Source organism: Balaenoptera acutorostrata, chromosome 1, assembly GCF_949987535.1.
Source record: "Balaenoptera acutorostrata chromosome 1, mBalAcu1.1, whole genome shotgun sequence".
In the NCBI taxonomy this organism is placed as follows: domain Eukaryota; kingdom Metazoa; phylum Chordata; class Mammalia; order Artiodactyla; family Balaenopteridae; genus Balaenoptera; species Balaenoptera acutorostrata.
Window position 1 is genome coordinate 188,501,147 of NC_080064.1, and position 72,089 is coordinate 188,573,235.

Below are 72,089 nucleotides of genomic sequence, written 5' to 3' on the forward strand. Positions count from 1 at the left end.
AAGTCTTGAATTGACTAGAATGTATGAATATAAAAACCGGAAATTCTCTTCCTGTTTGGCTGAATCCCTACACTTGGAAATGTCATTTTCATGTGCTGAGCAGGTATCAAAATGGTAACGTTCCTTTGCTGTTTAATATATATTACCACCCTTAGGATTCTCAAAATTGGAGTCTAAACTCTCAGGGAGGTGGCTCCCAGATGGTACCATGTGCTCTTTCCTAGCTAACCCTAGATACGGCTGCATAACCCCAACTTTGGCTGCAGGTGACTCTCAATCTGCCAGATGGGCTGCAGCCTGTTTTCTCCCAGTTACAACAAGACTGGCAGCTCTTTAATGAACTTTAAAAAGCAAATGTATATTACTAAGAAAAAAAGTTATTTATAATATACATTACCAAAAGTTTAGAAAATTCTGGTGCAAAGATAAATATATTGGAGTCATCTTCTTAAAGACACACTTGTATTATTAAAGTGAATGAACTCATGAGTTTTTGAGGAGATGGATTTAATATGCATTCCCAGAAGATTTAACATATATTATTAGCACTAGTTATATGTGCTTAATTAAGGATAAGGGAGGTAGAGACAGGGGAATACAAGGTATTAGGAAATCAAACTGATCCCTAGATGAGAGAAGTGATGCTTGAAGTTTTAATAGCCTTGTGAAACACCAGAAATTGCTTCAGATTAGTTTTCATGATCAAAAAATAAATGCCTCTTATGCAGCCCACTCATGTTAAACAAACAAACAATAGTTCTTTCAATACATTATGTAGTTTCCTTAGATCAGATGGGAAAATTGCATATTTCCTAGAATATATGTATATCCTAGAATCTATGTAGATTGATTTAGAGACACTTTCAAATAGAAATTGATATATATTTAACTATTTATCTTCAAATTTATAATGAAGATATTTTTCAAATGTGTTTATCTTTTCAGTAAGAACTTAGCAAACATATGAATCCTGTTATTTATTTATCAGAATATTTAAAGTATGTCGTGAATGTAACGACAACTCTACACCATGTACTCTTGATAGTCCATGTAATTGTTATTATTTTCTTTTTTCACAATTTTCCAGTTGATTTATTATCAAGTTTCTGAGAACTGTGAAATGCACTTGTGTCCTTGGAATTCGGTTTACTGTAGCTCTGAAAGGTATTCTCACTGGCAACCAAATATGAGTAGAGAGTAATTACCCAGAGCTACAAGAGAAACTTCAGATATAAAGTGATAAATGTTTTGTCTTCTAACCCTAACCCTAACTCTGGAGGGTTTAAATCTTTACACAAGATATTTAAAAGGCATCAAAACATAGAGTTCTCTCCCATTTATTTATATACATGTGGAGGCTTAATGGGTCCTACTTACATTGAACTTGTGTATGTAATTTGTATAATGTAGAAAGTTGTTTAATTAAATTTTCTGATTACACTCTCTACATTGCTCACAATACTGACGTGCTAATTTTCTTCTGATTCCTGAGTACCTCTCTTTAAAACTATAGGTCCGACTCAAACTGGACTCCCATTCAGAGATCTCATTTTCATGTTAAATTGCATGTTACTGGAAAACGTTTTAGTAATTCTGTCAAATTAGGACATTCTTTGTAGTGAATAAAAGAATCATAGAAGATTAATGGAAATACAGTAGAGATGTCCTGCCTGCTGCCTGCCGCACACAGTGGAGTGTTGCTCTGTGGCAGGAGATGGAGATGCCACATCCTGAGACCTGCAGGAGTCCTTAGGATGGACTGACTGCCAAGTGAGCGTTCCTGGCTTTGTGACACAGGAAAGAATCCAAGAGCAGGCCGAAGAAAACCAAAGTCATATGGATAGCCAAACATTTGGCTGAAGGGACAGAAGTTACTGTATCCAGCTAGAGAAAATATCACCTGTAAAATGGAAAAGGAACCTTTTTAAGCACTACGATGTCATTTGATCTTCATAAAAACAACTTTGAGCTGTGTGGCTGACAGGGTCTTGCTGCTCCGGCTGGGTGTCAGGCCTGAGCCTCTGAGGTGGTAGAGCTGCGTTCAGGACATTGGTCTCCTTCCTCGCTCCATGTAATAGCAATCAGCGAGAGCTCTCCCAGAGATCTCAATCTCAATGATAAGACCCAGCTCCACTTAACAACCAGCAAGCTCCAGTGCTGGACACCCCATTCCAAACAACTAGCAAGACAGGAACACAACCCCATCCACTGGCAGAGAGGCTGCCTAAAATCATAATAAGTTCACAGATAGCCCAAAACACACGACCGGCCGAGGTCCTAACCACCACAAAGACAAGATCCAGCCTCATCCACCAGAACACAGGCACCAGTCCCCTGCACCAAGAACCCTACACAATCCACTGAACCAATCCTATCCACTGGGGGCAGACACCAAAAACAATGGGAACTACGAACCTGCAGCCTGTGAAAAGGAGACCCCAAACACAGTAAGTTAAGCAAAATGAGAGAACAGAGAAATATACAGCAGATGAAGGAGCAAGGTAAAAACTCACCAGACCAAACAAATGAAGAGGAAATAGGCAGTCTACCTGAAAAAAAATTCAGAGTAATGATAGTAAAGATGATCCAAAATCTTGGAAATAGAATGGATAAAATACAAAAAACGTTTAAAAAGGACCTAGAAGAACTAAAGAGCAAACAAACAATGATGAACAACACAATAAATGAAATTTAAAATTCTCTAGAAGGAATCAATAGCAGAATAACTGAGGCAAAGAATTGATAAGTGATCGGGAAGATAAAAGAGTAAAAGTAACTACCACAGAGCAGAATGAAGAAAAAAAGAATGAAAAGAATTGAGGACAGTCTCAGAGACCTCTGGGACAACATTAAATGCACCAACATTCAAATTACAGGGGTCCCAGAAGAAGAAGAGAAAAAGAAAGGGACTGAGAAAATATTTGAAGAGATTATACTTGAAAACTTCCCTAATACAGGAAAGGAAATAGTCAATCAAGTCCAGGAAGCACAGAGAGTCCCATACAGGATGAATCCAAGGAGAAACACGCCAAGACACATATTAATTAAACCATCAAAAATTGAATTGAAAGAAAAAATATTAAAAGCAGCAAGGGAAAACCAACAAATAACATACACAGGAATCCCCATAAGGTTAACAACTGATCTTTCAGTACAAACTCTGCAAGCCAGAAGGGTGTGGCAGAACATATTTAAAGTGAAGAGAGGGAAAAACCTACAGCCAAGATTACTCTACCCAGCAAGGATCTCATTCAGATTCAACAGAAAAATTAAAACCTTTACAGACAAGCAAAAGCTAAGAGAATTCAGCACCACCAAACCAGCTTTACAACAAATGCTAAAGGAATTTCTCTAAGGCAAGAAACAGAAGAGAAGGAAAAGACCTACAATAACAAACCCAAAACAATTAAGAAAATTGGAATAGGAACATACATATTGATAATTACCTTAAATGTAAATGGATTAAATGCTCCAACCAAAAGATACAGGCTCACTGAGTGGATACAAAAACAAGACCCGTATATATGCTGTCTACAAGAGACCCACTTCAGACCTAGGGACACACACAGACTGAAAGTGAGGGGAAGGAAAAAGATGTTCCATGCAAATGGAAATCAAGAGAAAGCTGGAGTAGCAATTCTTATATCAGACAAAATAGACTTTAAAATAAAGTCTATTACAAGAGACAAAGAAGGACACTATATAATGATCAAGGGATCAATCCAAGAAGAAGATATAACAATTGTAAATATTTATGCACCCAACATAGGAACACCTCACTACATAACGCAAATGCTAACAGCCATAAAAGGGGAAATCAACAGTAACACAATCATAGTAGGGGACTTTAATACCCCACTTTCAAAAATGGACAGATCATCCAAAATGAAAATAAATAAATAAACACAAGCTTTAAATGATACATTAAACAAGATGGACTTAATTGATATTTATAGGACATTCCATCCAAAAACAACAGAATACACTCTCTTCTCATGTGTTCATGGAACATTCTCCAGGATAGATCATATCTTCAGTCACAAATCAAGCCTTGGTAAATTTAAGAAAATTGAAATCGTATCAAGTACCTTTTCCGACCACAACACTGTGAGACTAGATATCAATTACAGGAATAAAATCTGTAAAAAATACAAACACATGGAGGCTAAACAATATGCTACTAAATAACCAAGAGATCACTGAAGAAATCAAAGAGGAAATCAAAAAATACCTAGAAACAAATGATAATGAAAACATGATGACCCAAAACCTATGGGATGCAGCAAAAGCAGTTCTAAGAGGGAAGTTTATAGCAATACAATCCTACCTCAAGAAACAAGAAACATCTCAAATAAACAACCTAACCTTACACTGAAAGCAATTAGAGAAAGAAAAACAAAAAACCCACAAAGTTAGCAGAAGGAAAGAAATCATAAAGATCAGATCAGAAATAAAGGATAAAGAAATGAAGGAAACAATAGCAAAGATCAATAAAACTAAAAGCTGGTTCTTTGAGAAGATAAACAAAACTCATAAACAATTAGCCAGACTCATCAAGAAAAAAAGGGAGAAGATTCAAATCAATAGAATTAGAAATGAAAAAGGAGAAGTAACAACTAACACTGCAGAAATACAACGGATCATGAGAGATTACTACAAGCAACTATATGCCAATAAAATGGACAACGTGGAAGAAATGGACAAATTCTTAGAAAAGCACAACCTTCTGAGACTGAACCAGGAATTGATAGAAAATATAAACAGACCAATCAAAAGCACTGAAATTGAGACTGTGATTAAAAATCTTCCAACAAACAAAAGCCCAAGACCAGATGGCTTCACAGGTGAATTCTATCAAACATTTAGAGAAGAGCTAACACCTATCCTTCTCAAACTCTTCCAAAATATAGCAGAGGGAGGAACACTACCAAACTCATTCTACGAGGCCACCATCACCCTGATACCAAAACCAGACAAAGATGTCACAAAGAAAGAAAACTACAGGCCAATATCACTGATGAACATGGATGCAAAAAGCCTCAACAAAATACTAGCAAACAGAATCCAACAGCACATTAAAAGGATCATACACCATGATCAAGTGGGGCTTAGCCCAGGAATGCAAGGATTCTTCAATGTACACAAAGCAATCAATGTGATACACCATATTAACAATGGGTGTTGAACTTTGTTGAAAGCATTTTCTGCATCTATTGAGATGATCATATGGTTTTTCTCCTTCAATTTGTTAATATGGTACATCACATTGATTGATTTGTGTAGATGGAGGAATCCTTGCATTCTTGGGATAAACCCCACTTGATCATGGTGTATGATCCTTTTAATGTGCTGTTGGATTCTGTTTGCTAGTATTTTGTTGAGGCTTTTTGCATCCATGTTCATCAGTGATATTGGCCTGTAGTTTTCTTTCTTTGTGACATCTCTGTATGGAAACACAAAAGACCCCAAATAGCCAAAGCAATCTTGAGAAAGAAAAATGGAGCTGGAGGAATCAGGCTCCCTGACTTCAGACTATACTACAAAGCTACAGTAATCAAGACAGTATGGTACTGGCACAAAAACAGAAATATAGATCAATGGAACAGGATAGAAAGCCCAGAGATAAACCCACACACATATGGTCACCTTATTTTTGATAAAGGAAGCAAGAATATACAATGGAGAAAAGACAGCCTCTTCAGTAAGTGGGGCTGGGAAAACTGGACAGCTGCATGTAAAACAATGAAATTAAGACACTCCCTAATACCATACAGAAAAATAAACTCAAAATGGATTAAAGACCTAAATATAAGGCCAGACACTATAAAACTCTTAGAGGAAAACATAGGCAGAACACTCTATGACATAAATCACAACAAGATCCTTTTTGACCCACCTCCTAGAGAAATGGAAATAAAAACAAAAATAAACAAATGGGACCTAATAAAACTTAAAAGCTTTTGCACAGCAAAGGAAACCATAAACAAGATGAAAAGACAACCCTCAGAATGGGAGAAAATATTTGCAAGCGAAGCAACTGACAAAGGATTAATCTCCAAAATATACAGGCAGCTCATGCAGCTCAATATCAAAAAAACAAACAACCCCATCCAAAATGGGCAGAAGACCTAAATAGACATTTCTCCAAAGAAGATATACAGATTGCCAACAAACACATGAAAGGATGTTCAACATCACTAATCATTAGAGAAATGCAAATCAAAACTGCAATGAGGTATCACCTCACACCAGTCAGAATGGCCATCATAAAAAAATCTATGAACAATAAATGCTGCAGAGGGTGTGGAGAAAAGGGAACTCTCTTGCACTGTTGGTGGGAATGTAAATTGATAGAGCCACTATGGAGAACAGTATGGAGGTTCCTTAAAAAACTAAAAATAGAACTACCATACGACACAGCAATCCCACTACTGGGCACATACCCTGAGAAAGCCATAATTCAAAAAGAGTCATGTACCACAATGTTCATTGCAGCTCTATTTACAATAGGCAGGACATGGAAGCAACCTAAGTGTTCATCAACAGATGAATGGATAAAGAAGATGTGGCACATATATACAATGGAATATTACTCAGCCATAAAAGAAACGAAATTGAGTTATTTATAGTGAGGTGGATGGATCTAGAGTCTGTCATACAGAGTTAAGTCAGAAAGAGAAAAACAAATACCGTATGCTAACACATATATATATGGAATCTAAAAAAAAAAAAAACAAATAATGGTTCTGAAGAACCTAGGGGCAGGACAGGAATAAAAATGCAGACGTAGAGAATGGATTTGAGGACCTGGGGAAGGGGAAGTTGGGATGAAGTGAGAGAGTGGCATGGTCATATATACACTACCAAATGTAAAATAGATAGCTAGTGGGAAGCAGCTGCGTAGCACAGGGAGATCAGCTCTGTGCTTTGTGACCACCTAGAGGGGTGGGATAGGGAGGGTGGGAGGGAGACGTAAGAGGGAGGGGATATGGAGATATATGTATATGTGTAGCTGATTCACTTTGTTATACAGCAGAAACTAACACACCATTGTAAAGCAATTATACTCCAATGAAGATGTTAAAAGAAAAAAAAATACAATGGAACTTTTAAAAAAACTTTAGTTTTCATTTTTAAAAATGTGGCACTAACGAAGTGTCACAGAAAAAATATTTCTCAGTAAAAAGTGATGCTCTAATTGATGCCTCTCTGGCCTTTCAGGTATTTTTCAGCTCAGTCCATACTCACTCTTAAAGAGTGAGTATAAAAATGTTTATATAAAACTGAGTGTATAAAAATGAGTTTTCTTTATTCAATGATGACAGTATTGATAAAATCAAGAATCAGTTAAAGAATTATAGACTGGGTCATGAGTTAAGTATAAAGAAGCATCAATGCAACTATAGTTGCATTCATACTAAGTGAAGTAAGTCAGAAATAGAAAGACAAATACCATATGATATCACTTACATGTGGAATCTAAAATATGATACAAATGAACCTACCTAGGAACAGAAACAGACTCACGGACATAGAGAACAGATTGGTAGTTGCCAAGGGGGAAGGGGTTGGAAGAGGGATGGAGTGGGGGGTTGGAAGAGGGATGGAGTGGGAGGTTGGGATTAGCAGATGTAAACTTTTACATATAGAATATATAAAAAACAAGGTCCTACTGTATAGCACAGAGAACTATATTCAATATCCTATGATAAACCATAACGGAAAAGAATATTTAAAAAAAGAATATATATGTATTGTAACTGAATCACTTTGCTGTACAGCAGTAATTAACACAGCATTGTAAATCAACTATACTTCAATAAAAAATAAATTATAAATAAATAAGTAAGGTGGCATATCTGTGATACACAGCATGGCTGCATTAAATTATGGAAGTTAATATGTTTACCTAGTCATTAAATTAAAGCAGGAAATCTATTCTTGAGCAAACTGCTTCGTCAATGTCAAGACTGGGACAAGGGGGAAGCCAGTGAGGCAAGTGAAGCAATTGGTTTGGATGTAAAATTTAAGGGATATCAAGAAAAACTCAGTAATCAAGGTGGAAAATAGTTCAATACAATATTTTTTCAAATCAAATTAACGGGGAAAATCCATGGTAAATAAATCAAAATTTTAAATAAAACCAGGTCAAGATTATTGATCTTCCTTTTTGCTCTCTCCACGTTGCTACAATCACTATGAATCAAACAGGAAGATGCATTTAAGGACCCTCAAGGCACTGTTGTTTTTCAAACTGTAGCTCTTGATACTTAATTTACACAATTAATGTTCATTTCTCTGCTTTCTGTTACTTCAACATGAGACTATATGTAGGGTGGAAATGGGAGTTGTAACAGGGCCAACTGCCCAATAGATTGTTTATTTTCAGATATACACTTGGTGTTTTTCCAGAAGAAGTGAGAGATACCTAACAATAATCTAGGTCCTTAGACTGCCGGTGGTAAAAACTGATCATAACTGAATATTATGAGTAATTAATGATGTGTAGGAATATAGCATGAAAGATGGGGTAATGGACAAATAGCAGTTCTAAAAGTCTGTGGCCAACCCAACCTTATGAAAATCAATGACCTTCCTTTGATAAGAAATTCATAACTTATTCAGGTATTGAAACCAAGGATATTTGTCAGCTGACTGACTGTATATTATGTATTTATCCACAAATCAGAGGCAAGACCCAGCTATTTTTTCTGTTATCTTTCTATCTGTCCAGCTACCCATCTGCCAAATGCAAATAGTAACAATGCTCAAAGTATATAAGTAAATGGAATGTGTCTCCATCCTACTGCTTAGCACAGAAGATCATTAAGACTCCCCTGGGATGTGATTATAAACATTTAGATATGTGTATATGTGTATATTTTGGTGGATAAGTTTGTAATTTTTTATTTAAGTGGTTTCCATGGCAGCAGAGATGGACTGATCTAGGGTGACAGTGATTGTACAAAGATTGTAAAAAAAAAATGAAAATAGATTAGTATTTCAGCCTTTTTGAGTTTAGACAAATTCTTTAACTTATAAATTAATCTCTGAAAACAAAGAGAGCCTTTTGAGGGACCATAAATTTTTAGATAACTGAAGGTTTTAGGATCATTGATTTTCATATTTTCCAATAGATAACTGGCACTTGGGTAGAAAACAGTGGCCAGATTTATCAAATAAAAATATGGGGTAGAAAGTTAAATCTGATTTTAAGATAATGAATAAAGTGTAGTATATGTATGCCCCAAATTATTCCTTGTTGATCTCAAATTCAAATTTAACTGGGTGCCCTATATTTTAGCTGGCAACTGCATGCTCTTGTTTTATGAAATTCTTGATCTGTGCATTTCACTTTCTAAATACTTGTCTACCACACCATTAACTCCAAGTAAATACCTGCTACGTGTTTACCTGCTCTCCTTGCCCTACAACTGCAAAACTGCTCCCCATTTTAGTTCTGATAGCTGGTTCTAGCCCCAGGGATTGACAACCCTCACTTGGAACTAAGGAGTCATTAGCCCGAAGTTAAACAACTTTTAAAAATTATTATTATCACCAATTACAGAGACTGTTTAAACATATGTTTTTTACTAATCACTCTCCCAACTTCCACGAACTTTTATCATTGCAGTTTTACTAAATACATATCTATTTATCTACTGTGGCCTTTTAGAAGACCACAAACCTTGTAATATCTGAGATATTTCTGTCACCCCCAAACCAGTTATGGCTCCCGAGGGGCAATACTTCCCTCATTAAGAACGCATGCATTCATCCCTAAAGACTACTCTGTTCTGTTGAGTGATCTGCCTCAATATCAAATATTTCAGATTTCTACTGCAGAAAAAAGGAAATCATATATTTTACTCTATTGTCATAAAAAGCACACTATTACACTTTAAATTTCTGGAGCAAATTCTACATATGCTAAATACTCAAGTTCTTCATAAGAGGTCATTCCTGAAGCATGCAAAGACCCATAAAAGGAAGAGGACCTACTGATACCATGATTCAAAATATGCTTATTTGAATATCCTCATCTTTTAAATCATAACCCTCTTTGGAAATCTTTGAAAATTCAAGTTTTTTAAAATTTACTTATTTTTGATCAAGCAGTTGGAAAAAAAAAATTGGAAAGAAACACTTGTATTTCTCAGATAAACAGTTTACATGATAATATTTTTGCACAGTTCATTACTACTAGTGACACATGTATTAATCAGCTTGCCATATGTTGACACAGCTGTGGTGGATTTGTCCAAATCTCTACAGATTTTTCTTTCTCTGCTCAGAGATATTTTTCAATGTGGGAGCACAGTACCTTTGTGCTCTATGCTAGGTCATAGTGTAAAGTCAGCATATGCTCTCCAATACTTCTTGGCAAGGCTGGCAGCACATATTTATGTATTTATTTATTTATTCATGAGCTTTTTCCCCAAATAGTTGTCCTTTGTGCAGGGGGAGGGTTATGGCACATTTAATTGGCCTTTTAAAAACAGGCATGACAAATACTCCTTTTTTTTTTTTTTTACATTTTGGAATCAAACTTAATAACATAATATTTTCTTTCTTGCAGATACATATAACGTTCTTCTTGCTGACCTCTTGCCTACTTACAATCAATTCTTTATTTCAACTAAGGCTTTTATTTTTATTTACTTATTTTGATAGTCAAATACCTGCACATATTTAATGTAAACAATTTGATGTATTTGGACAAATATATACACCTGTGCACCCATCAACATAATCAAGGTAACAGACATATCCATCACCTCCAAAAGTTTCCTTGTGTCCTTTCCATGTGTGTGTGCGTGGAGGACGGGGGGTAAGAACACTTAACACGAGATCTACTCTCTTACCAAATTTTTGAGTGCACCTTATAGTACTACTGTATACAGTACACTATAGGCACGACGCTGTACAGCAGATCTCTAGACATAATTCATCTTGCACAACCAAAATGTTATGTACCTTGAAGAAGAACTTCCCATTGTCCCTTGCCATGGCCTCTGGTAACCACCATTCTAGTCTCTGCTTCTATGAGTTTAGGTTCCTCATTTAAGTGGAATCATGTAGTATTTGTTCTTCTGTGACTGGCTTTTTCACTTGGCATAATGTCCTCAAGGTTAATCCAGGTTGTTTGCAAATGTCAGGATTTCCTGCATTTCTAAGGCTAATACTCCATTGTATGTATATACCCCAATTTATTAACCCATTCATTTGTTCATGAACATTTCAGTTGTTTCCATAGCTTGGCTATTATGAACAATGCTGTGATGAACATGAGAGTGCAGATATGTCTTTGAGATCCTGATTTCAATTCTTTTGGGTATATACCCAGAAGTGACGTTGCTGGGTATATTCTATTTTTAATTTTTTAGGAATGTCCATACTGTATTCCATAGCAGCTGCAGCATTTTATATTCCCACCAACAGTGAAGAAGGGTTCTAATTTACCCACATACTCACCAACACTTATTTTGTTATTATTTTTTATAGTAGCCACCCTAACTGATATGAGGTATTATCTCATTGTAGTTTTAATTTTCATTTTCCTGATGATTAATGATGTTGAGCATCTTTTAATATACCTGTTGGCAATCTGTATGTCTTCTTTTGGAGGCTTGTCAAGTCTTTTGCCCAATTTTTATTTTACTTTTTTTTTTTTTTTTGCTATTGAATTGTAGGAGTTCTTACGTATTTTGGATTAGCCCCTTACCAGATACATGGTTTAGAAATATTTTCTCCCATTCTGTAAGTTGCTTTTTCATTCAAAACGTTTTACAAGGCTACATTATTAAAACAGTATGACACTAGCATAAAGACAGACTTATACACCAGTGGAAAGAATAGACAGCCTAGAATTAAACCCACACATCTATGGTGAACTGATCTTCAATAAATGTGCTAAGAATACATAATGGGGAATAGCCTCTTCAACAAATGGCGTTGGGAAAAATTGATATCCAATCCAAAAGAATGAAATTTGAACCCGTATCTTACACCATACACAAAAATAAACTCAAAATAAAGACTTACCTATAAGACCTGAATCTGTAAAACTCCTAGAAAATGTAGGGAAAAAGCTTCTTGACATTAGTCTCAGCAAAGATTTCTTGGATATGACACGAAAGGCACAAGCAGCAAAAGAAAATACACAAGTTGGATTACATCAAACTAGAAGAGCTTACAGTCACTTCTTTACTATTTCCCTTATACTGAAACTAAAATCCTTTCACACTGCCTCCTGCATGCTTACTTCAATCTGACATAATCCTTGAGAAATCTGTCAGTTCTCCAGCATCAGTCAGACGGGTAGTGTCAGGAATTATTTGATCATGTAACTAGAAAACAGCTGGGGATGAGGACAAGCTAAGTAACTCTGGGGCAGTAACAAAGGTGCTAGCTTGGTCTCCCTCCTGTAGAGCCCGCTTGGCTGTTCTTCAGAGGAACAAAGGAGAGCCGGTGAAGGTTCAGCGGGTTGGCAAAAAGTGTGTCTTGGCTGCTAAACTACTTTTCAATGAAAAATAAAGACATATCAAACCACTGGGAGAAAGCCTGCATCCTCCTTTTAATGTGTTCATTGTAACATTGTGATTTTTCTTGTGTTAACACTGGAACAGTTTTTTTTTTTTCCTGAGTTGTCTTTTAAATTTTTCTTCTTTTGGGATGGATGGTCAACAGTCAGTTTAAGATGTGTCTTAAAATAGCAATAGAACAGGCTCTTAGAAAAACATAAAAGGTCATGAGAGGGGGAGGAGGCCGGTAGGCAAGTATGTAATGATATCCTGAAAAGAGAGAACAGCCAGAATCCTATTCACATAGTATCCCAGAGGATCAACTTCAAGTATTACAGATTATTTAAATAAGATTAAATTTATTAACAGATCTTAGACCTCTTAGCGTTTGATTTAGGAATCCAATTACTGAGAGTTGGTTGCCAGGAGGCTTGCAAGACTTAGACTAGAACCCAGAGCATCTAATTTTGAGCAATTCATTCATTCATTCATTCGGCAAATATTTTTGAATGGTACTATATGCTGGGAACTGGGTTAGTTGCTTAGGACATCATGATGAGTTTATGTGTATAACAGATCTTGACTGCATGGAACTTATGAGAAAGAGTCTTGAGAAAAGGAGAGTCAGAGAAGGATTCTATTTTCCAGAGAGAAGAGCAGGCTCTGAGAAACAAAAAGATCTAGTTATTTAAACTTTGATACAGTGTCAGGAAGCATAACTTTTGCTAAATCACTTAAATGTAATTTGGAATTCACAAGGCTGCTTCTTTTACAAAGGACTTGATTCTTCCTTTATGGAGAATAATATTAATTATTTTCCTTTTCCACACCCACATATAAAAATAAGGAACAGGCCTAATGCTGACAGGTGTGTACTAGTAATGGACTGTCAAAACAAAACAAAACTAAACAAAAAAACACCAAAACCAGATTTGTAGCCTTTGCAAATTTTGTTTTAAATATTCCTATCACAGTCTATTTTAAGCTACCAATGCTGCTAGCAAAAGTCCTGAAATAATAGGAGTCAGTTCTCAGAAACCTATACGAGCATGTTCCAGCACATTGCTGAATGTCGACCTCTTTAACTCCTGCTTGGTTTCTCAGCTATAAAAAGAATTTCCCAAATCTTTAGAATTAACCCTTGGAAAAATATGTATTAAGATCTTAATTCTGTGGATATTTCTTATTATCATAACTGTCTAGTTCTGGTGGAAAGAAAGAGGTAAACATTTTTGCATTTATCTTATTTATTTTCTTTATACCTGTTAACCTTGCTTTAGAATTTATCCTAGAGTTGGAGTTGGGACTGCACAACCAAACAACAGAAAGAAGAAGTATTTGGGGCATATGCCCAGACGTATCCAAATTTACTGCCCTGTGTTAAGAGGGTAAGTTTAAATATACATAATGAATGTATCTTGAATTGACATGATCATTCCTCTGAATTCTTAATTAGTCCATATCATTATATATCACAAATGTGCAGTGGAATCATAATCGGAATATATCCTTTAATACTTCAAATCTCCATGTCTTTGGTGGGACACAGAAACTTCAGATAAGACCTTGAAAATTAATGTACTATTTACCAAATATAAGAGGCAGGCTAACTTATGCTTGTCATAGATTTTAGTTTATTACTTATTTGTTAAAAAGAGAATATGGAGGGCAGATAAAGGTTGCATGTGGAAAAACAAAACTACTGGTTCTCAAAAATGTGGGGAAAATCTGTAGATTTTGTTTATCTCTACTATTCATATCCCCATTATAATGGATAATCAAGAGCTCACTACATTGTAATTAGAACTGAAGTCGAAGAACCCATCAAACAATTCACAATTTATATTATAATATAGCTCATCAAGCCGCTAAATATATATTAATAGGGCATTCAAAACCATGCATTTGGCATTTCAAAGAAAGCTTCCCACATCTGGAGTGATTTGGGATAAATTATTTAGTGCCCTCTCTGTCTTTCAACTATTTTTGGTGAGTTCCATTTTGCATAATATTGCAATCAACCTTTGAGTAGAAAATATTAATGTAGTGGAGGGGGGTAATCTTCATCTCTGGACAATTCTAAAGAAAATAATACAATCAAGAAAAGAAGAGAGACACCAAATTTTGAGGTAATTAGAAGAATAAATGAATGTTGATAAATTTTGAGATTATTCAAAAATTATAGGTTTTTAAATAACATCTGATTTCAAAATTTTCACTTTTTAAAAGTAGAATTTCACTGAAATTATTTCATAAAATTTTATTTAGTTATAAAATACTTCTCCCATAATATTATAATAAAAAGAGATCAATGTAATAGTATTTTAATCTATTTGTTCTTTGATACTGCAAAATAGTCTCTGATTCATATGAATTTAGGAGTAATATTAATCATTATGTACTCCTGAGATGTAAGACTGGCAGAAGCTTGAGACTATGTCTATGCATTCCAATTTTATAAAGCAGTTAATGAGACAAGTCCCGGAAACTATATGCTTGATACTAAATCCCAACAACATTTATAAATGCATTATTAGATTTGAAAGCACTTAGGGGAAAAGCCACAGTCAAAAGATATTGTTAAGAACTATTAGCTAAAGACAAATAATGAAAAGCTTAATTTTATTTTTTTGATATGGTGCTAGAATAATCGGATGAATTTGATAGTTAAATAAGGACAGATGGTAGAATAAGGAATTTGATGTTAAAAATATTGCATTTTTACTTAGCACATTATCCAAAATATTTCTTATAAGTATTATTGAAAGAAATGTGTACTTAATTACAATCACAGAAGCTAACATTTATGAAACTCATGTCTGTGCCAGGGATTGTTTTCATTCTCTTAATATCATTTAATCCGAACAACATCCCTAGGATGCAGAATGTTGTCATTTATTCTCATTTTAAAGAGAGGAAACTGAGCTTTACAGCTGGAAAGTAACCTGTGAAAGGTCAATTAGGTGTCAAATAAAGGAGCCTGGTTTAACATCCAAGAGGTTTGATGCCAGAAACTGTACTGCTACCTGGAAGGCTGTGCTGGTGAGAGAAAGACTAGATGGAGAAGAGCAACTTATACATCCTTCAAAGGCTAGTTAGAAGAAGTGGAGAAAAGATCACACATTTTTTTAGCACAGAGAGAAAATTTGTTGAAGATATGAAATATGGTTTTTTCCTGTTAGAGCTATCCAACATTAAATGAGTTTCCTCACAAAGTAGTGAATTCCTTATCCTTGGAATTATTCAGAAGAATATTGTTGACTATCAGAAATACTGTGGACAACTCTTTGTCTTGGAAGGAACACTCATTTATTTTTCTCTGGAAAAAAAAACAAAACCTTCACATGAAGACCTAAATTTTTTTAAATTACTGATGCTAAAACAATAATAAATGTACTTTCATTTTTTTCCCCAAAAGCCAACAACATTCATCAAACTTAAAAGCAAAGACATGTCCGCATATAAAGCAGAAAAGGCCAAGTTTACTACTGATTCCTTGATTTGCAGAATTCTAAGCGAGAAATAGCAACAAATTTTTCTTTCCTGCTGCATCTTTTAGTCTTAAAAATAGCAGTAGTTACTTATTCTACTGAGGATATTGGTTTTGAGTCATTTCATTTATCACTGAATCTATGTATACATCACAATTTATCTCTATTTCATTTTGAACTATTGATAGATGGGTGAATGACGTAACCCAGAAGATAAAAAGGATGTAAAGAGTATAAATTACTACAAAATATCACAAAAGTTATTCTGAATCATTTTGTTTTCACTTAGCATAATCTCTGGTTCAAAGAGCAGTATGTAAATCTCTTGTCACTTTAACAACATGTCTCTATGAATATACTATCATTTGATAAGCTGCAATTGTTTTATTTCTTAATCTCACTAGAGAATTCTACTGTTGATATAATTTTATCTATTGCTATTGCTATACACTCATATGTTATTATATCCCACTGTTTCCCAAAGGTAGTACTTCATAATGTATGTTTCTCCTAGGTTTGACTCCTAAATATATTCATTTTACAGACTTTTTTATTTCCATTTCCCATAGGGTGATTTTGAGAAGTGCTGCCATTATTTTTCAAGAGAATAATTTCTGATTTTTTTTTTTTTTTAAGTAAGAGACTAGCTATATCAAGGGTGTCCTACTAAGAGTACATATGCTGTGAAGTTCTCTCTGTAGGCATTGATGCTATAAACAAACAAAACAATAATAATAACAACAAACAAGATAAATCATTATCATGCAAAATTGAAAGTGGGAAGTGTTGGAAATGACAGATTGTACTGACCCAAAAAGCACATTCTTATAACTGATAATTGAATATATCTGATGCTTAACATGATTAGAAAGGCAAGCATACATCTAATGTCATTTGCTAACATTTTTACTCCACCTTTTACTCCAGCAAGCAAAGCCACACCTTTTTCTCATAAATATACCAAGCTCATGTATGCTTCTTGGCAAATATAAGCTACAGCTACTGGGAGTAACCTTATACACATGAAGAAGTTTCTTTTAATTTACTTTTTTTTAATGTTTATTTTTATTTTCCTTAAATCTATTCCCATAGAGTCTTTACTTTTCAGGTCAGTAAAAGACCTGTATGATATTTCTTTTTTAGGAAATTTTAAAGAATTTATAATTTATGAAAGCATGCCTTACACTAACCATATCATAGTCATTCTGGATGTTGGCCAAAGAATACAGATTTAATTTATGTGTCTATTTAATCCATGTTGGGGCACCACAATAAATAGTTTCATCAAGCACAACAAGTAATCTTTCTACATTATAAAATTCTGAGCCTTTAGGTTCAAAGTTTTTAAAAACTCATTCCACTGTTATATACACACTCTATGAAACTAAAACTCTGGTTAATTTTTCATCTCATTAACCTTTGCTTTTTTCAAAATGTGTATATTCCAAAAAGTGTATATTTTCCACCTTGGAGACAGGTGTAACCAGAAGCAGAGACAATGGTCACTGGTCACTCTGGTTTCTCCCTCGAAAATTACTGTGCCAGCCTGACTGCAAATATAATTTCTAAAATATTTCTTTCTGCTGAGGAGGGATAAAAATCTCCTTAAGAACGCTGGAAATTTTTAACATAGAAAAGAAGAAAGTACTTCCTGTTTATTAATAATTATTTATTAATACCTATCATTTATTTATGTTATGGAAAATAATTTAGTATAACCTTATGTTAATACCAAAAAAAGAAATCCAAAAAGAAACCTAACAACAAACAACAGCCATTGTATTCTGTTTGATTTTCAGTAATATATCTGAAACCCTCTCTTCCCTTTTTATCCAGCATTAGAAATGCATACTATAGACTTGTTTTTTTAAATAATTGGCAATAATAAAAAATGCATGTTGTACATTATAAGCCAGATATGATGTAATGATTTGTCATGATTTTTCTATAACCAATGTATGTTGCATTTACATGGTGGATAAAGATATAGATATATACCCACACATGTGTATACATATATATCACACACATACATATTTGTGTATGTGTGTGTATATATATCTATATATGGAGAGAGGCAAATGCAAACATATATAGTCATTTTCATTGTAATTATTTAATGTAGATAAGAGCATATGAAAATTATTACTTTAGTAACAGAAAAAGGCTTTGCAAATTCACAATATAAATGAAATTGTAAGAGTCTGTTTCATAGTCTAAAACATGAGTCAATTTCTTTATGATCAATTTCTTTTTTCATAAATTCTTGTTACATTTATTGGTAAGGCATTTTACATCAGTCACTTGCCCACTTTCTTATCCCTACCCATCAAAAGGAAGGCCTGGATTGTATTTCAATTGAAAAGTATGCATCTTAATTAGGTTGAGTGGAATATAAAATATACACGCAGAAATTATGGAAAATACATTGGCCTTTTAATCTGGGTCCTCCTGGAGCTCCATGTTTCCTCATGCCTCTCTTCTTAGCTTCCTTCTCCCCTCCATTTAGGTCTGTGTTGTATAATAAAGGATTTGACTGACCACTGTCCCAGATTCTCGGGAGGGAAACTCAAACCCCTTGAATTTTCTAAGCAATAGGAATGTTTTTGTTATGCATTAGCCCCTTGGGTCACAGTGAGTTTATGCTAATCAGATGCCACAGGATGGGGGCTGGTCACCAGAAAGACCATCCCCATGATTAGAGGACTGAGACTTTAAATGAGTCCAGCCTCCAGGGACAGAAGGGAGACTGGGGATTGAATTATTGGCCATGTAGTTAAACTCAATCAAGCAAGCTAACACAGTAGAACTCCAATAAAAACTCTGGACCTTAAACCTCACTGGAGACTCCTCACTGGTGAACACAAAGAACCGTAACGGTGATGTGCCCTGATTCCATAGAGAGAGGGATGAAAGCTCTACATGTGAAACCCTCTCAGATCTCTCTCCATTTGACTGGTCCTGATTTGTATCCTTCGCAATAAAACTGTAACCATAAATGTAGTGCTCTCCTGAGTTCTCTAAGTCTTTCTAGTGAAGCTATGGAAATGCTAGAATTTAGAGCCAGTTGATGAGAATTGCAGGTGGCACAGGGACTCCCGCAGTGCAGCTCTGACATCTGGAGTGAGGTGAGACTTGCTGAGGACTGTGTCTTTTAGCAGGTGGGATCTGCACTGGCTCCTGGTGGTTAGCGTCAGAACTGTACTCTAACACACCAGTTAGTGTCGGAGCCATGTTCTCTGGTTATCCTCGATCTCTCAAAGGAAACACAACAACATTATAGCCAGACATGCCATCGGCTCCCGGGTCTCTACACAGATACAGACGCTTGCCAATGCTTACTGAGAAGAGGCTGCAGAGCATGAGATTTAGATGTAAGAATCATGGCCAGGTCAAAAAATTTGAAACAGGGAGTAGAGAAAAATGATTTGATCTTATGAAAAGCAAAAAGGGTTAATTGCCTAATACAGGATTAGATAGGAAATGAATGCAAAAGGAATGCAAGTCAAAATTGTTACTGCTCCCCTCTCGTCCATGACATCTCATCATGACATCTGAGGATGAAATGAGAGCAAAAGGCCCTTTGGACATGTAATTTGTAAAGAATGAGCCAACTATATACCCCACAAGCCATTTTATTGGAGAAACATTACACTATAAGCAGATGGAGGAAAGAAAATATTCAAGTCATTATCAATTTACACAATTCCATGAAAAGAAATACTGCAAAATCCTATAATCCTGTGGACAACTTGAGCTTATTTAATAAAAAGTGCTATGGTCTCGTCTCCCTAACTTCAAGCCTGCCAGTTGATGCACATTATCAACTATAGAATTGCCATTCTTAAAAGTATATTTAATGCTTTTAGTGCTGGGGTAATTTTTTACTATGTTGAGACATTTTTACACGGCTAAACTTACTAAAATCCATGCTTACTAACATAGGCATAGCCTCTAAAAGTGTATTGGTGCTTATTAAAAATATATATACATTTTTATGTATATGTAAGCACATCCATATAACAATAATGTTGCATTTTCTCTTTAAAAATCACAGTATTATATGTGGGTTGAACTATCCAGAGTGGGAAACTAGTGGCTGGTTGTTGTGCCTGGCTACTTCCAAAGAGGCTTATGCTCCTTTACCCACATGCTCAACCCACTAGTGTATTTTCTGTGTAGAATAGTAGTGTACCTACCATCTCAAGACCTGAATGCTTTATGCCTAAAGGAATAGTAACTCTATGTGTGCTGTTAAACTACTTGAGGGCAGTGAGCTGTTCTTCCCTCTTGATAAAGTGAAACCTTTAGCAAAGTCTTGTCATATTGTCAATATCAGAAAATGAAAGGTTAAAAAAACCTTCTTGTAACATTACGAATAGCAATGGTTTCTGAAAAAGCAATCTGAGCATTGAAACTGGTTGTTTTAAAAACATTCCAGCCATCAGAGATGAATACAGGATCAACTCAAGACTAAATGCAAAAACGTGACCAAATGTACCATTAATTATGATTGTAAGAAAACTGCTTTTCAGCTTGTTTCTTCAGAGTCTTTATTCCTACCTGGTAATTATTGCTAATCATTACGTGCATGTGTTCTCTCTCCCTTATAGTGTTAGTTCCTCCAGAATAGAGATGCATCTTATATGATTTTGTAACCACCCTTGTACTTTGTCCCTTAAAATACTTTAAAGTTTCCCATCTATTAATTAAGGAGAAAAACTCTCCCCCATGGACCCTCTTCCTTCTCCACACTTTCCCTCTTTCTGGTTGCTAAATGCTGAGCGTTCCAAGGGTCTCTGTTACCATCACCCCCCCCCCCCAGCCTACTGGCTCTAAATAATATCTGTATTCAAGTGAGTTTCCAGTTCCAGCTCTGACCTCTTCACTTACGTTCAATCTTATGAAACCAACTGTTTACCTGACACCTTTTCTGGGATACTCAATCAGGATCTCCAACTAAAATCTATTTGCCTTATACAAAGAGTGAGGAAAAAAAATAGAACTAAAATCTATAATACTTATTCAAGCATTTTAATAGCCTCACATTTATTTTCCTATTAAGCTTTCACATGTAATCACATATATTTGTTTCAATTAATATGAAATACAAGTTCAGGTAGCAAAAGGAATCAACTCTATGTAGAGCCAAATTTACAGTTCATGAAGCCTAGACTTGAATTTGTTTTTCTTTGAAAACACACCAAATATATCAACTGGCACAACACACTTAATCTTTGTGACATAGTCTGCATAGACTAGGAATTGAAACAAGAACTTTGATCAGAATAATTCCAGTATAAGAGTTTCTAGTAGTTCACAAATATTTTATTCTGATTTAATTTTTAAAATTCATTATCAAATTATGAACATTGTAAAATGCAATTTAATTATTTTTAAAATGTATGAAATAAAACACACCCATGTTAAATACCAGAGTCTGGAAATTTAACATATATTATTAACATGGGTCATTTGTATGGAAATCTGTATATAATAATTATACTACAAATATGGCGTATGTCTTATTCACTCAACAACTGATCTTTAACACCAAAATGAAACCTCTCTTTAACACTGCCCAAGGTCAAATCTCAGCTCTGCCACTTACTGGTTATGAGGTAACTAAACAAGTAACTTAGCTTCCCTTAATTTTCTCTTCTTTAAAACGCGGATAATCATAGTATTAACTTCCTAAGGATGTTATAAGAATGAAAAAAGATAAAAAATATAAAGTTCTCATAGGAGTGCCTGACACATCGACTGCACATGCAGAGAAAGGAAGACTAGTTAGGGAGAATATTACGATAATTCAGCCGAAAAAAAAATTGTGGCTTGGATCAGGGCAGGTACAGTGGTATTGTTGAGAAATGTGCAGATTGCGAATATATTATGATACATTTGGACGTGTTATAGTGCACATTCAGTCTAATGGATGAGAGGTGTGAGATACAGAAGAGTCAAAGGTGGTATCAAGACTTTTGGACTGATCAACTAGAAGACTATTTGCTATTAAATGAGATGAGAAGTGGTTTTGGAGTTAAATTCTGAATATATTAGTTAAATTTGAGACATGATTTTAAAGTGCTAATTAAAACATCTAGGAGTACAAGGGAGACAACTGGGCTATAGACAAAAATTTGGGGTCATCAATATACTACATGATATTTAAAGCCATTGGAGCTGGATAAGATCATGAAGAGAGAATACTATGCAGAACAGATTCAAAGACTAAGCTTTAGCATTCTAATGTCAAGATATTAGTACATGAAGAGATACAACGTAAAGAAAATCAGATGCAACAGCCAGTGAAGTAAGCCAGATGAAGAAAGTGTTTCCAGGAGGAGAGTGTGATCAAGTCTGTCAAGGAGGATGAAGACTGATCACTGACACTTCGATTAATATTTCCTAATTAACAAATAATCATACCTTTCTATCCAAATAGTAAAATATGACCAATTTTAGCAATCCATGATTGTTTTAGTTTTTTGCACTCCACAGTTTCCTCTTTTCCTAGCCCCACAGTCTTTTCAGAGAAAAGAAAAAGCAATAATCATTGTTTCCACTTTACATCAGTAATTCATTACCATCCAAGGCTGCAGTTTGCACTGCAGACTAAGTGTGTGTAAATGGGGCTTTAATTTTACAAGAATGTATTATTTCAATTAAGTAAATCAATATTTTATAATTTTATTAATTGCATTCCAGTATTTTGTGCTAAAAGAAAAACATGTCATGTTCTTCTGTTCCCTTTATGATATCCCAGTGTTTCCAATGTATTCTAATTGTATTTGGCTTTAAGCCTAGTTACTTGGCCCAATGATGCAATTTGTCACTTTTATGTGAAACTTGCAAAATGATTTCAATGCGTTTTATTCATGTAAAAAATGCAGAACATGTCCCTAAAGACTGTGAGAACACATTTTTGAATTACATGGCAAATTTTATTCCTGAAATATTGACTTTTCTACTCAAGAAATAATATTGAATTCTCTGTGGATATGATATGTAGAATGAATACATAAGTAGAGCTGAGGATTGCTGAACTAAAGCTAACTGCTTCATTCACCAGAGACAATCGTAAGAGTGATCTGGACCCTTTGTTTCCTATAACATTCATCACCATGCCTAGTGCTTTTGTATAATAAAGCAGCTTAAATTGTTGCCTTAATCAATAAGCCCTTGATCAATCACCAAGTCAATGAAGAACTTTTTATGAAGTATATGTTGTTTACACCGAGATATGTGCTGGAGGGGATATGAAAAAAATTTTTTTTCTTTTATTCCCTGTTCTCAAGACACCTTAATTGCAAAATCATGGCTAAGGCATGCAAAAATAAAGAGAAAACAAAGCAATACATTCTTAAGTTCTAAATTCTCTGGCACATGCTTACAAACTACAGGATTCTAGCAGAGGGAAAGATCAGTGTTACTTGGGATATTTAAGAAAGATATGAAGGAAAGAATGTATTTGAGCTTTCAGATTTTCTTCTTCATGAGCATGGAAAATACATTTTAGAAGAGAGATGATGAATACTTCATATTTACACTCCACATCTTAAGTTAACAGCGTTTAAGTTCTGGCCCTCAGTAGATATTTGCTGGAAAATAATTGTATGGCTTTGAATGACTTGAATAGCCAGAAAGAACAGAAGTGACCTAGTGATCTAAGCAAACAGATGAGTCACCAAAGAACAAAAATGTGAATGAGCACAGCCTATTCAGGGAAAATATGGTAATAATCTTTTTTAGAACAGAAAGGAGGGTATGTGGTAAATAAATTCAGAAGAATAGGGTTCCACTTGCAGATAACATTTGATAACATATCAAACCAGAATTATTGATACTTTTAGGAGATGAAGATTTTTATATTGACAGTTCTAGTATATTACTCTCCTCAAATGTCCATTTAGTTTTCCTTAATTGTCATGTCAACAAAAAGCTATGGGGATTCAGAGACAAATAACTTGGGAAAAGATATGACAGAATTGTTAAAAGCACTTTGCAAATCAAGACATAGGCTTACCTAATTAATAGTTTGCTAGTCAAGTAAATTGTTCAGCTGGTCCGATTAAGAAAAAAATGCATTGTTCCTACTATTTAATTTTTTTCAAACTTCCTAAGCAATCTGGCCACTTTCTTGCCTTGTTTTCAACCCTGTTTTTTCCTGAATATAGTCGGCCATAGTTCGAGTAGGCCTGGGCTGACGGTATGATTGTTCTGGGCTACCACAAAGCCCACAGGAGGGAAACATTAGAAACTAGGAAAGGCCAATTAAGTGAAGGGTATAGGCTTGTCACTAAGTCAAGGATATAGGCCGGGGGTAATTTATTCAGGTGCAGAGGTTGGCTTTGTTAAGGGTGGTCCAAGGTGCACAGAAAATGAAGAACTTAGACTTGGTACCCAAAATAAGAATCTGGGCAACACAGGTGAATGTGCACTGTAGGTAGAGCTCTGATGTATGGCAGAATTCCAGCCAGTCACTGGATACCTGGGACCTGAACAAGGGAACTAGCAAGAGTGGCTCAAGGCATCAGATCTCCAGCCTCAAAGGCTGAGATTGGACTGTTGAGATAAAACCAGAAGAGAAATACAGAATGGGATTGGGGAGTGTTGCAAATCAGCACCTTAAAGATTTGTTAAATTTGCCTTTAACGTACAAATGTGAGGCTTGTTTGAAATTAAAGTCTCACAGTTGTGTGGGAAGGGGTGACCTCTGCAACCTAAGAGCATATATATAATATCTAGGCTGTAGCTTCATGAAAGCAGGAGAACCATGTCTACATTAGTATCATTTGTGTTTCCAGAAATAAGTAGAATGCCTACCCCATAAGCCATTATGAGAATTTTTGAACGCCTAAATGAAGGAATAAAACAATGAATAAATAATGGTCCTGACCTTTGAGGCTAAGACAGTTGACATTATTCCAAATTCCACCAGATGATGGGGCTCATTCTAGCCTAGTTCTTGATCCAAGCAATGAAGATGGCAGGAAAGTTTTCACACACTCAGCAAAACCTAAGTTCCAAACAGACAGTAAATACTTGTTATTTCTTGCTTTAGGTGGCTTTGGTAACTGAGACTATTTGTGTCAATGTGACTTAAAGTTTTGCTTGGGAAAGATAAGACTGTAAAACAACAAATTACTTCACTGTTTGCTTCAGAAAATTCCTAAAGATCAATCTATTGAAGACAAGAATCTTCTCACCTGAGCATCCATCACTTCTCAAGTCACAGTTTACTTACTTCAACACCATCCCTCATTGTGTCCCAATCCTAAACTACTATCTCATGAATTTTGCTCAGTCCTAATCATTTGCCCACCTTGAAAGATCCACCTTAAAAGGCTTGAGGTCAGACTCTTCTGAACCCATCCCCCCTTTTGAATTACTCCTAAGGCTCACTCATTCTGCAGTGAGTTCATATTAGTTTATCTTTGCATCTTAAACTATGTTGTCTATTGATGGTTTGATAAATTCAACACCTTTCTTAAACTTGCATTTCAACTCTTTATTCTTGGCTGAATTGCTAGTTCTGGTTCCTTGCAATCAAGTTTGTTAGGTCATTGTTCATAATAAGAGAGGAGATACTGGTGTCAGTATAAATTACCTTAAACTCAATTGTATAGCACAAACTACTGAAACTGCTGTGATTATGTGTAAAGTCATCCAGGAGGCCTCTCAAACAAGGATTACATGGTAATATAAAGGGCTAAAAGGTAAATGTGGATTTTAATGTGGGAAAGATCAAATTCTAAATGATGTACTACATGCATATTAAATAGAGAGAAACCAAGCAACTAAACTATTATTAGTTATCATGAATAATTCACCAACTAAAGCATCATCAATAGTAGCAGGAACTAAATATGTGATTTTAGTTAATGTTTAACAAACCAGAACCATTTTGCCTTACAGAACATGATAAATGACAAGGATAAAAACCCTAATATTTTAATCATTTAAACACTATTATTTAAAATCAGGTTCTTAAAGAGCTTTTGGGAGCTTCTTATTCAACTCATTATTTGCAAAATAAATTCTAGCACTTTCTTAAATTCTACTACTCAAGTACTATTTCTGTAACATCATGTATTTCATAGCATCCATCTTTAATTCAAAAAGGTATGAAAAATAATGTAGTAGTTCCTATAATATTAAATAAGCTGCAAGTTTAAAGTTTGTTACATAATTTTAAAAAATGAGAGGAGTGCTAAACTAGTTTATGCCCTCTACCCAACATATGATTTTCTAAAGTTGGGAATTAGTCGAATTCTAAGTCATTTTTGACCTATGAGAACTGAAATCATCTACAGCCAGAGACATAGTCTCTAGAGCAACATGACTTTATGAGCCCAGGAAATGGCTGCCTAGGAAGTGAGATTGCAGTAGCATTATTTCAGAAACTTTCTGAAAACCTCTTTGTTCGAAAACAGAATACTGAGCTGGTTGTCATCAGGGTAAAAGCTCCTTCTCAGAACAAGAGCTCACTCAACTAGACTCACCTAAAAGCTGTCAACTTTTTAATCACCTACTATACACACCTTGCCTGGCTGTGTCCACCAAACCTAACTGATGTTGTGGAAGCCTGCTCAGCACCTCTCCATTGAAAGAACCGCCTTAAACTGGATGCCAAAACCATATAAATACTCTGCTGGTGCGCTCTCCCTTCTCAGGCACCACTAAGTGCAGTAGCCTTCCTTGCTAAAGTTGGCCATAAATTTGTTCTCATTCACAGGTCATACTGGTAGTTCTTTGGTGAGTCAACGCCTGGTACCTGACAAATGATAAAATTCAGAATCTATCAAAATGGGAGAGTGTCAGGAAGTTAGTTTTAATATTATACAATATACTAAATACATATAATATAAAATATATGATATTATATATGTTCAAAACACACACACATATACATCTAATCTCATATATTAAACTCAAAGTGAATTTTTTTGATATATAGCTTTTTCCAAAAAGTAATATTTTTAAAATATATTTCATATGAAACCCAGAAAGACACTATCTGGCACATTTATATAAAGGAGGGTATTAAAATGTATTCGCTTTTGTGTTTCCAGTCTTTATCATCGTTCAAAAGCACAAACGAGAATATATAAGATTTGGTTGGGAATGAGATAGTTGCTGTTACTGAAATTAAGTTGCACGTTCACAACAATTAGAGATTAAAATTTTTTTTTTTTTTTTTTTTTTGAGGAATATTGTTAAGACTGCCTTCTGTGAAGCACCAGTTCTGGGAGATGTTAAAACATGCATGTGAGGTTTTTTCTTGTAGTTAAATATGGTTAGGAAAATCTACATAGTCTAACCCCTTTTGAGGGTCACAATGCTCAAGGGAAGATGAGGGAAGATGCTCATTAGCATCTTCCAGGTGTACAAGTCTCTTAGTTAATTCCCAGGGTCTCCTAAAATAATTTAACTGTATAACCCTGTATCAGAGGAACAGCTGTTAGCCTTCTACAAATGCAATCCAAGGTAGTAATCATTAGATATTGCTCTTTCAGAAACTCTGACACAGTGCTCAGTGTCTGTTTAAAATATGAGTCATGTAGTTTTTAGCACTGAACATTCTGTACAATTCTCTACCCAAGTGCTGTGTGCCCACGTTCCAGACATAGAATCACTATCCATCCTCTGCTTGAAAAGTCCACTGAATGTACAACTCATCATCCGAATGACATCTTCCTCAGGTTCAGGTAATATGTGCCATGAATATTCTTATTCATGACCAAAATATACCTCCATGAAAATTCTTATTACGGATATTCCTTTTTTTATTCCAGAGTCACACAAATCAACTTAAATCTATATGTTTTTCAGTGGTTTGATGATATCAATCATGTCCCATATACACTTCTTTTCTGTACTAAACTGACTCACTCCAGTTATGCATTTCTTAGACATGGTTTGGAGTTCCCTTTCTTCTGTAAATGAGGTCTAGATTTTAATTTCCTCTTCTGAATGTGTTGTCAAAAATTGAGTACAGTTTTCTAGGCACAGGCTTATACATGTAGGGTAGATTGGTAACATCAATTCCCTGTACTGGGTACTGCATTTCTATTAGGATCAGGAAAACAATTTATTTGATAGCCTTTTATATAAAATTCAAAAAAATCTCAAATATTTTTCTTACTTAATGTTATTTAGTAATGACTTCCCCATTAATTATATGGTTTTTGCCACTATTTTTGCCTCCTGTTTGTAAGGGATTCCTAGTTGCTTCCCAACATTGAATCTCCCCGTTCTCTTGAGTTATTGAAACTAATCTCTAGCCAGGCACACTGCCACAAAGCTACAACTTTCTATTTTTCAATCTGCCCTGTAGGTAGGTGTAACTATGACTAAGTAAATGCAAATAAGATATTAAGTTCCATGAGGGAATCTTAAGATGTCTTCTTGAAGACAAGAATATGCCTTCCCTCACCCCCTCATTTCTGCGGCAGGAATGCAGTGTAGCCATTTTGGAGCAATCACCACAGAGGCAGTGACAACCCACAAAAAGTGAACTACAAGAGCGATAAGTTAATAATAATACATGTCCCTTTCTTTGTGCTTCCTCTCTGCCATAATACCACAGAGAAGCTATAAATCAGAAAAGGAGAAAGGGGTAGTGACACAAAAGAAGACATAGACTACACTTTTCATTCTAAGGTGAGGGAAGGGAAAAAAATTCAAGTCCCCATGTGCTACTGGCCTACCTAGTAAAAGGGAGGGGAAAATGTGGAACAGAATATGAGCTTGATGGTATGAACTGAACAGATTTTTAGTAACTGATAGTGCAGAAAATTTTAGTATTCTACCCTAGATATTATTAAGGAATCTGCCACTTTTAGAAAATGGAGATTCATCACAGCAGATTTGGGAAAATATGTTGTACAAAATTAAGTTGTTTCTTATTAAATTCAGACTCTTCAAGAAACTAGATGCATTTGTGTACCATAGCCCAGAATTATAGTACTAACATCTATGGAAGTCAATAATTATCTAAATAAATGTTAACTAAAACATGTAACAAATTGGAAAGGCAAGTAACAGCACAGTTAAAATTTATCATAGGTATTAATCATCGATCTGTAATGTAAGACTATTACATGAGTAGGTGAACACTGAGTTGCTCCTTCTCTTATGAGTCTAATTAAAACCTAATATCCTAATTCATGATGAACTTAAAATTTTTTATTATCTTCTACTTGGTAAAGACTCATACAGAACTCTTATACCATATTCAAAATTTGGGACAATAATTTTTTTTAAATACATAATTTTTGAAGTTTTAAAGAAGCAAAATGATGCAGATACCAGTTGCTATGTAACCCTCCCAGTGGGGTCTCTGCATCATTTTATAATTAAAATGTCAATATTTCTGCAGTGAATAATCCTTGAACTTTCATGCTAAGTGGGATGAGTAAAGACTATACATAACCTCATATCAGTTTATGTTGGATTTTACTGTCAAATATAATTTCATTAAGAAAAATGGTTTTCAGTGCATTTTGGATTTAAGAATAGTAGATGATCAATTGTGAACTGGTAGCACAGGCTGACTTTATTTAATCAAGAAGAGAGTAGACTCTTCTGTTAAAGGGGCTTATTTAACAGTTCATATAAATAAAAGGGCAGGGTCTGGCGAATTCTGGGGAGACTGGATCTTTTCTTGTCTAAGCTGAAAAGACGGCTCCTCTGAGTATACCAACCACGGATTCGCCAACAGTAGCTCAGACTAGGGGTCTTACCAGGACCTGGCCACTGATCCTACTATCTCTTAATCTCTTTCCTATGAGAGACAGCCACGGAAGCTTCCTCTGGATAGCCAGGTAACATAGAGAATAACATTTCTTCCAATTGGCTTGTCAAGTATCTCAAAGGTGAAAGACATTCAGGAGCTGAAACTCCAGTCAAAATTAATACTCTAATTATGTGAAAACACATCTATAAACCAATTTCAGATTTATATTCAAACATAACATTGGTACTTGTAATCCAACAGCTATATCATTATTATAAGATGATCTAATCGACTTTAAAGTCTAAAGGCTCTCAGTAATTTAAGGGATAGTCTGGTGACCAAAGAAAGTCTTATTACTAAGTCATTTTTGTTTTGAAAAGCCTAGACATCAATAAGGGTATGGTCATCAAAGATCTTTCCAAGATCTTTCTTCTCCTCCTCCTTATGATGGTAAAAATAATAACAGTAATTAAGACACTACAAGCAATAAGAGAGTTTTCATTACATGTTAGCAAAAGTGATGTATGTCACTTTGAGGCAAAAGCTTAAGGAGTCAGCATTTCATTATTTGGTTTCTCAAAGATTATGGGATCATAAGATGTCTACGTCTTCTGTCTGCATCCCAGAGTGACCTTGAAAAGCAGAGCACTTTGCTGACACATGATTGATATATAGCATGAGTGAGAAACTTCACTCTCAGAAGTCACTGAGATTTTTTAATGTGTTCCTCACTACAGCCTATTCTACAGACATAGACATTTGAATCAGGAATACGGTATGTCGAAACAAAAATTCTGAAATATGTGTCATTAATTCTGGTTTACACAATGGAGTCTGGAACCATGTTAATCCATGTAATACATTGTGAAATAATGATAAAAAATACTACAAATGATAAATCAGGTTGTAGATAATTGACCTATTGAGTTTCTCACTTTTTAAAAGAAGTGAGAAAACTGAATGTTAGTAGCATGAGTTGATTACTTACTGGTAACATTTGAAAAGTTACTCCACGATTCTAAGTACAGAAAAGTACCAACCAGTTTGCAAGCAAGAATGAAAGGGAATAGACAGATTTAAGAAATTTGACAACTCTCAGAATGAAAGATTTGATCAATTCTCAATATGAACATAAAAAAAATAAGTGAGAAGATCCTTAAATGACAAGAACTACTTAAAACTCAGCTTCTTATGAAGGATTATCATTAAGCCTCTTCTTAAAAACCACCGAATAAATTAAGGTAGCACCCAATAAATCCTATCAGTTGACTGAAATTGCTCAGTAAGAAGAGACCAAGGGTGAGTCTTTGCGAAGGACTGTTGAAAAGTTTAATCGAGAGGCTAGAGAGGAAATCATGTCTTGAAACAGGTTGGAATTCTTAGTAATAATTTTCAGTTAGTCTACTGGCAAAGGATAAGTCTGGAAACAGTTAAATATGAAGCCAATTAAATTTTGAGAGTTGTGCTACCAGAATATCCACCAACTTGAGGGAAAAAAAAAAAGAGCAACTTGAGGGAATATCCACCAACTTGAGGGGAAAAAAAAAAAAGAGCAACTTGTAATCTTTGAGACTTAAAACAATCCTTTTGATGCCAAGCTCCTATGGATAGGAGAGCAGCTCACTCCTTTTTTGTATACAAAAGTGGCCACAGGTATTTTGAAACTTTCCTTATTAGGAAGTAGAGTCCATTTTCCTACCACTTGACTCAGCTAGCTATTTGACATGCTTTTACCAACAGAATTTACTGTAAGTGAAGTTGTTTGACTTCCAAATAAGGACAACAGCTTTTGCTCTTGCCTCCATGCAGTTCTGAGATTACTATGTAAAGATGTCCAGTTTTTATTTTTTTTATTTTTTTTTTATTTATTTTTTTTCAGTTTTTATTTTAAGCTATTAAGTCTTGGAGTAGTTTGTTATATAGAAATAGATACATAATACAAAAATTGGTACCTGGCATTAGGACTGGTCAGGAGAAGAGTCTGGAAAAGTAATGGGGAAACTTCTATGAGAAACTATATAGGTCACAAAAGGTGACCTATTTTGCTTAATAACAAAAATATTGGCAAAAATGTTGCCTAAGGTAACTTGGAATTTAGAATATGTATCTTTAAAATATTGTACATTTAGTCAGTAAACTCTCTAGGTAGCATCTTGAAATTGTTAATTGTGTGTCTGAGGTCCTGGACCATGCTATATTAGTTTGACCTCTGGGGTCTAGAGATTAAGCAGCTAAGGCAGTCATGCACTACACGCTAACAGGATGGACTCTCAATAAAGAATCTTGACACCAAGACTGGGTGAGCTCCTCTGGCTGGCAGTCTTTTGTACCTGCTAACACTTACTATTGCTGGTAGAATTAAGCTCACCCCTATGCTGTTCCACTAGGAGGTAACACCTGGAACCTTATACACGGTTTCTCCAGGACATCACCTTAGGCATCTCTTCTCTTTGTTGATTCTAATATGTATCCTTTTACTAAAATAAGCTGTGACCATGAGTATAACAGCTTTTCTGAATTCTGTGATTGCTTCTAGCAAATTATGTTTTCTGAGGGTGCTCTTAGGGATTTCCTGACACAGTAAGAAAAACAGCAATATCTTAATATAGTCAATACTACTGTAATCACTAAATATGTTTATAAAAATTATAAATGACACTAAAAGCAATGGCAACAAAAACAAAAACAAGTGAGACTACATCAAACTCAAAAGCTCTGCGCAGCAAAGGAAACCTTCAACAAAATGAAAAGGGAAGGTTCCAAACAGGAGAAAATATTTTCAAACCATATATCTGGTAAGGGGTTAATATCTAAAACATAAAAATAACTTACATAACTCAATAGCGAAAAAACTCCGACTAAAGAATGGGCAGAGGACCCAAAGAGACATTTTTCCAAAGAAGACATACAGATGGCCAATGGGTACATGAAAAGGTGTTTAACATCACCAATCATTAGGTAAATGAAAATCAAAACTACAAAGAGATGTCACACCTGTTAGAAGGGCTATTATCACAAAAACAAGAGATAAGTGTCGGGGAGGATGTGGAGAAAAGACAACCCTATTGAACTATTGATAGAAGTGCAAATTGATGGGGCCACTATGGAGAACAGTATGGAGATTCCTTAAAAAATTAAAAATGAACCGCCATGTGATCCAGCAATCCCACTTCCAGATATTCATCCAAATGAAACAAAAACACTAATTCAAAGGATTATCTGCACCCCCATCATAACTGCAGTATTAATTACAATAGCCAAAACATGGAAGCAACCTAAGTATCCATCCATGTATGTGTGGATAAAGAAAATGTGGTATCTATATACGTATGATGGAATATTATTCAACCATAAAAAGGAAGGAAATCCTGCCATTTGTGACAACATGGATGGACCTTGAGGGCATTGAGCTAACTGAAATATAAGCAGAGAAAATACCATATGATCTCACTTATATGTTGAAACTAGGGAAAAAATGAAATCATATGTCTAGACAACAGATTGGTAGTTGCTAGAGATTAGGAGGTGGGCAAAATGGGTGAAGGTGGTCAAATGGTGAAAACTCTCAGTTATAAAATAAATAAGTCCTGGGGATGTAATATATAGCATGGTGACTATAGTTAACAATACTGTATTTTACATTTGAAAGTTGTTAAGACAGTAGATCTTAAAAGTTCTCATCACAAGAAAAAAACAGAAACTTGTAACTATGGATGATGATGGATGTTAACTAGAGTTATTATGGTGATCGTTTTGTTATATATATAAAACATAGAATCATTATGGTGTACAACTGAAACTAATATAATGTTATATATATATATGTCAATTATACCTCAATTTTTTTAAAAAAACAAAAAAACAAAAAAAAATAAAACACAACTTTATAAAAAAAAATTACTGACCACAGCAAATCTTGAAGAACATGTAGCACACCTGGAACTCTCATATATTGTGGGTGAGCATGTAAACTAATTAAACCAACTTGGAAAACTAATAATTTCTTGTAAAGGTAAACATACATCTATCCTCTGACCCAGCAATTCTATTCCTAGATATTCACCCAAAAGCAATAATGTAAATTCACAGCAAAAGTCCATCAATAAGACAATATATAAACAAATTGTGATATACTCATGAAAACAGAAAATAAGTGAAAACATGTTGAACTATTTATGCAGTCAACAAAAATATGATATGGAGAAAAAGAAGCCGGGCACAAAAAAACACAGAATGTATGATCTAAGTTTAAGAAGTTCAAAAACATGCAGAATAATCTATGATGATAGAAATCAGAGCAGACATCTTTATGTGCTGTGGGAATGGAATGGAAAAAGACATGAGGGAACTTTCTGGAGTAGGGAAATGGTTAAGGTGTTTGTTACATGTTTATTATATGAATTTCTATCCAAACTCATGAAATTGTATAATTATGACCAATAATTTTCATTACATATAAATTTTGCTTCATTTGAAAAATGGGTATTTTCTGAATTATCTCTGCAGTAGAACTAAGGTACCCTTTTAGTTGTTTCTCCAATATTTTTTTTCCCTTTCCTTCTTCTAAAGGAAGCTTGATTTGGTTTTCCTTGCAGCCCTTTTCTTGTCAAAGGCTCACTGCAGTGCCATCTCAATGAATAGGGGACACTGTTCTAAGTCAATCACAATATTATTTCTTCCTTTCCAGCAAGTGGGTATGCACGTTTAGGTTACGTAATGCTGGTCGATAGTATGCTAAGTCAATTGACAATTTCCTGGGGAAAAAAATTCTCTTATTCTTAGTAGACATACAGTTTCATCTTTTTCTCTTTTTAATTAACTGTCCTGTTTGTTCTAGCTGGTACATGCTTTGTGGCCATTAGTAATGAAAGCCTGAAGACAAGATAACATCAAGAGAGACAAAGTAGAAAGATGGGAAAACCTGGGCCTCTCTAATGCCATTTGTTCAATAACTGAGCCTACCCTGAGGGTACTCTATCTGTAGATAACTTTTTGGGCGGATATAAAAGTTCCATATTATTAAAGCTACTTTAACTTGTGTCCTTTTTAACTTGAAGCCACAAATTCCCTTACTGTTATATCTACCTAGAAATTTTCCTTTTCAGTTTAAACAGAAATGAAATTAAATTATTTTTTGATCCTTAAATGGTAAATGGTTTGCCACAGAAGATAATGAAGAGCAAAATTATATCAGCATCAATTTATCAAATAAAAAATGTATAGGCTAATCAGGTAGTCAATGTTATGATTCAATTGCCTTGACCATCAAAAACCTGCCATTTTGCCAATGGCAAAACATATAATTTCTCTGTTCTTGTGTGTTCCAGTATGACAATTAATGATAATACATTGTACTATATTCATCAATGATTTAAAATATTAAAGGAGAAAATCTCCAAAGTGCCACAATCCCCTTAAAGATACACACTGTAACATCTTTATAGATTTCCCTGTGATATTAGTACATTTACTTGGAATAAGCTAATGTGTATTCTAATGTATTAGTCATTAAGTTCATTTCCAAAATTTTTTCCAACAGTAATCATTAACAAATAAATGATTATTATTTGACACTACCTTTAACTTGACTTTGCAAAACTATCATATCACAAAATATGTACCTGAAGTCTAAGAAGATATTAAAAGAAATTTTATCACAGTGCTTCTTAATGATATACTAATTTAATCAGTTGTATGAAGTTAGCTTTCTACAAAGAACTCTCAATTGTTCTGAGACCAAACTATTCTGTCTTTAGAAGAGAACTGATGGGGAAGTTACAAAATAAGCACAGTAGAGTTTAGACAATGAATACAGAGCAGGCAGTTTCACTTTGATTTCTTCCAGTCAATTTCACTTTTTAGTTCTCATGCAAAAGTACCTGAAGTGGTAACAGAATATTTAAAAGATAAAGAGAACCATTTTCACTTGTTTAAGATCTTCATATGATTTACATTAATTTTGCATTTTATAAAATCTTAAGATATATATTTAAGAATTACACTTTCTGCAATGCTTTCTTAAACATCCAAAAAGTACCTTCACGGATCATAAGAAGTTTTATTTAGTAGAAATAAAAGAAAGTAGAATATTTGAACAGAATGTATTTTATTTAGGCTTGACATATTTTCCAGTAAGTTAAAGGCACTAAATCTAAAATCACTAACATATGATTATTAGGGCTGAGCAAATTAACTCAACCAACTGACCCTTCTGAAAATATATTCCTTATTGAGGTCTATAAATGTTCAATTGATTTTCCTTTCATTACCTTTCCTTTCATTCTCATACACCCTTGAACTTGCATGTTCAGAGCAATTCTCACAAAATAACAACAAAAACCCAAGAGATTGCTTTGTAGCTTTGTGAAAGTTCATAATTCTCTTTTTCCAAGATGTTTTTTCTTTTGATATGAATCCCACTGATCAATGTGGTTTAGTGTTGGTGTCCTGAAAATTGAACTTTCCTGTATTTATATATCACTAAGATTTCCCATAGAATGTTCTTCTACAATAAAACTTTCTTAAAATACTGATAATTTTTCTTTGAGTGGGCCAGGAGAGAGACAGAGAAAGAGAAGGAGGGAGGGAAAAGAGAAAGAAGAACTGAACATAGAAAATAGTACAAATCAGCAGTGAATTAATGTAACCTACAGCCTGTATCTGAATCCACTTCATATTTAACATGAGGTCTCTACAGTATATTGAATAGGTCACTGCTTTTGGGATTTCATATATCAAGAGACAATCTTCTGACAGTATATATAAAACCCAAACATTTACATTATAACATCAGCAGTGCTGCTTTATTCTGTATATGGCATGTGATGAACACTGTGAATCAGTGAAGGCACAAATCACAACTATAATATTATAATTGCACAGAAGAAAGCAACCAACATGTTGAAAAGATTTGTATTTCCAATCTGACGAATTTCAGAGTACATGATATATAACTTACAGATCTGCTTTATATGTAGAATGTACCCTAAGTCTTGATAGCACTCTTTGTGATAAATATTATAAAGGAATAAAGGACTTGGCGTACAAGACTGAATCAAAACATTCCAGAAATGAAAAAGTAGCTTCAAACAGAGTATTGTCCATAACATTCAGTAAGAATGCCTGCGTTTCAGCAGAATAAGGGAACTCCTTTATCTAAATAATCAACATATCAGTTTATTTATAACTTTCTCAGATCAAAGCATGCTTCCAAATTTAAGGAAGATGTGTAGACTCCTCTAGAGGCAGGATCAAATTTGCAAAAAATTGAAACACCTTGGGGTTATGGAAGATATCCTTTTACAGTTTCATGTAATTTGTGTTTAGGTCAAAGCCTGGTGTTTCAGAAATGTTTCTAACACAGTGGTTGATGAAAAAATAAGTGCTGCTTAATATCTAACTATAGTTCTCTTACATTCACCTGATATAATTTGAACTATGTTCACCACATAACAGGAAGACTGAGGTGGTTAAAAGTAAATATTATATAAGAATTTCTAGTAGCAGTTAATTTTAAAACACTTTATACTCTCAAAGCACATGGATATGGATAATTAAAGTGTAAAAGCGTAAAAGCACACACCTGAAATGCATTATAGAAATGATTTCATTATAGAAATTATTCATTGATTTTAAAAAGTTACTAGAGAAAAATCTGTAAACCTGTGTTCTGGTCCCTTTGAACGACCTGCCTGCATCTTAGTTTTGGGGCATTTATTTAGTTCTTCCCTGCTTTAGACAAGGCTGTTGTAAGATCTGGACAAATGAATGCTTATGTAAATAATTTGATAATTGCAAAATCTACATAAATGAAAAGTATTATTACTGCCACCAAGAATGAGTTCATTACTCATCTAACCATTAAATTTAGTTTTATACTTTGTGGCAATTGTACCATTCTTGCTGTTAAGTAATATAGAAATGCAAGTTTATTAAAAGCAAATGAAAAATTCTGACGTCAAATTCAAGGAAAACCTAACAAGACTTATATCCTTATACAAAGAACAAGAGTTGTACCACCAACTACAGTTCTGTAAATCCAGCAAAACTCTTCTAAGATACTTCAAACTGACGTTTTTTTATATCATTTAAATAAAAGAATCACTAAATCACAAGTTACTCAGGCACTTCTGTAAAAAATTTAAAAAAATATTTCATCTATGTGCATTACTTTCTCTAATTTATATTTCACATTTTATTGCTTTTATAGTCTGATTACAAAAAAGAGTATTACTTATTAAAATAAATCAGACAAATCAGAAGTAGGTAAAATAGAAAGTATCCTTGCAATTTTAACCCCAAGGACAAAGACTTTGGTTTCATATTTTCCCACTTTTTTCCTTGCATATATATAAACTAACATAGAGTATGTTACTGATAATAATCTTTGCTTGTTCATGAAACTTTTTCTCAAATTCAGATTATATTGGTAAATTATTTTTTAACTTTACTATATATTTGTATAACCTTTCCATTTCTGTATATAAAAGGTTATGACATTCTTTAAGAAGTGTGCAATAGTCCATTGAGTGAATATACATTTGCCCACTGGATTTTTGTGTCATTTCCAGTTATGTGCCACTAAATGCAATGCTACACTCCTTATTCTTGTACATATAATTCTGAGCATTTTTTGAATGTTTTCTAGGTTAATTACTAAGGATCATTACTAAACATCATATATCTTTATATTTAGAAAAGTAAATAATCATCATGGCTGTATTATTCCAAATAATTAGTAAGTTTTAGAGAGGTCAGGGAACAAAAAAATTATGGTTGAGCTCCTTTTAAAGCACTTGCACTGTTGACAGTCAGTTGCTGAGGAATCAGGCAACTCAATCTTTAGGTATCAGTGTAGGTTACAGTGACTTTTTTTTTTTTTTTTTAATTTGGAGGAAACCAAGTTATTCTAATCTACAGTATTTCCAGCTCATAATCACAGAGAAAGTAATACTGATTCAGCCTGAGATCAAAATGTTTGCAAATTTTTTTCATTTGTTTTACTTGCATAACTACCAGCTGGACACCTAAAACTGTTAAACCTACTTTATGGGTGAGTGATCTAAATCTTGGTATAAAAATATAGATTTCACATTTTGCCAACACAACTCATAATAATTCCCCCAGAGAGATGCAGAGTGGTTCTTATTTAAACACTGGACCAAACAGAGAAGGCCTGTCAAGAAACTCTGAACTTGATGCACATTTAAAAACTGTTTATGGTTGTGCTTTCCCCCCCCCCCCACCCCCAGCTTTATGGAGGTATAATTGACAAACAAGAATTGTGTGCATATCTATAATATATAGAGTGTGATGATTCGAGATATACACACACACACACACACACACACACACACACATTGTGAAATGATTACCACAATTAAGCTGACACATTCATCACCTCACAGTTACCACTTTTGGGGGTAGGGGTGGTGGTGAGAAAACTCAAGACCTGCTCTCTGAGCAAAGACCACACTATTACGGCATCTATAAAAATTATTCTTCCAAAAATGTAAATTAGAAATGTTTCCAAAGCTTTGAAAATTGGAGACTGATGCACTCAGAAGTCATATTTCTTATTCAGTAAGACTGTGAAAGACTAGTCTTAAGGCTGTAATTGTAAACATTTGCAATTTATATCTGGCCTTTCCTATTTGCTTGTTGTCAGGAAAGGAATTTTAGTCTGTGAATAGTATATATTAAATAATCAGTGACATTCATTAAGACTACCAACCAGCGCTTCCCTGGTAGCGCAGTTGTTGAGAATCTGCCTGCTAATGCAGGGGACACGGGTTTGAGCCCTGGTCTGGGAAGATCCCACATGCCACGGAGCAACTGGGCCCATGAGCCACAACTACTGAGCCTGCGCGTCTGGAGGCTGTGCTCCGCAACAAGAGAGGCCGCGACAGTGAGAGGCCCGCACACCGCGATGAAGAGTGGCCCCCGCTTGCCTCAACTAGAGAAAGCCCTCGCACAGAAACGAAGACCCAACACAACCAAAAATAAATAAATAAAAATAATAAATTAAAAAAAAAAAGACTACCAACCAATATTTCTGGTTCTTCTTATGAACACACAGTCAGACTGCATTCCCTGGTCCCTGTGCAATCAGGTGAGGCCATGTGACTTGAATTGCTAATAAAATGGAAACAGAAGTATTACACAGTATTTCTTGAAGAATTTAAAAGTCTGTTTGTGATTTATTTTCCATCTCCCTTTTCCACCTCCTGCAAAAACAGTGCTTTTGTAATGAATGATGACAGCTCCATCATCTGGAATCCTGTTTTGACGACATCATAGGACAGAAATCCTTCCCCACCAACAGTTGGCAGATGCTGCTTGAGCAAGGATGTGTGCAAGGTGAGATTTTGATGTTGCTTATTACTGAAACATAACTAAGTCTGCTCTGTCTGTCTGTTTCTCTCCCTCTCTCTCTCTCTCTCTCTCTATATATATATAAAACTTAAAGTAAAAATAACTATCCATTTGCTATTTCGGAGAGTTGTTGGTTATCATAAACGGGGTTAGGGAGAACTTACTCTTTGTGGTAAAAAAAAAAAAAGTCTTTTAAGTAATGAATTTTATTGTCTTTATAGCCCAATCCATCTAAAAAACAATAAAGTAACTGGATATTATTAGCATTTAAAAAGCATGTAGAAGATCCATGATTGAAATAAATTACCAATCGGTTTTGTAGTTTAGCCACCCTAACCTGACATATAGGCAACTCAGCCATAAACAAAACCCAACACAATTAAGTCATCCTCCAACTCCCTAATCACAAGTCCAGAAATTTTGTAACCCATGACGGTAGGAAGCATACTGGTCTTATTAACACATACATCCACTGAGCCTTGCACAGTGCCTGTAACATAGTAAATGCTAATTAACTCCTGCTCCTGCTTATGCTGGTGAAGATTCCTCTAATTTTCATTATGGTCATGAGTAAAAGAGTAGACTTTTTCCGGAAGATCAATAATTTCAATATTTTCTCACAATTAACTTTACCATGTTTGTTGAGGCCAAGATTCAGTTTTCGAGATATCAATTAAAATACAGGTTGTTTTTCTAAAAACTCTGATGTGAATGCACAGTGCGACATTTTCTAAAGCTTTTCTTTCATTATCACCCGATAACACTATTTAAAAAAAAAAAAAAAAAGACTTGTAAAGAACATTTGAAGCAAAAGAAATTACTGTCACAGACTGTCTTACTCTCAGAACATGCCAACCATAAGGAAAGAATGGAGAAAACTAGCACCAACTGTGTGCTTACTGTTAGTCACTTGTTTTGGGAAAGTGGTTAATCTAACAACTGCATATGCATAGTGTACAATGTACTAGGCTTTATTCTCTGCAAATTTCCTGGTACTATTTTACCTGAGCCTCAACAATCACCTTATGAGATACATATTACTAGCATCCTATTTTAAACAGATACTTAAAAGAGGATCAGTAAATGTTCCAAGCCACGGAGATATTAAGTAATGAGAATTTAAATCAAATGTACCTAACTTATTAGGAATTGTTGCTCGATCTCAAAACCCAAGCTTTTCCACTTTTTCTATGGTGTCACTGAAGGAATCCATCAACTAATCTCTCAAGGCATTCTCTAGGGTGTGGTGTTCTATGAGGGTAAGCAATTGCTACTCCATGTGCTTACTTCATTTAATTTATTTTTATTGGAGTAGAATTGTTTTACAACGTTGTGTTAGTTTCTGCTGTACAATGAAGTGAATCAGCTATATGTATACCTATAGCCCCTCCCTATTGGACCTCCCTCACCCCACCCCATCTAGGTCACCACAGAGCATGGAGTTGAGATCCCTGTGCTATACAGCAGGTTCCCACTAGCTATCTATTTTACACATGGTAGTGTATTCATGTCAAACCTAATCTCCCTATTCGTCCCACCCTCCACTTCCCCCACTGTATCCACATGTCCATTCTCTACGTCTACGTCTTTATTCCTGCCCTACAAATAGGTTCATCTGTACCATTTTTCTAGATTCCACATATATGTGTTAATATACGATATTTGTTTTTCTCTTTCTGACTTACTTCACTCTGTAGGACAGACTCTAGGTCCATCCACACCTCTACAAATGACCCAATTTCGTTCCTTTTTATGGCTGAGTAATATTCCATATATGACCACATCTTCTTTATCCATTCATCACTTCATTTAATTTTATTTCAACAGTAATTGATGATAGCAATAAAAGGTAATAAAATATGGATCTCTGCCCTAAGGATCTGGTATTTTAGGAATTACATCCATATAACTGGAAACTAGAATTATATTTTGCTTAAGAAATAAAATGACACATTTTGTGTCTAATTTTTTAAAAAGAAGGTACAAGCAACAATATCTGTTGTACCATATTAGAAGCCCTATAAAATAAAACCTAATGATTTTGTGGTTGAGAATTCACTATTTTCAGGAAAGACGTAAAATGCCTTCTAATATTATCCTTAGTCTACAAAATAATGTTTCTGTCACACCTGATAATCTCTAAAATATTGTAAAAGAGGATACTGAAAATAAGAGATGTTAACTTGCCCTAAGACAAAGTCTCATAGCTGAGATTACAGCTATAGGGATTTAATATGCACATGATACAGGGCACCTATAGGACTGGAAAAAGTTAATTTCCTGCCACAATAATTGAGGTCTTTGGTTCAGTGCAATCCATGGGCCTATCAGCAGAAACTGGAAAGCAGCATTGCTATTGCAAGGTATTATGACCCAAATGATTTTAAAATGATTGGATAACTTTTTAAAAGCCATACAGCGTTGATCGTTCAGCTACATCTGTAGTGGATGCCACAGAATCCCAAAGAAAAGAGAAAGGGACTCAATTTTTTGGGCTCCATGTCTACAGAATTGTAGAGCCACTGGTTTTTCTACACACAGTATTATGATTAATACAGTCTCACAAACACAACTTTTCTGATTAAGAAAAATGTTGTCTAAACTAGGTACAATACGGGTTTGAAATGTTAGAGAAGGGCTTGAAGTGGTTATTGTTAGTCATCTTGTTCATTTTAGTTCATTTAAAGTATACATTGCAATGATTTAAGACAGGGTTAGTTCAGAATAGTGTTGGAAAAAAACTGTTATTTTTCCATGTATTGGTTTGTTTTGTGTCTTAACTAAGGTCCCATACATTTATACAAAAATCTAAAATAATGTAAAGTAAGTTACTCATTTTATGGGTATATAGAAAAACTGAATCAAAATAGTGCCAAGGTCCATATTTAATAAGACAACGAAAAAGAATATAAACAAGCATTTTCATTTAAATATCGAATACAAAGGGGGTGGGTAGGAGAGGGAAGGAATGGGAGTTTGGGATTAGCAGAGACAAACTATTATATATAGGTTGGATAAACAACAAGGTCCTGCTGTATAGCACAGGGAACTATATTCAATATTCTGTGACAAATCATAATGAAAAAGAATATGAAAAAGAATATGTATATATATATGTATAACTGAGTCACTGCTGTACAGAAGAAATTAACACAACATTGTAAATCAACTATACTTCAATAAAATTAAAAATAAATAAATAAATATAGAATGCATAAAATCACCTTATATAAAAGGATCTAAGTTGTTTTTGGAATAAATTCTCATTTGCATTGATTACAATTCTTTTCACATACATTATCTCATTTATTTCCTAAAACAGTGCTAATTCTTGTTTTTAATTAATCTTTATTGGAGTACAGTTTATTGTTCAATATTGTGTTAGTTTCTGCTGTATAGCAAAGTGAATCAGTTATACATATACGACAATTTTTAATTTAAATACTTCTTTAAAGAGCAAATCATAATTGACTCAAGATTCAGGAATACTATTTTTGTTCTCATCCAGGAATCAACATAAGCCATTTCCTCCCCATAAATCTGTGAACCTCTTACAGAAAAACACTCTAAAGAAAAGCTTGACCTTTTAACCAGGCAAGGTGTCCTTGAATCAGTCACATGCATCCTGCCCAGCTTCACCAATTACGCCACCACACAGTTTACTGCTAAGGTGAAGCTACGGAGGACGGCCAGACTTCTAACGCATTTAGTGCTTTTTGTACACAACTGTTAGTCTTAAATTTTGAATCTCTGAAATATGAATTTAGAATTTATTAGTTAATTTTCATAGAGTAGTGAGATTTCAGCATGATGTTATTTTCTTCTTAAATAACACTGGTTTTATTATGCAGCAAATTTCTTTTTAGAAAGAACAAAGGCACCCAGGGTGTTCACTGTACATTTATTTTATGTGAGTACCATGTGGAGAGCACCCTGTATAGGGGTGGGGAGCAAGAATAATGAGAAATGGTTAGTTTTAGGCATATTTTAAGTATAAGTGGTACTAGCAAGACTGGCAAATGGACTGGATAGAGGATGTGAGAAAATAAGAATCCAGAATGCATTATGCTTCAATATGCATTAACTCACTCTTTCCCTCATGATAATTAAAATTGATAATTTTTTCCAAGAATATTGATGAAAGAAATCTGTGCCATGTGAGATGGCATTAAACACACACACACACACACACACACACACACACACACAAATATTATTGCATCTTTACCCTACTAAAGACTAGGAATTGATTTAATTGTTTTATATGTATCGTGTTTAATCTTCAGGTCATCCTATGAGGTAAAAAATTTTATTATCCCAATTTCAGATGAAGAAAAAGAGGCACAGATCAGTCAAGCAGCTTTCACAAGGTTGGTCATACAGCTATTAAATGGTAGAGCTAGAAATTAAACCCACCACTCTGTCCAAGTCCAGGCCCTTACCTACTCTTGCATAATGCTTCCCAAGCATGTCTTATTTATACAGGTATTTCTCAGAGAGAGGAGGCATCATTATAAATTTTATCCTAAAAATAGCATATCTAAAACCATATGAAAAGAATAAATTAAACAAATTGAATTAAATAAGTATATAATTAAAGTTAAGGGATATTTTATGATTTATTTCAAACTCAGTGAACTCTCTGATATTCACAGACTATTATTTCAGAAAGAAAAATATAAAATGTTGACATCTGTTCCTTAATTTTTACTTCAAGTTTATATTTAGGTTTGGTGAAATTTATTGCTGTTTGGCTGGATTTTCTTCCTACGTATTATAAGTTTCCGTATACATCTTACTCTTCTTTTACGTTCTTTTTTTCAGAGAAAACTTCTAATTCAATGTAATAATCGATTTTCGTCTGTCTTGAAAACCTACTCTGCTCTTTTCTCCTCCCTCTCCCTTTTTTCTCCTATGTGGAAAAAAAAAAAGCTATACCTATCATTTAGATGTAAAGTACGAGAGGATGATTTATAGGTGATATCAAGAAGACTCCAAAAAAATACTTGGAATGGCATCCCTCATTCAGGGACTATGCATAATACTGTGAGGCAAACTGGTAGTTACATTTTCATCACTATTTCAAGTATGATTTGAGTTGTACTCATAAGTTGGTGTGGCTTGGGAAAAGTTGTCTTACACTCACATATACTTCTAAACAAGATGACAGACTCTCAATTTTAGTGTTACTAAGCTTCAGCTCCCTCACATGTTCACATCCTGAGTAGCCCAAATTAGAGTAGCCCAAATTAGATTCAAACTATCTACCTTCAATTCAAATCACACTTGCCTAATCAATACTTGTATCATGTTTAGCAAGCCCACTGTTTTGGTTTCACTTTTCTCATCTATTAGACTCAGAAAAAAAATAGAACCTACCTCACATGGTTATTAGGTTTAAGTGAGATAGTAGTTATTCTATAAGTTTATTCATCTACACCATAACGATTGTGTTGATTATTTTACTATATATCTATTAATATTGCTGCTTGTTTGTTGCTGTTTGTATAATCTAATTACATAGACTATTACTTCCAGACCAATAACTGTAATAATAGTATATCTCTGTATTGTTCCTAACTTTAATGATAAATTTTTATTGTTTTATCATGGTGTAATTATTATGTTTACTATATTATGTTAATTATGCTATGTTGATTATATTATGTTAATTATATTGTTACATTATGTTATATAATGCTACAGGACTGTCCAACTATTTATATTTAATGCTGTTTTAATTTGAAAGTTACATTTGGTCAAAGACTGTGTTTATATCTAAAGAGAGTATCATGTTTTTAATCTTTGACCTACTAATATGGGTGAACTATATTAATACATTTCTTTTTTTTTTTTTTTTTTTTTTTTTTTTTTATTAATTTATTTATTTATTTTTGGCTGTGCTGGGTCTTCGGTTCGTGCGAGGGCTTTCTCTAGTTGCGGCAAGTGGGGGCCACTCTTCATCGCGGTGCGGGGACCGCTCTTCATCGCGGTGCGCGGGCCTTTCACTATCGCGGCCCCTCCCGTTGCGGGGCACAGGCTCCAGACGCGCAGGCTCAGCAGCTGTGGCTCACGGGCCCAGCCGCTCCGCGGCATGTGGGATCTTCCCAGACCAGGGCTCGAACCCGTGTCCCCTGCACTAGCAGGCAGACCCTCAACCACTGCGCCACCAGGGAAGCCCTATATTAATACATTTCTAAAGTTGGAAATAAGTTTCCATGGTTGGCATCTGTTCGTGTGTGCTGTACCCTTGTTTTTTAAGGGCTGCTAGATTTGATTTGGTAATAGAGTGGGAAAAGGAAGCAGAGAGTGGTTGCAGATAAAGTTACAGAGATAGGCTGAGACTATATCAAATAGTAACTTGATTTTAGGAATTTAAAATCAATTCAGAAGGAATTTAGCATGGAATTTATATTCTATTTTAAGTGAATACTATTTTACACCTTCTCTTCTCTGATACATTATCCTTTCTCCTCTTTCTCGGCTGATGAACTTGCTCATTTGACTGAGAAATAAAAAGCAATCAGAAGAGGATTTCTTAATGATGCCACTCTAAAACTACAACCTCTCTACATCTGTACTCCACCTTCTCTTACCTAAAAATTAAGGAAAAGTCTCTGCTACTGTCTAAGGCAACTAGAACACTCAAGAGAATATTTTTTTTTACCTATTTCTAAAAGGAATTTGCTATTACAATTAATTTTTTTATCTCTTACATCATCACTTTTTTTTTTCCAACTTTCTAGTTGAAAATTCCCATCAGGCCACTAACATATTAAGATTTCTCCCATCTGAAGCAATACCAGCATCAGTAATAACAACAGCAGCAAAGCACAGACTCGTGATTCAATTTTCTTCTCCAATACTACCTTATTTCTCTTCTTCCCTTTACAGCAAAAATTTTCCATAAGTTGCTTATATTTGCTATCTGCAATTCCTGATGCTCCAGTCTCTCTTAAACCCATCCCATTCCACCTTTTTTTTTTTCATCACTACTCAAAATAGACTAGTCTTTAAATCACCATTCCCCTGATACTGCCAGATCTAAAAGTTAATTCTCAATTACCATTTCCTAAAATCTCAGGAGCATTCAAAACAACTGGTTTCTTTTTATTTCTTGAACGATTTCTTCACCTGACTTCGGGAAACCACATGCTCTCTGCCTGCCTCTCTATCTGCTCGCTTTCTACCATCATGTTCTCTCTTCATCCTCTTTTGACCTTTAAAGGCTGTAGTGCTCCAGAGCTCAATCCTTGGATGTCCTCTCTTCTCTAACTACACTTACTCCCTTCCTAGAGATTTAAGCACTACCCATTAGCCTGTGCTCAGATCTGCCATGGAAATTTCAGATTCATAAATTCAACTGCCACCCGGGTATGTCCACTTGGATGTCTAATATGTATTATAAACACAACATGCCCCAAATCCAACTCTTGATTTCCACCGCCATGTCTCAAGCAAACTAGCTCCTTACTCGGTCTATCCATCTCAATGGAGGGCAACAATATTCATTTAATTGCTCAGGTCTAAAACCTAAAGGGTATTATTTTTATTTCTCTCATTTTTCACATCCCATATCCAGTCCATTAGCCATTTCTGTTGTTACTGCTTATACTTAAAATACATCTAATCATTTTCACTACCACCAGTACCACCTCATCTCCCTCCTAGAAAACTGTCATAGCCTCTGAAGTGGAGCCCTTCTTTCTACTCTTGATCCCTCCACAGAAGGATGCTGTCTACACAGTACTCACATAGTTTAAAACTGTATGTTAGTTTATTTTACTCCCCTGTTCTGCTCAATGGCTTCTAGTCACTCTTAGAATAAAATTCAAAGTCCTCATTAAACTTGGACATGTGTTACATATTCTGATTCCTGGATACCTCTTAGAACTTTTCTTTTCTAGCCGTATTCACCCTTTTTTTTTTTAATTGGAGAATAGTTGATTTACAATGTTGTGCTAATTTCTGCTGTACAGCAAAGGGTGTCTGTTATACATACACATATATCCACTTTCTTTTAGATTCTATTCCCATACAGGTCATTACAGAGTATTGAATAGAGTTCCCTGTGCTATTATTAATCTATTCTATATATAGCAATGTGTATATGTCAATCTCAATCTCCCAATTTAACCCTCCCCCTGCCTTTTCCCCCCAGTTACCACAAGTTTGTTTTCTACATCTGTGTACATACATACAAGAGAATATTACTCAGCCATAAAAAAGAACAAAATAATGCCATTTGCAGTGACATGGATAGACCTAGAGATTGTCATACTGCGTGAAGTCAGACAAAGACAAATATTATAAAATATCACTTTCATGTGGAATTCAAAGAAATGGTACAAATGAACCTATTTACAAAACAGAAGTTGAGTCACAGATGTACCCATATTCACCCTTGATCTAGCTGCTAAAGCTGTAATCTCCTCCTGGATATGCCTCAATACCCACACACTCTCCTACCTCAGGGCCTTTCTACTTACTCTTTGTTCTGCATGCAACCCTCTTCCCTCTGAATGTTACATGATACTCTCTCTTTTCATTTAAATATCTACTAAATATCAGCTACAGAGAGGCATTCCTTGACACTATGTAAAGAAGCTCTTCCCTTTTTTTTTTTAATTCTCCCTCCTCAGTTCCTAGAACAATATCTGATATTTCAAAAAGAAATAGCTTCAAAGGAATTAATAAATGTTTGAAGCAAGACAGAATATACAAGGGCCAGTTTGGGACGTTATTTACATGTCTAGAGGCAGAGTGAGTAAAGGAATGGAGAGAGATTAAAAGAGTGGTTCAGAAAAAAAAAACAAACTTCTCTTAGAAACAAAGAGTAGATAAATGTAAAATGTAATCCTTTTTCATACCAAAGAAAATGCAAAATGTAATATGTATACAATGATTTCAGTTTTGTTTACAAAAAAAAAAAAAAAAAGGATAAAGAAAAATTTATTCACCACACTGGGCAAAATGACTTTCATAAGTTACGTAGGATGTCTTTTCTAACTTGTATCACAGTTACTCAGAATAAGTGAGTCACACTAACAAAACATATTTAAATTTGCCGAACTTTATTTCAGAATTTATTTAAATAAATAATATCTGCACATTTAAAATCTGACTTCCGTAACCAATTAGTATATACAAATTTCAGGTATATATAAGTATTATATACATGAAGAATCTCTGTAGGAATGACTCTAGAGTTTTCAAAATGATGTAATAGAGACTGAAAAGAGCAAATGATTAATATGTCAAGAATAACTTGATTTTAACCCTGTGTCAATTAGTCATTTAATTTCCCTGAATCTCAATTTCCATATCTGTACAAAGTAGAAATAAGAATAACTTGGTCTATTTAGTATTTCTGAAATCAAGTAAGTCCAGGTAACTTACGTGGCATATTTGAAAAATACTAAAATACTATGCATAAATAAAAATTCATTTTACATAAAATTCAGTAAACCCTTTTATGAAAATGAAATTTTGTTACACTTATCAAAAACTGTAAGTAAATACATAATTGACAATGAGTTGTTGACCAAATATGATCTAACTACTTAACTATGTTTTCAGAAAGTTCAATTTTTACAGGAGGAAAGTGCTGCATTTTCACAGTCACCTAAAAAATTGGCACCTTGACTTACAGCATTTAAATTTTATTTATTTGCACAATGTTCAGCAAGAAAACATTGGTCTTTCCCCTTTAAAGATCTCATTTATTACTTGTCAAATGGGACAGAGTTCAATACACAATTGTTTTCCCACTGGAGCAGTTTCTTGGCTGAGGTGAGTAAGTATGTCAGGCAGAGTTGGACAGTTAAAGAATTAAAATGTCCTAAATAGCACAGCAGCAAAAAATTGATATATGGTTCCTAGAGAATTTAAATACTAAAAAAACCAACAGGTATTATTATTTTAAAAAATATTTACTTGGCTCAGAGTAGGGATGATAGTGGGAGTATGAAGAGCGCTGCTAGAGGACAGAAATAACTGGCAAATTCTCCCTTGAAGTTAAGGAGAGCTTAAGGAATGGAAAGCTTGGGAAGCTGTGTGACTTATTAGCAGCTTAAGTGGTAAGGTGGCTGGAGGAGGGACAGGGTGTTAGCAGTCGGTAGAGGCACAAACATTTCTGTAACAGGCTCTATCAGAAAGGCCTCAAGAAGCAGCTGTGTCAGCAAGGAGCTTTGGAAACCTGGAAGAATCCCACTTTGATTTCTTTTATGAAATTCCAAACAGCAAAACATTATTAAGATGCATAAAAAATGAAGAAACAAATAAGGATCTTCTTCCTACAATCTGCAAAATCCTGACCAAACAAGGGGTTTTTTGTTTGTTTGGTGGGTGGGGTGTTTTGTTTTGTTTTGTTTTTTGCCGGCTAAGCCATTAGAGGCAGTTCCAGTATTATGTTGAATTTTTGTCTCAACAGTGTTTGAGACAGTGTTACATAGAATCTGACAGCCGCACAAACTAACAATAAATCTCCCAATCATTACCCCTTTATTCAATAATATTACTAAAAAATTAGTCTGATTGATTAATGGTAAGATTAATAACATCTTAATCATTTACCTCATATCTGGGAAGAAGGAGAAAGTGAAATAATGAACCAATATAGGTCACTGACTTATTTTTCTTTGCATGATGATGCAAGTTCAATTTTTTATGTTTCTTACTATAACATTTTAATGTAACACTTTATAGGTTATTATTAAACTTCTAAACATGGGGATGCTAAAGAATATTCTTGGCATGGAAATAATAAATGCGACTATTTGTATAGAATCTGGGATTACCCTTCTTCATTCTTTGAAAATTTCTTGCCAATAACCACATGGAAAATCTTTCCAAGACCTCGACCAATTAGTTCCATTCCTCCTCATCTCCAAACACTTCCTGTGTATAAACTCAGTCGTCTACTTCTATGGTCATGTCCTAGATCTCGTCCTCACCAATGGCTGACCTACTCAACAATATCGGCTTCACACATTCTTCTAATAGCATCTCTAACCATTTACTTCTCTTCCTCAATTTCACTTCTTCATTCACATCATCTAATACAGACTCCAATAATAATGCACATCACCATGACCTCCTACCTATTGACTCTACCATTTTTCACTCTCAATTATTCTCCTCACTTATCACTTTTACCTACCCTAGATAACATGACTCATATTTGTTAGTATATTGATTTTCCTAATGTAGAAATTGAAGCTTGGAGGGGTTAAATATCTTTCCCAAAATTCAAAATGAGATTTTTTTTCAACTGCAAAATCTTGACTCTTTCTTTTTAACTATCCCAACACAGTTCAAGAATGACAAATACCAGTTAGATCAGTGGTTGTCAAGCCTGGGTGCACATTAGAATTACCTGGGGACTTTTTAAATATGCCTTGCTCTAACTGTCTTGTCCTGTTCCTCCTCACACCCATCTCTCTCCTAATCCCCACTTTCAATTTTTTTCTTGAAGTTCTTAATTTTGCTGTTGTTTTCAGATCTCTTGGAAAACCTGGCAAAGTCTGTAAGCCTCCTCAACAGACAAAACTCATGGACACAAAGGGTCGCCTACAACTTCAAAGGACTCTTGAGCCATCTGAAACCTATACCATGAAGACAAGTTAAGAACTCACAATTATTTCCCAGGATGAATCCAGGTCTTGTGGGTCCTTATACATTATGCATTAGGAGCCCATCTTAAGAAAAATGATTCAAAATTACAAACATACAATTAGTATTAAGACCTTGGAGACCAGTATGAGAGAACCTTCAGCATAAACTTCATTAGCTTCATGGTTATTCCCTTTCTGATTGTACCATGTTACCTTCGAAGCTTGACCTTTTCATTAAAAAAAAAGAAAAAAAAAAAAAACCTTAGTGATTTGGATAAACTAAGTAATGAATCAGAGTCATTTAGCCTGGAAGGCACTATGACTCAGAGTTTCTGGCAAGCTAAGTTTGGGGAAAACTTCTTTTTTATTTTTTTTATTTTTTTTTATTTTTACAAGAGATAAATAGACTGACACCAAGCATTGTACATGGATGACCACAACAAAAGCAACAATGATTGCAATTACCAAACATGAAACACACTCATACTATGTCATAATATTGACATTCAGTCCAGTTTGGGGAAAACTTCTAATCCCTACTCACATTGTACTTTGATGACTCAATGTCATATTTCTTTATGTACTGTTGATCTTTTAATTTGCTATTTAAGTAGTTCCAAGGAAAGGTAAAAATATAATGGATAAATCTAAACAGTATTAAAAGTAACATGACTAAGTATATTCCTACATAGAGAAGCAACTCTTTAGTATTTTTCTTTCGTGGAAAATGATTCAGGAATTACTGCACATAAAATGCTACCATCCTTGGCCCCAGTGATCATGAGTCCCTGTCAACTGCTAAATCCTATCCATGTTGTAGCAAAATATTTTGCATCTGCCCCTTACAATTTATGTCGGTACTACTATTCTAGCTCAGGCCCTTGCCAGGGAAACAGGCAATAACCTTACTGTTGATCTCTCCACCTCCAGTTTCTTTAGTCAGTATTCTATCTTTCATCATCTAAATGACTTATTCAAAAGCTGCTTTCTTAGTTCATAAGTACATCTTTGATCTTTGATCTTTGATCTTAAGGAGTTTAGAAACTCCTTATTGCATTATTAAAAAAGACGTCTCTATAATATGTATTCAGTGTTTACCATAGGCTTGACACTTGTCATGCATTTCTTTATTAATCATGTCAAAATCATGAAGTAGGTATTTTTTATTACCCTTATTTTACAGATTAGAAAACTGAGTCTTAGAAGCTGCTTGACTACAACTTTGTGGCAGCAGTAAGTACAACGACCAGGAATTAAACAAGTTGAAATTTGAAAGACTCATTATACTGGTAAATGTTGTTATTTTTATATTAAAACTTGTTCTAGCATTTGACATCTTTCAATAGAAATATTAAGTAAATATTTACAACTTTCAAGAATAAGGTAAGTGTATATTTTTTTATCTTAGATTCTGTGACCAGTAAGTAAAAGGTGTTACAGTGACCAAATAATAATTTTATTAAAATTAGACACAATGCCAACACTAGCGTATGACATCCAGCCACTGATGAGAAAAAGGACGATTTTGTAAGGACATAAGAATCTCATCACTGCACGGCCAACACCTGACAAGCTTTATTCTCTCTTATTTGTGCTTACATAGAAAGGTGACATGACAAATATGACAATAATGGCTACAAGTTAAATAATTATTCTATGTCTTATACACTGTTTTAATGCTTCTCTTATGTTAATTCATTTAAGCCTTGCCAACTCTATATATGTTTATCATTGGTTCCCATTTTACAGATGAGGAAATAAAGGTAGAGTTAGATGAAGTAAGATGTCCCAAATTTCACATGCTATTAGTGGTGGAAATGGAATTTAAACCCAGGTAATCTACCTTCAGAGACCATGCCTAACTTCTCTACATCCCAAAGAGAAGGGCTACGCCCAAATGCCAGGGGAAAGTGGCTTCCTTCACCCAGAAGTAGCTGTAACTTCTAAAAGGCCCCAAGGTCTCCAGGTCCTACAGCTGAATTTCCCTATGATGGCTGTAAACAGAGGCTACTTAAGCTCAAACTCACCAACGCCCAAGCCATCTGTTTATACATGACTGTTCCCATCCTGCCCCAAATAAAGGGAGGACATGGGGGAAGGAGAACAATTACCATCCCTCCTTGGGAACACAGTGTGTCCAGTTCTGCTCTGGAGGACTTGGCAGAATGCCAAGACATCAGTACCTGTGTACCCACTGCCTCGTTTTGCCCTTCCTTTCCCTTCCTTTTCTTCTTCAATTGTGGTAAGAATACTTGAGATGAAATCTATTCAACAAATCTTTAAGTGTATAATACAGTGTTGTCAATTATAGGTACAATGCTGTACAGCAGATCTCTAGAACTTGTTCATCTTGTATAACTAAAATTTGATACCCATTGAACAGTGTTTGGGTCCTCCCACAACTCATATGTGAAATCCTAAGCCCCACTGTGATCATATTAGGAGATGAGGCTTTGAGAAGGTGATTAGGTCTTAAAGAGCCCTCATCAATAGGATTAGTGCCCTTATAAAAACTGCAGAGAGCTTTTTCTGCCATGTGAGGACACAACAAGAAGACAGCTACCCATGAACCAAGTAAGTACACGCTCACCAGACACCAAATCTGAAGGCACCTTGATTGTGTGGACTTTCCGGCCTCCAAAAGTGTGAGAAAAAAAAGTTTCTGCTGTTTATGGGTTACCCAGTCTATGGTATTTCTGTAATAAGGGCCACAACAGACAAAGACAAAGATCAACTCATCATCTTCCTCTTCCCTGCTGCTTGTTTTCGCCTGTGTGTTACCACCAGCTTCAAAGGAGCGACTCTGGTGTTGCTATGAGTCCTTAGCAAAGCTGTTCTCACCATTAGAGATTAGTTTAGCAAACAATCTTGGCTGCCAGTGGCAAAATGGGAAAAATAACTACCTTATTATGACCGTGTCTGATCATACTTCCTTAGTTTTCTTCAGCCACTGCTCATTATATTCTTTCCTCAGCCATTAAATGCTATTTCTTTGCTTTGGACTCTTCCCTTCTTGCTGTATAATGGTTCCACAGCCAATGAAGTACATACCCCTAGCTTTGATTCTGCCCATTGTTAGTAATTCTCATCCTCTAATCCCCAATCTAAATCTTCTCGTAGCTCTAGATCGTTATATCTGTTAGATTGAACCATATAAAAATCACTGATATTTTAATTTGTCCTACAAAAAGCAATATCATATGGTAAATATTATATGATAAATCATTGCATGTTTAATTGTTACTTTGGGTATCTCAAAATATCTAAAACTCACGCTCATGATAAATCATTGCATGTTTGTTACTTTGTATATCTCAAAATATCTAAAACTCATGCTCATGACCAAATCCATAGTTTTCCTTCTCAAAAAACTTATCTCCCAGTGATTCATTTCTTAATGAACAGCACCATTATCCATCCAGTTGTGTGAACTAAAAACTAAGTATTTTTCCATGACCTCTGTATCTCAATATGCAGGTCCAACCCATCAAAGGCTCCCACCTATTTTACATCTTGCAAACATCATTTAAAAACTTCCACTCCTTGGAATACTTATTATCAGTATCCTAGATCAGGTAAACTTCATTTTTTCTAGATTGAGAGCACTAACCTATTAGCCTAACAGACCTGACTCCAATCTTTCTCCCCATGAAATTCAGAGAGATATTTCTAAAATGCAAATTTGATCTTTTAACCACCCAACTCCCATCCCCAGCGTGGTACTATGTATAGCCCACTTTGCCGGTCTCTCATCCTTGTTCTCTATACTCGAGCCGCTATGCCTTTTTTCAGTTTATACAGTTAAATCCTATCACCTTCCACAGGATCTCTGCAAGTGCTGCTGCCTCTATTTAGAGCACAGTCTCCTCCTGGCCCTCTCTGCTCTTTTCACCTAGTTAACACTAGGTGTTAACTTCGCTCATCTGTTCGTTCACATCCTGACTGTCCACCTTGCTTCCTCCAAGTTTACTTCAGGCAGCTTTGCTTAATGCTAGTAAGGGACTGTGTTACTCTCCCTTGGAGCATGTGTATGAGGCTATGCTGAAACAATCGTGAATTTTTTTTAGTACATGTCCTTTCTCACTAGAGTCCAAGTGCCATGAAAAAAAATAACTATGTTAATTTTTGGCTCCCATAGTACCCCATGTTCTTAAGGACAAGGTTAGTGCCTAGTATAGAGTAGATATTCAAAAATATTTTTTGAAGGAGAAAATAATTCAAGTATACAAAAATAAGGACAAAGTTGGCTGGCTCTTTCTATGCATTAAAGTTCTGTTCACAGCTCACTGCTAGGTTTCAGACTTACGCTAAACAGGTCAATTCACCACAGAGATGACTAATTTCTCTTCTAAAATTCTCACTATATTAATATCTGAAGGACATGAGTATAATTTTCACACACTCAAAAATATACAGTTTTGGTTTTGCTTTTGTTTTCCCTAACAATTGTCTCTCCCAACTATAGCTACAAGAGTCCAAATATATTTCCTCTCTTAGGATATAAGCTTTCTTTTGTAGTAAACAAGATATTAAATTACTTTTCTTTTTATCACTGATAAGTTATGTGAACAAAATAAGACATATGCCATCTATAATCCTATATGTGGTATCTTTAATATTAAATTTAAATCCCTTTTTATTTCATTGAAAGGTTATATACTAAAGAATAAATCATTATGAATATTAATACTGATTTTAATACACTACAATTATCATTGCTACATACATTTTCATAAGTCTAAACTGTCAAGATTTCCAAAGGAGAGACAAAAAACCCATATGTTGGTTGTACTGAACCCACCAATGTATAGGAGGGGACTCTCTGAGATGCAAGTTAAAGATGTTTATAGCAGAGGGAGGAAGGGCAACCATTACATCACCTACTTTCTTTTCTCGCTAAAGCAGCATTGCTCCCCCTGGTGTAATTTCTAGTGCTCTTTATTTCTGGTCCAGTTTTACATGACTTAGGCAGTAAGGCTGGTGCAACTTCCCTAGAGAGATAATTTCCTACAGTTTAACAGGCTTCTTTATTAGGATGCTTTTCCCTGTTGATCAGCCATTGTATATATTCATTGCATAATTTCCTTCCACTACATATGGTCATTATCTAAGAGGAAAATGTGCAAAGTTCTAACTCATAATGTTTAGGATAAAAAGTAATAAATTACTATTATTAGTAGTAGAAGTATTATCATTAGGAAATAATCTAAATGAATTCAATGGGCTTGACTTTACATTAGTACTCTGTACTAATACTGTGTTTTCATAAATATACAGTGGTGGGAGAACATTAAATATTATGATTCCAAAAAAAATTGAATTTTCCTACAGAGTAAGGTTATGAGAATGAAGTTGAATACCTCAAAGAAGAAATAAAATGTGAGTGGATACAAATGTGTCAATAACATATGCTGAGGAAAAATCAACTTGATTGCATAGGGAGATGTAATTCTTCATCATTTCATTTTGTTAAAATAATACTACTCCTTTCATTTTTCCTGACTAGTCAGTACTCTTTGGAAATTTGTTTGTTAACTGACTCCTCTGAGCAGAACAGAATTAGAATTATGGACTTATGGCACAGTGGTGAACCACAATCAAAGGCATGACCACAAATCAGCAAGTTTTCCATTTACTGCACTGCATTTAAATATCAATCCAATAGCACACTGCCTGAAACACAAATAAGCATCTCCCTGTTCAGGAGAACATAAAGCTGATTATACAAATGATTTTGGTCAGTGAAAGAGTGGAGTACTAGATAAAGAAACAAAGATGTTAGACAGCAGGAACACGATTTATGATCAGTGTAAGTACTTTCAATAATGGGATGGTTCACCTTTACAAGTGCTTTAGAGGCACTGCAATGTGATAAAAGTATATTAAGAACACATATCCAAGTTGATATAGAATCTCAGAAGAAACAAGATTTTTTTTATAGGTACACAACTTCTAATATAAACTATATTATGGTACACGTTACGTAGCTGTGCCTTTTATAAATATCTAGGTATGCAAAACTGTTATATTCTCTTAACATTAAAAATTTTATTTTATTTATCTTATATTTCAGTGTTTTGACATTAAATTTTTAATGTATATCAGTGAAGTTTACTAAAGCACATTGTATCAATAATTATAATTGCAGTCATTTTTTTCATGGTTGGAAGGCAGGTTCTGACAGTTTCTTAATCAACTTTGTAAACCTCTGCCACATACTTAGTAAGAAATTATCCTTTGAACTGTTTTATCCTAGGGCTATGCTCCAAATTACAATTACTTCGCTCAAAACTGTCCTTTAATTTGCAGCTGTATAGTAATTTTCATCAGGAGGGCCTACAGATGATACAACAGAAACATGAATCTAAGTTTTCCGAAAATTTTATTAAAAACAAAGTTAAAGAATAAGGTGTTCTTGTTTGAAGTAAGTAGTTAAGGTTAACAACTTTGACCTCTCATCAAAATCTGCTGAACAATTTCAAAACAGTATAGGCAACATAAAATTGTCAAGATGCTAAATGTGAGCTAACACCAGCCTTCTAAACATATTTTACCAAAGGTCTTGGGAAACCAACATCCCATAGTAAATATCAAGATGACAAACTCTTCCAGTTTGGAAGACTAACCTGGTGGGGTATGTGCAGAGAAAGAAATGAGGGAGGACTTCTCCAAGTATAAGCCTCTCCAACTCCTTCAGTTACAGGCTCTTCATGGATGGATTATCAACTAAATTTTGTATCTTCTTAGATATTAGTAATAATATGGTTTGAAATGTCACTCACTAAGTAAACAAAAAAAACAATTTGTGGAGAGTCCCTGTCTTCACACATTTTAGCTCTTAAGGGATTGAATATTACCCTAAACAAATTACTTATAATGTCTTATCCTAGATGAGACACAGAATTAAATCATGTATGTTTTATCAAATACTTTCACAAGCATCATATTGTTTGATTTTTACCACACTGTTGACAATTTAGTCAGTTTGTCAGTCAACATGTATTTACTGAACACTTACTCTTTACCTGGTGACGTGCTAGGTCTGAGACCTTCACTGATAAACAAAACATGATTTCATGGAGTTTAGGGTCTAGTTGGAAAAATGTGCAACAGAGAAATAATTATAGGTATTTAAATGATATCAAGCTTGCAAGATGCTGCAAAAAAGGAGAAAGAACACAGCAAATGAAGGAAATAAAGCTCAACCATATTTCCTTATTTCCCCAAGGAAATATATCCAAGAAAGTCTTGATCCAGAGCTCAAACTTAAGCATACAGATTTAGTCTCCCATATATATTACATAACACCTAGAGTCTCTGACACCATCTCACAGTGGTATGCCCTCATGCCAAGGGTGAAGCATCAACCAATCAGGGGATCAAGGGAAAATCTCTCAGACACTTTTTTCAGTCTCTTCCTACTGCTGCCACCACAAACATAATACCTATTTAAAAAAACACAAAAAACAAAAAACTGTATGTTGCTTATATATTATGGTTCTATTTGAAAACAGTACCAATTTCACAACACATCTTGTTATATTTAGGAATTATGTAGAAGAAAAACTTTACTGAGCCACAGACACTTACATTTTGTGAAAACCGGTGCTATTCATTTCACATCCCCTGTAGTTACTTCCAGTGCTTCTAAGAGGTACTTGGTGAATTGTAGGCATTTCAATACAACTGAGTGAAGGAAAGAATAAATTAGATTGTAAGAAGGAAAAACATGAGACAAAAGATTGTTTGCCAAGAGGATACCTTCAAGATGGCGGAGGAATAAGACATGGAGATCACCTTCCTCCCCACAAATACATCAGAAATACATCTACATGTGGAACAACTCCTACAGAACACCTACTGAATGCTGGCAGAAGACCTCAGACTTGCCAAAAGGCAACAAACTCCCCACATACCTGGGTAGGGCAAAGGAAAAAAGAAAAAACACAGACAAAAGAATAGGGACAGGACCTGCACCAGTGGGAGGGAGCTGTGAAGCAGGAAAGGTTTCCACACACTAGGAAGCCCCTTCACGGGTGGAGACGGTGGGTGGCGGAGCAGGGAAGCTTCGGAGCCGCGGAGGAGAGCGCAGCAACAGGGGTGCAGAGGGAAAAGTGGAGAGATCCCCGCACAGAGAATCGGTGCCGACCAGCACTCACCAGCCCGAGAGGCTTGTCTGCTCACCTGCCAGGGCAGGTGGGGGCTGGGAGCTGAGGCTCGGGCTTTGGAGGTCAGATCCCAGGGAGAGGACTGGGGTTGGCTGCGTGAACACAGCCTGAAGGGGCTAGTGCACCACAGCTGGCCGGGAGGGAGTCCGTGAAAAAGTCTGGACCTGCCTAAGAGGCAAGAGAACATTGTTTCGGGGTGCTCAAGGAGAGGAGATTCAGAGCACCGCCTAAATGAGCTCCAGAGACTGGCGTGAGCTGCGGCTATCAGTGCGGACCCAAGAGACAGGCATGAAATGCTAAGGCTGCTGCTACAGCCACTAAGAAGCCTGTGTGCCAGCACAGGTGACTATCCACACCTCCTCTCCCAGGAGCTTGTGCAGCCCGCCACTGCGAGGGTCCCGAGATCCAGGGACAATTTCCCTGGAAGAACACACGTCGTGACTCAGGCTATTACAACGTCATGCTGGCCTCTGCCTCTGCAGGCTTGTCCCACATTCCATACCCCTCCCTCCCCCTGGCCTGAGTGAGCCAGATCCCCCTAATCAGCTGCTATTTTAACCCCATCCTCTCTGGGCGGGGAACAGACGCCGTCAGGCGACCTACACTCAGAGGCAGGGCCAAATCCAAGACTGAACCCCAGGAGCTGTGCGAACAAAGAGAAAGGGAACTCTCTCCATGCAGCCTCAGGAGCAGTGGATTAAATCTCCACAATCAAATTGATGTACCCTGCATCTGTGGAATATGCGAATAGACAACAAATCACCCCAAAATTGAGGCAGTGGACATTGGGAGCAATTGGAGACTTGGGGTTGGCTTTCTGCATCTAATTTGTTTCTGGTCTCATGTTTACCTAAGTTTAGTATTTAGAGATTATCATTGGTAGATTTGTTTATTAATTTGGTTGCTCTCTTCCTTTATTTTTTTATATACATATTTTTTTCCTTTTTCTCCTTTTGTGAGTGTGTATGTGTATGCTTCTTTGTGTGATTTGTCTGTATAGCTTTGCTTTTAACATTTGTCCTAGGGTTCTGTCTGTCCGTTTTTGTTTTTTTTTTTTTAGTATATTTTCTAGCACTTGTTATCATTGGTGGATTTGTTTTTTGGTTTCATTGCTCTCTTCTTTCTTTCATTTTTTTATTACTTTTTTATTTTTTTAATTTTAATAATATATTTTTTATTTTAATAACTTTATTTAATTTTATTTTTCTTTCTGCCTTTTCTTCTGAGCTGTGTGGCTGACAGGCTCTTGGTGCTCTGGCCGGGTGTCAGGCCTGAGCCTCTGAGATGGGAGAGCTGAGTTTAGGACATTGGTTCACTAGAGACCTCTCGGCTGCAAGTAATATCAAACGGCGAAGCTCTCTCAGAGATCTCCAACTGAACGGGAAGACCCAGCTGCACTCAAAAGACCAGCAAGCTACAGTGCTGGATACCCCATGCCTAACAATGAGCAAGACAGGAACACAACCCCATCCATTAGCAGAGAGGCTGCCAAAAATCATAATAAGTTCACAGACACCACAAAACACACCACCGGACGTGGTCCTGCCCACCAGAAAGACAAGATCCAGCCTCATCCACCAGAACACAGGCACCAGTCCCCTCCACCAGGAAGCCTACACAACCCACTGAACCAACCTTACCCACTGGGAACAAACACCAAAAACAACGGGAACTACGAACCTGCAGCCTGCAAAAAGGAGAAACCAAACACAGTAGGTAAAGCAAAATGAAAAGGCAGAGAAATACACAGTAGATGAAGGAGCAAGGTAAAAACCCACCAAACCGAACAAATGAAGAGGAAATAGGGAGTCTACCTGAAAAAGAACTCAGAGTAATGATAGTAAAGATGATCCAAAATCTTGGAAATACACGGAGAAAATACAAGAAACATTTAACAAGGACCTAGAAGAACTAAAGAGCAAACAAACAATGTGGAACAACACAATAAATAAAATTTAAAATTCTATAAAAGGAATCAATAGCAGAATAACTGAGGCAGAAGAACTGATAAGTGACCGGGAAGATAAATTAGTGGAAGTAAATACCGCAGAGTAGAATAAAGAAAAAAGAATGAAAAGAATTGAGGACAGTCTCAGAGACCTCTGGGACAACATTAAATGCACCAACATTCGAATTATAGGTGTCCCAGAAGACAAAGAGAAAGAAAAAGGGACTGAGAAAATATTTGAAGAGATAATAGTTGAAAACTTCCCTAATACGGGAAAGGAAATAGTGAATCAAGTCCAGGAAGCACAGAGAGTCCTACAGAGGCTAAATCCAAGGAGAAACACCAAGACACATATGAATCAAACTGTCGAAAACTAAACACAAAGAAAAAATATTAAAAGCAGCAAGGGTAAAGCAACAAATAACATACAAGGGAATCCCCATAAGGTTAACAGCTGATCTTTCAGCAGAAACTCTGCAAGCCAGAAGGGAGTGGCAGAACATATTTAAAGTGATGAAAGGGAAAAAACCTACAAGCAAGATTACTCTACACAGCAAGGATCTCTTTCAGATTCGACAGAAAAATTAAAACCTTTACAGACAAGCAAAAGCTAAGAGAATTCAGCACCACAAAACCAGCTTTACAACAAATGCTAAAGGAACTTCTCTAGGCAGGAAACAAGAGAAGGAAAAGCCCTACAATAACAAACCCACAACAATTAAGAAAATGGTAATAGGAACACACATATGGATAACTACCTTAAATATAAATGGATTAAATGCTCCAACCAAAAGACAGACTGGCTAAATGGATACAAAAACAAGACCTGAATATATGCTGTCTACAAGAGACCCACTTCAGACCTCGGGATACACAGACTGAAAGTGAGGAGATGGAAAAAGATATTCCATGCAAAAAGGAAATCAAAAGAAAGCTGGAGTAGCAATTCCCATATCAGACAAAATAGACTTTAAAATAAAGACTATTACAAGAGACAAAGAAGGACACTACATAATGATCAAGGGATCAATCCAAGAAGAAGATATAACAATTGTAAATATTTATGCACCCAACAGAGGAGCACCTCAATACATAAGGCAAATGATAACAGCCATAAAAGGGGAAATCGACAGTAACACAATCATAGTAGGGGACTTTAACACCCCACGTTCACCAATGGACCGATCATCCAAAATGAAAATAAATAAGGAAACACAGGTTTTAAATGATACATTAAACAAGATGAACTTAACTGATGTTTATAGGATATTCCATCCAAAACCAACAGAATATATTTTCTTCTCAAGGGCTCATGGAACATTCTCCAGGATAGACCATATTTTGCATCATCAATGAAGCCTTGGAAAATTAAAGAAAATTGAAATCTTATGAAGTATCTTTTCCAACCACAACACTATGAGACTAGATATCAATTACAGGAAAAAATCTGTGAAAAATACAAACACATGGAGGCTAAACAATACACTACTAAATAACCAAGATATCACTGAAGAAATCAAAGAGAAAATCAAAAAATACCTAGAAACAAATGACAATGAAAACACGATGACCCAAAACCTATGGGATGCAGCAAAAGCAGTTCTAAGAGGGAAGTTTATAGCAATACAATCTTACCTCAAGAAACAAGAAACATCTCAAATAAACAACTTAACCTTACACCTAAAGCAATTAGAGAAAGAAGAACAAAAAAAACCCAAAGTTAGCAGAAGGAAAGATATCATAAAGATCAGATCAGAAATAAAGGGTAAAGAAATGAAGGAAACAATAGCTAAGATCAATAAAACTAAAAGCTGGTTCTTTGAGAAGATAAACAAAATAGATAAATGATTAGCCAGACTCATTAAGAAAAAAAGGGAGAAGACTCAAATCAGTAGAATTAGAAGTGAAAAAGGAGAAGTAACAACTGACACTGCAGAAATACAAAGGATCATGAGAGATTACTACAAACAACCATAAGACAGTAAAATGGACAACCTGGAAGAAATGGATAAATTCTTAGAAAAGCACAACCTCGCGACACTGAACCAGGAAGAAACAGAAAATATAAACAGACCAATCACAAGCAATGTAATTGACACTGTGATTAAAAATCTTCCAACAAACAAAAGCCCAGCACCAGATGGCTTCACAGGCGACTTCTATCAAACATTTAGAGAAGAGCTAACACCTATCTTTCCCAAACTTTTCCAATATATAGCAGAAGGAGGAACACTCCCAAAGTCATTCTACGAGGCCACCATCACACTGATACCAAAACCAGACAAATGTCACGAAAGAAAAGAAAACTATAGGCCAATATCACTAATGAACACAGATGCAAAAATCCTCAACAAAATACTAGCAAACAGAATCTAACAGCACATTAAAAGGATCATACACCATGATCAAGTGGGGTTTATCCCAGGAATGCAAGGATTCTTCAATAGACACAAATCAATCATTGTGATAAACCATATTAACAAATTGAAAGAGAAAAACATATGATCATATCAATAGACGCAGAAAAAGCTTTCGACAAAATTCAACACCCATTTATGATAAAAACACACCAGAAAGTAGGCATAGGGGGAACTTACCTCAACATAATAAAGGCCATATATGACAAACCCACTGCCAACATCGCTCTCAATGGTGAAAAACTGAAACCATTTCCACTAAGATCAGGAAGAAGACAAGGTTGACCACTCTCACCACTATTATACAACACAGTTTTGGAAGTTTTAGCCACAGCAATCAGAGAAGAAAAAGAAATAAAAGGAATCCAAATCGGAAAAGAAGAAGTAAAACTTTCACTGTTTGCAGATAACGTGATACCATACATAGAGAATCCCAAAGATGCTACCGGTAAACTACTAGAGCTAATCAGTGAATTTGGTAAAATAGCAGTATATAAAATTAATGCACAGAAATCTCTTGCATTTTTATACACTAATAATGAAAAATCTGAAAGAGAAATTAAGGAAACACTCCCATTTACCATTGCAACAAAAAGAATAAAATACCTAGGAATAAACCTACCTAAGGAGGCAAAAGACCTGTATACAGAAAACCATTAGACACTGTTGAAAGAAATTAAACATGATACAAACAGATGGAGAGATATACCATGTTCTTGGATTGGAAGAACCAACAATGTGAAAATGACTATACTACCCAAAGCAATCTACAGATTCAATGCAATCCCTATAAAACTACCAATGGCATTTTTCACAGAACCAGAACAAAAAATTTCACAATTTGTATGGAAACACAAAAGATCCCAAATAGCCAAAGCAATCTTGAGAAAGACAAACGGAGCTGGAGGAATCAGGCTCCTGGATTTCAGACTATACTACAAAGCTACGGTAATCAAGACAGTATGGTACTGGCACAAAAACAGAAATATAGATCAATGGAACAGAATAAAAAGCCCAGAGATAAACCCACACTCATATGGTTACCTTATCTTTGATAAAGGAGGCAAGAATATACAGTGGAGAAAAGACAGCCTCTTCAATAAGTGGTGCTAGGAAAACTGGACAGCTACATGTAAAATAATGAAATGAGAACACTCCCTAACACCATAGACAAAAATAAACTCAAAATGGATTAAAGACCTAAACGTAAGGCCAGACACTATAAAACTCTTAGAGGAAAACATAGGCAGAACACTCTATGACATAAATCACAACAAGATCCTTTTTGACCCACCTCCTAGAGAAATGGAGATAAAAACAAAAACAAACAAATGGGACCTAATGAAACTTAAAAGCTTTTGCACAGCAAAGGAAACCATAAACAAGATGAAAAGACAACCCTCAGAATGGGAGAAAATATTTGCAAATGAAGCAACTGACAAAGGATTAATCTCCAAAATACACAGGCAGCTCATGCAGCTCAATATCAAAAAAACAAACAACCCCATCCAAAATGGGCAGAAGACCTAAATAGACATTTCTCCAATGAAGGTATACAGATTGCCAATAAACACATGAAAGGATGCTCAACATCACTAATCATTAAAGAAATGCAAATCAAAACTACCATGAGGTATCACCTCACACTGGTCAGAATGGCCATCATCAAAAAATCTACAAACAATAAATGCTGGAGAGGGTGTGGAGAAAAGGGAACCCTCTTGCACTGCTGGTAGGGATGTAAATTGATACAGCCACTATGGAGAACAGTGTGGAGGTTCCTTAAAAAACTAAAAATAGAACTACCATATGACCCAGCAATCCCACTACTGGGCATATACCCTGAGAAAACCATAATTCAAAAAGAGTCATGTACCACAGTGTTCATCGCAGCACTATTTACAATAGCCAGGTCATTTAAGCAACCTAAGTGTCCATCGACAGACGAATGGATAAAGAAGATGTGGCACACATATACAATGGAATATTACTCAGCCATAAAAAGAAACGAAACTGAGTTATTTGTAGTGAGGTGGATGGACTTAGAGACTGTCATACAGAGTGAAGTAAGTCAGAAAGAGAAAAACAAATACCGTATGCTAACACATATATATGGTATCTAAAAAAAAAAATAGGTTCTGAAGAACCTAGTGGCAGGACAGGAATAAAGGCGCAGACATAGAGAATGGACTTGAGGACATGGGGAAGGGGAAGGGGAAGTTGGGACGACATGAGAGAGTGGCATGGACATATATACAATACCAAATATAAAATAGATAGCTAGTGGGAAGCAGTCGCATCACACAGGGAGATCAGCTCGGTGCTTTGTGACCACCTAGAGAGGTGGGATAGGGAGGGTGGGAGGGAGCCACAAGAGGAAGGAGATATGGGGATATAAGTATATGTATAGCTGATTCATTTTGTTATACAGCGGAAGCTAACACACCATTGTAAAGCAATTATACTCCAATAAAGATGCTAAAAAAAAAAATGAAAAAGGCAATAGGAAAAAGAACTCTATGTATGTGAATTTACATAGATCAGTAAAAGTCATGAATTCAAATGGTCTAGACTCTTCCAAAGAATATGTAAGTGCATATAGGGAGACATTACTAGCTAACAACTATTTAGAGGTTTTCACATGTCAGGTCTGTTGCGGAGCAAAATGATTAGGTCATTTTTAGTTTCCTTGGAAATGAACAAAACAGCAACAACAAAACAAAGGAGGTACATACTGCTCCCATTTTACAGATTGGATCAGGCAAGATCACATAGCAAGGGAGAGGGACCACTGTTATTTACACCCACGTATTTCCAATCCAGAATATGGACTCTAAATCTCCAGTCACTGTGTTTATTATGTCACTGTGAAGAGATACATGAAAACACAGATCTTCTGATGTGTTGTACTCCTTTATGCAAAGTGCAGTAGAACCTACCTGTCTGTGACAGAAGAAAATATACACTCAGTTGCCTTGTAGACTTGGGTACTACCAAAATTAGGCTATAGATCCTGCCTGAAGCCAGCCATAATGCATTCACAGAGCTTGTCCGCCAGACTCTGCTTCCTGATACACTGGCAGATGAGTCTGAGCTCCAGAAAGCTCTGTTTCCCCTGGATGCAATGTTAAATGGAAAACAGGGTGTTTGTACCATAGAGAATATGTAAAACTCTGTAATGGCTCCTTGTACCCCCTCTGGTGAATGCACCTCTCTTTGAAGTCCACTGCTATTAAATTCAATGTGCATAGTGTTCCTGAAATTATCAAGCTAATTAATGTCAACCAATGCCATGTATGTAGGCTGCCCTGAGGAATCTCCTTCACTTTCAAAAAAGAACTAAAATAGGGTTTTTTGATCATCATCCATACATTATTTAACAAATACAAATTAACAACTTCTACATACATTCTGCCAGGCATTGTTTTGGGAAATGGGGATGAAGCAACAAAATAATGTCCTTTCCCTGATGGGGTTTATATTTGAGTGGAAAAAGAGAAGACTGGTAGGGAATGAGACTGAAGAAACAGCAAAGGGCCATGGTAAAAATTTGGATTTCACTGGAACTGTGATGGAAAGCCACTGGAAGTTTTTGAGCAGGGACGTGGTCAAATGTGGCATGTGTTTTAAAGGGATCCTTCTGACTGCAATGTGGTAAACAGATACCTTACCTCTCCATGTTCATGTGGCTGAGTTGACTCTATTGGCCCTAGATAAACAGCCCCTTAATTGCTCTCAAGAACCCTTCTGTACTGCCATTCTATTACTGCGTGCTATGTGAACAAAGCATCAACATTATTACCCTTATACTGCAGTCCCTAAAAACCTGACATATACCAGCATTAAACAGGCACTGATATTTGGGGGCTCTATTCTCAAGAAAGATAGGGGTAGTTTAGTCCAGAGCCTATTTGCAATTCTAACAAGATAGGTTATCTATTTTGTGATATTGCAGAAGATTTCAAGCAGTAATTTTGCAGAGATGTGTCACTGAAGCAAGCATGATAAATCTGAATCGAACGATAAGCAATTTTTGCTTTTAATTTTTTGTATAACTTAAAGGGCTTCTTCACTTCCTGTATTATATGCCACCATATTCCTTGTTCTTAGAATAATGACTGGTACAATGTAGATGTTCAATAAGTTTTTTTTTTTTTTTAAAGAAAGATTGTTTGCCAATTGGAAAAGAAAGAAGAAAAAGATTTGAGCAAACTGGTTATGCAAACCTCTGGTGACTCATTAGTATAATGCCTATGTAAGTTGATGCTGTTAAGGAGAAGGATTTTGGCCTTTTCTTTACTCCATGTCAGAATAATCTGTTATCTTTATACAATCTTACAATTACTGCATGTTTAACCTATCTGCAGAGGGAAAGTTGCAGCTAAATAGCAAGGCCCAGCAATAAGTTTAAACAGTCCTAGAGAGGCAGAATTTTGTGATAAGCAGGGAAGTTTTTACGCCACTTATGTCAAAGCGGAAAATATAAGAAGGATGCAATGAAGGGGCTTACCTGGTGGCGCAGTGGTTAAGAATCTGCCTGCCAATGCAGGGGACACGGGTTCAGGCCCTGGTCCGGGAAGATCCCATGTGCCACGGAGCAACTAAGCCCGTGACCGCAACTACTGAGACTGCACTCTAGAGCCCGGGAGCCACAAATGCTGAGCCCATGTGCCACAACTACTGAAGCCCTCGCGCCTAGAGCCCATGACCCACAACAACAGAAGCCACCGCAAGGAGAAGCCCATGCACCACAACTAAAGAGTAGCCCCTGCTCGCCACAACTAGAGAAAGCCCACAGGCAGCAACAAAGACCCAGCACAGCCAAAAATAAATAAATTAATTAATTAATTAATTAAAAAAAACAAAGAAGGATGCAATGAAGAAACGAAGCATATGAACCCAGTATATTTGAATAATTGAGGAGAATCTTTTAAGTTATGCTTTGCTAGGATTATTTGTTATTATTTATTATTAAAAACCCATTAAGTCCCACCATTTATTACAATAGCTATAGGCTACCACAAGGCATTTCAAGAGCTCAAAGAGAACTTCATACTGATAATTTATGAGAATTACAGGTCATATTATTCCAAGAAGAGTGATAAGATTTTCAGAAATGAAATATATGGAAATTTCTGGAAATATGATCATATCTTGTTTGAAGAAAAATAAAAAAGACTGTTTCAAATAAAAATGAAACAGATGAACTTCAGAATAAATCCTAAGCCTAGTGAGCTATTCACCTCCCTACAAGGCAGGGCTTCATAAAGCTCTCACAAAGACCTCTTTTCATGGGAATATTGAATAATACTAAAATTATTTCTGTGGGAGACAGAATTCTAAGAATGACTGCCAATGACCCTTGCCCTCCCAGTTGAGTGCGGGTGGAATCTGTGAAGGATGAAATAGTACTTCCATGATTACATTACATTACATATAGCAAAAGGGGGATAATCTGTATGGGCTCAGTCTAATCACATGAGCACATAAATAGAAATTGTCTCTGCCTAGTGGCAGAAAGAGAAGTTAGAGAAATCTGAAGCAAGTGGAAGAATTTTACAGGTTCCTGTTGCCTTGAACTTGGAGGGGGCCACATGCAAGAATCACAGATCAGACACTAGGAGCTGATTCCCTGCTGACAGCAATTGAAACCATGAGATGTACACACATACACACTCACATATACATACCCATATGAACAAGGAATTTTCCTGGGTAATTCAGCTCCAAATTTGAATCACGTAAATAGGAGGCTTCTCCAGAGGTCTAGGAAATCTTATTTGGCATTAAATAAATAAATATGCTGTATTATAATATCAAGAGTTTCATTATATTAAATGTAAATATTCTATATTATAAATAGACATGCTGTAATATCTAGAAAACACCTTTAGACATAGGCATTATTTAGTAAATTTGCCTTTTCCTGCTTTCTTTTAAGATTATTTCCTCCCAGACTACAATTAATAGAAGTGTAACGTATGCCTTTTATTAGCCATATCCAGTTAGTACCATCATAGAATAACTTCTTATTTTATCCCCACTAATCTGACATGGAACTGACCTCTCATTCTTTTGTATTCAAATGAAAGACAGTCTCAGAAAACAAGCACTCCAAGAAAAACAAGAGGAATACTTACTTATATTTGTATTCCATTTTACAAATTCTAAAGAACTTTACCCCAAATCCATTTTGCAATTAGAAGGGATATAATTAAATTAGCAAAACACTTTTACATACATTTCATTTACAATTGAAATAGTCTTATGTATTAAGTTGTTTGTACTTCCATTTTGCAGAAGAAAACAAACTGAAAAACATTGAAAACTTATATAATTATTTTTATGAGTCACACATTAGAATATTGGAGAAATGCGATTAAGGCATAAAATATAACCCTTACTCTGAAGTATATCACAATTTAAAAGCTATCAAGTTGTTGGCAAGGTTGGCTATTCTAGCCATGTGCTTCCACCTACTAATCTTCTAATAACTGAAATATCAAACATTGTCTTCCTCTGTGTGAGTATTGTTTAAAAAAAAAAACAAACAGCTTTGTAGTGACGCCTTTAATATTTTTGGCTTTGTATCATGAATAAATGACTAAGTCTCATATTCTACAATTGGTTGCATTGACAAAGAATACAATAGATGTGATCATATTATTTAACTGTTAATATTTTATGTGGCATATATAATTGTGATATTATTATATTTTGGTATAAGCTTGATATTACATGTGATTATATATGTATATATAACATATACTCAATTACTACTCACGCATTGAACTGTAAAACTAATTCCTAAATTTTATATAATTTTTTCATTATTTCAAGGTGAGAAATGGTTAATACCTGGAATACTCCCCTGACACGACCCACTAAGGTTAACGTAAGAGTGAAAGACATTACATTGCAGAAGACAAAATTTCAGACTCAAATTCTACTCTGGGCTTTGAAGCTCAATAAATGTGTGAATATATTGGCAAAATGGAAATAATAATAGTACCTACCACAAATCCTTAGTTATACAATGATTCAAAAAGATGGTCCTAATAAAGTGTTTGGCACATTGTAAAAGTGTTATTAAGATTAGTTTTTCCTTTGATTATTATTATTGGTGGTACTGGTGGTGGTTCTTATAAATTCCATCTATGCCTGCCTTGTCAACTATTTTTAGTTCATAATTTTTATTCTTATGTAAAATTTTTTAAAAGCTTCAGAGAAAACATGTGACAAATACAAGCTAGTTTTTTCAGAGTTTAATCACAGAAACGAAACCACCAGTGTGTAGGTAAACACACACACAGGCACATACACATTTCTTACAGAGATTTATTTGCCTTTATGCAATTGTGGGAACTTATAAGCAGTCTATGTGTTGCTGTTTCTGAATCTGATGCTGGAGCCTGAAGGCCATGCAGCAGGCCATTGGTAAGAGTATATGTGGCTGTAAAGTAAGGGAGAACAGGGACAACATGGAATCTACTAGTGTGAGTTAGAACCTAAAATTAGGATAGATTGAAACCTTTGTCAGTTCTCGTTGTCCCTGACCTTAACATATGTGTGTTTGTAAAAGAAAACCAAATCAAAAAACCAAAAAGCAAAAAGACTGGCACCTTTCATCGGAGGGCAAAAGGCACAGTGGGTTGAGGAGTCAAAGAAACACCAAAACAAGGTGACCCAGCAGGTAAGTAACAAGTTATGAGCCACAGAGTGGCTGCTGCTTCCCTTCTCCCCCCAGAATCTCACACAAAAAAAATTTTTTTAATTTAACAAACTGAGAAACATACATGGAAGAGAATTCA